Consider the following 72089-nt stretch of genomic DNA (forward strand, 5'->3'; position numbering starts at 1 on the left):
TCATTAGCAGCGATTTTGCTGTAGGAAACGCCGGCGCATACTGCATGCTTCGTCCCTCCCAAGGTTTCACGTTAGTGGAGATGACCCGCGATTCTTTTGAGAAATAGCCCTTCCCGGAATTACAGCAACGAACACTTCATTCGGCAGAATAACTAGCGTATGCAACTCCCCTGAGCATTACAGGTAGCGACCGGCTCCTCAATTGTTTTGAATTAAAATAACTAACATATCGGCAGCCGTCATGCGTAAATATACACTGTTTTATCTATACATATATTCTTGATTAGGCTCCAGAATACACGCAGATCAGCCTTGTATGAAAGCGGTAGAGCGAGATAAAAGCGATAGGGACGGAAAATACATGTGGAAGATGGCGAAACATAGTGCCACATAACGCAAACTATAGAAAAGAATAAATGGTTATGAAAGCCAGGTGAGCAGCAAAATAGTGACAAAATGGTAAAATAATGCCAGCTGGTGAAAACAATAGATGTTAGAAAAGTGAGAGCGTTCATTCAAGAAAAAACGCCGGGCGATATCAGTTGTTAAAGGCAGGATGGAGACAAGCTCGTCTGGTAGATTGTATGTGCCTCCACGGACAAGCTAATGAAGCTAGGCGTCTCTAACACCATGGACGAGCTGATCGAGGCAGCAAGAATTACACAGCACCAAAGACTGTTGTCAACCAAGGCAGGCAGGCATACCTTGAGCAGACTCGGTGTGCCTCATGAAACCACTGCCGACCCGCAAGAGGATATTCCCTCGGACATCAGAAGCAATATACGAATCGCTACCCTTCCAAAGAACATGAACCCAGAGTTCCAGGAGGATAGGAGACAGAGCAGGGCTGAAGCACTACAGAGGAAGTATGGAGGACGGTGCGGTGTATTATACACTGATGCTGCGGAATACCATCGCAGAAAAGACAAGATTGCTGTTGCATCCGATAAGAGCATGGTCATACGCGCATGCTGCACGATCAGAAATAGACCTTTCACAACGGCAGAAGAAGTGGCGATAGCGCTGGCAGCTACGTTCAAAATTACCAAAGTAATTATCTGCGACTCCAAAAACGCCATGAACAATTATAACAGAGGACGAATATCACCTGAGGCGGTCCGAATCCTTGCAAAAAACCCAATGGACCATCAGGTTTTACTAATCTGGACCCCGGCCCATCAGGCTCTCAGAGGCAATGAAGGAGCAAACGAGCTCGCCTGAGGACTCACTTCCCAGGCAGCCTCAGGGGCCCCTTCCACAGGACACATATTGTCTGAAAAAGACAGGATGTTCGCCAGCCCAGAAATAACTCCATGCTACAGGTTATCATGAAAAGAATACCCGGACGCAGACCGCACACTCTGCAAGAAGGAAGAGGCAATCAGGCGAAAGTTACAGGTTGGAACCTACCCAAATCCGCTACTGCTTAGTAAACTCTACCCAGGTCAATTTGAACCCAATTGCAAACATTGCGAAAGCCTGGCAAGCATGGTCCACATGATATGGACGTGCCCACAGATATCTGACGGCACACACACACTATAGACACATGGGAGGCTCTGATGCTCAGCTCAGACCTAGAAGCCCCACGGAAAATCATCAAACAAGCTCAGGCAGCCGCCAGGTCTCAAGGGATACTAACCGACTCCTAGCAAGGGTTTTAAAAAACCCATTGATTATACTAAATAAAAGTTTTTAATCATCATCATCTACTCACCCACAGTTTAAGAGGAAGCTACATTTAGGAAGGTTCCGTGCCTTTGTCCCTGAATTTTATATAATCGAAACTTGTGGTGCTTCATTGCACGAGGTGTAGGTAAACTAACGTCCTGCGGTGTGCATTACCAAGCGATAATCGCCAAAGTCGCACGCCGTTCGAAACATTATTTTAAAATTCAACCTTAAACATCTAATCAGTGCTTGCACTTGGTTTGGTTTCCTCCATGTGTTTTTCCTCCGGCTCCTCAGGGTGGCAGTCGTAAGGTCCCTAAAATTAGTAAGGTAGCGCCATCTTTAGATCTCGCCACCTTTCGCCCTCGCCCGCGCTCCTTTCCTACTTTGTTTTTTGCCATTTTCTTTTTCGCCGGCGAACGCCGCGCGCCATTGGCCAAGGGAAAAGTCACGTGGTTTTTTTATTTTTTGCTCCGCAGCCGGGTCGCCTCGCCGATGCCTCGCCGGCTGGGACATTGCGCAACGCCGCCGCTGCGACGCCATTGCTGGCTTCCGAGCCACCGAGCTTCAGTACCGGCTTTATCGTAGGCGCCAGCTAATAGCAAAGTAAGAATTAGCTGCTCGTTTCGAAAAAAATTCCCCCGCATTTCCCCGAAGGAGAGTATGAGGAAGCGCGAAGCACGGGGTGATGCTATGAGGGGGAGTTTGTTGAAGTTTGGTGGCATTTTGCCCGTTAGTTACATTAACACCCCCTCGTGATCACGTTCGGCTTAACACGCCTCGTTTGTCCCTCTGCGGAAATCTTGGTGAATTAACGTGTATGTTCGAGAGGAGGAGCGCACCGCACCGCAGCGCACCGCAGCTGCGAAGCGCCGACCGGAGTGAAGGGAGAGGAGGCGCAGTCACGTGAGAGAATGCAGAACTAGCGGGTTTGTAGTATCACGTGTACACCACGCAGTTATCAAGCCGCTATAACGCCGCTGAGTCGCCAACGCACGCCGCTGACGACGTAGTTTGAATGCGTTAAAGATATAAGGCGCGTTACTAACACTGATATCAACGTCGCGTCCGTGGCTTAGTCGGTTCAGCGTCGCGCTGCGGCCGCAAAGTCCGCAGATCGAAACCTGGCGCCGGATGCTGTTTTTTTTATATATATAGTGTAGTGGCCTGGCTGGCGCGCCGAGAGAGGGTGTTGCGAGCTGGAGAGTAGTAAAGGGGCTTTAGGAGAGTAGGCGAGGGGGGAGAGCAGGCGCTATGCGAGCGCCCTCACGCGTCGGAAATCTCCCCCCGTTGCTAAGGAAGACGAGGAGCGCGCGCACCCGCAGCTGTTGCTATGCGGACTACGGCGGCGGACGATTCAGGCTCGCTTAAGAAGTGCATTCGCACTTATTCCTGGCCAATCTCCCACGTGGGTATGTGCCATGTCAGCGGCCAGGCAGCGCGCGCCCATCTCCCCCCGTTGCTAAGGAAGACGAAGAGCGCGCGCACCCTCAGCTGTTGCTATGCGGACGGCGGAAGGTTCGGGGTCGCTTATAAAGTGCATTCGCACTTAAAATGTCGTACCGGTGTCGTTTTATGTTGCTTCTCGGTGCCGATGTGTTGTGCCTTAGGCAGCGCGAATATCGTCAGGCAGGGCACAAGAATTCGTTATTCCGTCCGGAAAACGCGACGCAGAAAGGAGAAAAGTTTGGTTGCATAGATTTGAACAGGCATACTTCAGGCCGACGCTACCATCACTCTTTAGCGAGGTAAGTTTCTGAATGTTTGTTCTTGCATGCTCTGTTAAATTCTGCGCGAGCTTGAGCGGTCACTTACGAAGAAATGCATATTCCCTTCGCGACCGTCGTCCACGCTTTGTTCTGAATAGGCATTGCGCGCAGCGCCGAGTTCGTCCCGTCGTAAGCTTTGCTTTGGATAAGAGGCCGTGTATTTGTCATGTGCGCGCTTAACTTCCAGCATCAATATCAGCGGCGTAGCATGTTCAGTCAGTTGTCGTAAGGTTTTCGTGACGCGAGAATTGTTCACCTGAATTCATGCTTGTTTTGGCCGACGGCAGCTTGCGTCTGACCATGTATCGTGTGCGTTCTTAGTGCGTGTACGCTCTTTTTGGCGTGAAGTCATGTTTTGTGTGTTAGCGACCCGGGTGGTATTATAATCCCGTTGTTATGACATTGGAGTGATTTGCTGCGTAATATGGGTTTGGTCGGTGCGCCGCAAATTGAGGCTGTTGCGAGAAAAAAAAAATTGCGCCTAGGTAAAACAATTTAAGGCTAGCTAATATAGTGACCGCGCCGTTGACGTACGTTTGATTCGCAATTTCTCTTATCGCTTTATTAAATTCGTGCACGTTTGAATGAGCACTTCAAATGCATATTCGCACCGTAACGGCTCTACGCCCTTTCTTCCGTGTATGCACAGAGGAACGTTAATTACAACTTACGTTTGCATTACACGTGATGCCGTACATTTGGAGTGTGCGCGCTTACTTCATCTTAGTAGTCAATGGCGCAGCGTATCCAGTCATTGCGATTTGAACCAAAACACACTGGGCGACTATATTATTTTCAGCAGACGTATTTTTGTCCAGCAAAGCGCTTGCTAAACGGGTTTAGTGTAGCGAGTTGAGCGGACGCGGCACTGAGCAGATGCGCGAACACGAATTTGACCATGCTACGGTAGAACGGTCACTAACTCCCTTCTGCAATGAAATATTGCCTATATTTGCGGAGTGTTTGTGGCGCATCTCAAACTCGGTGGCGACATTTTTTTCCCTTCTCAATAGGATTATTTCACGGATCAATTTGAGCAACGGATATTGGAGAAGCTTGGCGTTAAAAAAACTAAACCCAAATGCCACTCCCAACATTTTTTCTCACGGGAAGCCACGTCAGCAGCATAAGCCACCTGACCACGTCATCACGGACGTTTGTCCAAATAAAATATCTATTTGGGGGCACCAATTCATTTTTGTGATTTATTGTTTTCTCTTGATAATCATCTTGACATTGGTCCTCTTTCAAATTTCTTTCGGGTGTATCCCTGTGTTAGTGCAATGTACAAATATGCCAGAATATATCCCAGCACAAAACAATTCTGTCCAGGCGCCTCCATTAATAACGGCTGTAAACGACCGCGCCCGGTGAAAAAAACGTATTGCATGATTAATTAACTGCAGTAACTAGTTACATAATTTGTACCTAGAGGGACTCGATCTCTGGTTCGTATGAAAAATAAGAGGCCACAAATCTGTAATTTCAGTTTACCCGATCGATTTATCGCAGTCTTCTCTGGCGCGTATTCCCAGAATTACAAGTCTGCGTTTTTCACTCGGTTCGCACATGAACGTACGGCCGCGAGTGCAGTTTAGTGTATCCGGCTGCGAAGTCGGGGAAGCAGGGGCTTTTCACGTCGCTGTACGTGCACACACGCACAACAGCATGTGTATGTTTTTAATCTACTAACAGCAGCCTATAACGACATGAAGGTGAAGGAAACATTTCTACAAAAAAGGCAAAGCACTCTACACTGCGCGGAATTAAGGTGGATGTAGGTCGTTAGTAAAAGCGGGCGCAGAGTGAACGCCGCTGAGGATTCACAATTATCGCAAGAAAGGCGAGTGCAAGGACGCCAGCGCAGCACTCGAACTACGGCATTTGCGAATGAAGCGCTCTGTATACTGCCGCGAACCGTGCGCAAGACCTCTGTGCAGTGATTGCGCGACCACAGTCACGCGAATGCAAGAACGGAACTACCGTAACAGAGCAGTTTGAAATGTCCACGCTCGATCCTTTCGCATTCACGAGCTATCCTGAGGTGTTACAGAATGCCGCACACGTAAACAAAAACCGCGCTGTGCGTATGCGCCAGCGGCATCCGCCCCGCAAATATCCCCTTGTAGATAAAAATATAAAACAAAACCCTATCACTCAGTGCGTGTTGGTAAAACGGGGCTCTAGAAATCCTATAAATGCTACCAAAGAGCGATTTCGGCGCGAAAACAAGAGCAAACTGCAGCGAGCGCCCTGAAGCGTAGCGAGGGCATCTGCTCTCAAGTGGCCAACAAATATGGCGGCACCGGCACGGAGTTAGAGGGACCGCGGCGCCGCGGGTGAGGGGAAAGAATAAAGAGGAGGGCAGCGGAGAAGGAGGGAGCAGTTGGCGCTACCTTAGTAATTGTAGGGACGTTAGGCAGTCGACGTTCGCAGCGCCCTCGCTTTCTCGGCGTTCTAAGTACTTGTGTGTCTGGTTTCCTACCTCTCCACGAGGCAGCTTTTGCCTCCTTTAGACCATTAGACAAGTTGTGGCTCCCCATTTTTTAGGTCACTTCTATTCTGTCGTCGTCATTGGCAAGCCACGCGTAATCCCGAATCCAGCTTCACTTGTCCCCTCGAATAGTTACGGAAAGTCAAATCGTAGCTGGTTTTCCTTCAAAACAGAGAAATGGGGAACCCTACTTATTGAGGCGCTGCGCACTCGAGCCAAGCGCAATTCTTCTGCGAATTTTCGACACAAATGTATTTTCCCAGCAGCGCTTTAATGTGGCCTACACGGGACATTACCTGTACAAAATCCAGCAGGCATCCTCACCTCTTTGCTCCAAATGTGACTCACGAGAAGACATCCATCATGTTATATGCGTGTGTCCAAAGTACACCGTGCACAGACAGAAACTCATATTATCTTTGTGCAGGCAGCTTGGAGCGGGACTTGAGCTGAGGGCTGTTTTGGGTCCATGGTCGGGTCCCAGTCAGGCTGCGCGTGCAACCAAAGCTCTTTTGGAGTTTCTTCGGAGCACAGAACTGGACAGAGTTTTGTGATTGAAAATTTTGGCCGCATCAAATGACATCATTTTGTTTTCACATTTTTTTTCTCTCTTTTTTTTTCGTTTTGTTTTTCTTCTCTCATCTAGCGTAGCAAGCCAGCCCGACGGCTCGGCTAAGATCGCTGGTTTTCATTAAAGCTATTCTCTCTCTCTCTGACGGAAATCTCTATGTACGCTGATGATATCTGTATCTGGTGCTCGGGCCGCAACAGGCGTGTGCTCCAATCGAGACTTCAGCGTGCAGTAAGTTCAATTGAGAACTTTCTCGCGAACGTGGCCTCGCGATATCACCGGTAAAGTGGGCTGCCATGGCCTTTACAATGCGGGACGTCTCAAACTACCAGTTAACGACCGCAGGCGTACCGATACCGTAGTCACCCATCACAGGTTTTTGGGTGTTACCTTCGACCGCCATCTGACATGGACGTCTCACATCCCAAGCCTAAAAGAGAAGTTAACGTCATTCGCGCACATCTTCGGCATGCTTTCCAACAGCACTGATAGATGTAGCGTCAGCTCTCTTTTACGGCTATACGACGCCCTCTGCGAAGGATTACTTCGTTATAGCCTCCCAGCTCTGACTTCTCTTTCCAAAGGGAATTATAAAATACTAGAGGGGTTGCAGGCTCGAATACTGAGGATATGTCTTGGTGTCCCGAAGACCACCTCCACAATGGGAACCATGACAGAGAGCAGACGGCTTCCGCCCACTAATCGACAACGATGTGCCGATTAGGCGTTTCTGTTCGCTCCGTGACTACCATAATTGCGGTGGTCTTCGGAAATTTGAACTTACCTATGACCTGCTGATAGCGAAGTTGATAATCAATCAGACGAAAGAGATACCGCTACATTTTCTGTAATTACATGACGTATACTTCTAATAACTCCAGTATAATTTACCCGCGCTGAGCCAGTAGGTGCTGCGCAACATTCATATCGGTTATGGGCTTTTTGTGCAGCATTACGGTACTGCGAAGCGTACCTCCCACCCCCCCGCACCACCACTACCCCCGCACCACCACTACCACCCTCTCGCGAAAAAAAAAATTCGCGACGTGCAAGGTGTCGACGCTTATTGGCGACAAGTAGCCCAATTCAGCACGCGCTGAATTGGGCTCACGCCATATAGCGCAACACGAGCTCCCCGATAGCGCACTAAAAGTCCTCCCCTTGAAAGATTCCTGTAAGAGATTCATACAAAAATGTTGGTGAAAGTGATACGATGTTAAATCGTTGCTTGGAAGATAGACAACGCATGGTATCAAGTAAATAATAACAGTTGCTGTTTATTAGCAGGTACACCAGACCACACATTTTGAGTTTCCAGTGCAGACCAGGGGAGAAGGTTACAGGGGCCCCTTGGAGGCTGACGTGTTCTCCAGGAGCCAGGGCACGTAGCGGGACACCTCAGTGTACACGCCGGGGTAGCGCGAATGGCCGCACCCGACGCCCCAAGAAACCACGCCCACCAGGCGAGCACGACCGCCGCTCTGCTGAACAGCCGGACCCCCGGAGTCACCCTAATGCGCAAAGAGGGAAAAAACACAGAGTATTCAAAGGCTAAAATCCCGACTAAAGCATGCTGAGAGGAGACTTCATTTCCTTACAGTACTGAGCGTACAAGCGAGGTAATTAGAAAAACGAACAAGTCTCACTGGTGAAACGTTTCAAAATGCATTTTCCGAGAGGGAAAAAGGACGCCCGTCAATTCTTTATTTGTAAGATCGACAGAAAAAAAATTCCCTCGCACTTCCCCGAGGGGGAGAGAGTGTAAGTGCGAATGCACGGTTGTTGATTGCGCGATTACGGTGGATATCGTGATCTTGGAAGCGCCCGCCGTTACGGCGAGGGCTACACGAGCGCCCTCACGCGTCGGAATGCGGAGCGCCCGCTACGCGAGCGAGAGCTCTCCCGCCCGGAGTGGAGAGGAGGCGCCCAACACCCGCAGTCACTGAGCGGAGAGAGGAGGAGGAGAGTAGCGCGCGCCCATCTCCCCCCGTTGCTAGGGAAGACGAGGAGGAAGACGAGGAGCGCGCGCACCCGCAGCTGTTGCTATGCGGACGACAGCGGCGGACGATTCAGGCTCGCTTAAGAAGTGCATTCGCACTTAATATTTTGATTGAAGTCGTCGACATTAAGGGCATGAAATTTGTACTGGAACACGCAACTACTGCCCCTGAAGTGCAAATAGCTCTTAGTGCTGCTGGCAAGGCCGTTTAAGCCCTACCTTAAGGACGTTTCTGGGACATATTAGGGACGCTACACTCACTGGCTTAGCTGCTCAATAACGCTGACAACAGCACACGAGCGTTGTTGCCATGACATCGGTGGCTATTACGATTAGCGACTATAATTTTCTGAATCGCATATCCCACACTGGTAGTGTGGCTGCAGCTCTCAGATCTACCGTGGTACCCGCCTGAAATACTGTAAATATAGCATCACTTTTTCTATATTTCCGTATGTCAACGTATGCACGACGGAAGGTGAGACTTACTCTCTACGGCTGACGAACTGTACCATACGGCTTTCGTCCAGTGCCGGTTGTGTACGGCGCGTGCACCCGCCTCCGTTTTTTATTTCCCCTTATACCAGGCTATTTCAAATTGGGAAATAAACTTTAGTATTTTTATACATTTGTACCTAAATGACACAAATGGCGAAAATGGTTAAAATACCCGAATTAATGTATCAGCAAACTAGCTGGGTCGTGCGGTTTTGGCAGACCATAGTCTCTTCAGTCTAAATAAACGCTGAGATTTTAGTCTGTCTGTCTGTCTGTCTGTCTGTCTGTCTGTCTGTCTGTCTGTCTGTCTGTCTGTCTGTCTGTCTGTCTGTCTGTCTGTCTGTCTGTCTGTCTGTCTGTCTGTCTGTCTGTCTGTCTGTCAAACAAATAGGAACTGAAATTTCAACATTTACGGAACCTTATGGCTAAGGTGGCTTAGTGACTAGTGACCCGGCCATGGGTTACCATGATTCACATGTGGGGGTCCCACGGGTGCGTCAATGTGCAACCTACCAATGGATCTCGCTTGACCCGTCAAAGACTAGTAAACAGCCGCTCGTCCATACTGGCGGAGATCCCACTTGCACGCCGGTGACTCGGGAGTGCGACACTTACTAGTGGTACGATACGGAAACCTCACATGGGGATCGAACTGTTATGCTTGTGATTCACCCGTGACCCTCCAATGGTGACTCACATGTCACCCGCGAATGAACCGCATGCTACAAATTTGTTACGAGGGTTCCTTACGCGTAGTGATGACCCACCCGCAACCCCTGAGTTAGTCACTGGTGAGTGATCAGCAGAGCCACTCGTGAACATCGTGCAGCAGTACAACCCCATGATGCTGCTACACGTACACCTTGTTTCGTTCACTGAAGAAGTTGCAGTGCTGTCGGATGGTTTTCTATTAGAGAAAGACAGCAAATATTAATCTGAAACAACAAGCATTCCACAGTATTTGAAATCAGGGATTTCTGCTCTTTACATTTCTGCTCTTGGCAGCCGCCGCTTGCAAGAGCAGAAAACGTGCTCCAGCCCTGGGCATCTTTTGCTGAAAAAGAAACATATATGTGGCTAATTTTTTGAAGAAGCCTGTCTTCATCTCTGAGCCTTACGGTGTGAAAACAGCGGAAAAGAAATCTTTGGACCCTGTGTGGTACAAACACACAGATGGGCATCATATTCCCGTCGCTGTTCACGTTGTAAAAGCCCCTTTGCCACGACCACTGGCGCGGTATTTTGAACAGGCCTGTAAAAGGAAGTACCCACCTGACAAGAGTCCTTTCCTCCGCCCTCCTCCATGGCACAAAGCATGGCGTCTGCGTCAAAGGGACTCTCTTCGCCAAAGCTGCTGAAGGCATCCTTGTATGTGCGGCCGCATTTCTCGTCCGTGACTACGGGCACAATTACTGCTCTCAGTTCTCGGGGCACGGGTCCTCCTGTGCGGTGGGAATGTGTTCAGGAAGAGGACATATCACGGTCTTAGAAGCACTAACATGTTTTTGAAACGGTGTTTTGCAGTTTAAACACGTAATGCATATCAGTTTCAAGTGTATTGTTTTTATTGCGTTCGTTTCAGGCTACACAATTGCAGCCGGCTTCCTAGACCCGTCACCAGGCCCATCACGTCCGCTGTTGGCACAATCAATTCTGGTGCAAGACTATCTGTATCACAGGATGAAACGGCTGCCCGGGTATAGCGAAAATACTTCAGCACCTATGAGAAGAGGTATGTCCACCTTAACCTTATCCGTATCAGTATTCTTTGCGGCTAACGAGTAGTGGCACAAGACGAGAAGCAGCACAGGCGCAGTTTCGACCTCACTTAATCCCGATCACTTGTGTTCGTTTTGAGAAAATTGAATTTTAAGTACGATGCTCCCTGCTTCAAATAAAAAAAATTTTACAAACTTCCGTGAGTAAACTGCTGGTGTCGAAACTCGAGGATATCCTGGTACAACTAGAACACCACATACTAGATGCTGATTAGTTACAGAAATAGCACCAAGGTGATCTTTGGCCTCTGTGACGCGAGCGTTCGATTCCGTCAGCCACTCGGCAATCCTGGAAGTAATCACGCCTAGAGTGGATGCGGGAGCGTACAACTACATTTCTAACTTCCTCACCGATCGAGAAGCCACATTCACCCTTTGACAATTGACGGCACCCTCAAGTACGGCTCGGCAGCAAAGGTACTTCCCAGGGTTCGGTTCTTTCGCCCTTTATTTTACCTTGGCCCTACGAGGCCTACCAGCGCTCCTCGACGCCGTCCCCAACCTACATCACAGCATCTATGCCGATAACCTCACGTTGTGGGTTACTTGAGGGTCCGAATGTCATATTCAAGATACCCTTCAAACAGTAACTCAAGTCGTTGAGACGTATGCTGCCTCTCGGGGCCTGTCGTGCTCTTCAACAAAAACAGAGGTTTTCCTATACACAACGAAAAGACCAGGCAAACAACCGCCTTCTACACTCCCCTTCATTCAAATCACTAACCCCGACGGCCAACCCATCCCTATAGTTCTGTTAATCCCCACCCCCTCCTTAAACACATGCACCCGATTCATAACGTAGAAAGGGGCCGAGCGAGAGCACAGGCTTTGTACAAACAACATTCATCCAACCCACAATGACGTTGCAGAAAATCCAGGACGCGAAGCCATTGCGGCGGTCGTAGTTGATTCATCCCACCGTACACTAGCCGCCCTCTCTTCCAATACTCAGTTTCCAAACGTAGCCGAAGAAACGGCTATCGCTCTTGCCATTATTTCCAACCCTAAGACTACTACTATGATAATCGACTCTTAATCGTCCATTACCATTTACTCCAACGGGTGAGTGGTCCCCTGAACATTATGTCTGCTGCAGGCACGCCAATTCTCGAAACGAAAAATATACATCGTTTTGGCAGTGGGCCACTCCAAACATCCAGAAAATAAATCGGCACGCGTGGTTGCTGAAGATGTGGTCATCCGAGAGCCCATTGACGCTGCAGAATCTCGCGAATGGTTCCCCCATAGGGACCGTCTTTCGACCTACCGATCGGTATTTAATGACCACCGACTGTCCATAGCTCGCTTCCCACCACCTGACCCCTCCCTCTTTTGCCGATAGGCTGTAGTATGGCTCCCACTTCAAACATCCACCTTTCGCACCCCTGCCCTCCTATCACGCTACAAGCCCGTGCTGCACTCTAACCAATGTGCTCTTTGTTATTATACGCAGGCCTACCACGGGTGAATTGGTCCTGCGAAGAAACGTCCTACAAACTCTTAAAAGGAGCAGGAGGAGCAGTGGGAAAGCTGCTCTACTCAGCTCACACCTTCTGACACAGTCCTCACTAGCCGAGGTGGGCGAACACGCCGCAGAGATTTATATGAATTCTACCGTCACCGGAAGGGCATTGAAGCCAACCTGGAAACTGCTCCACCCGTAAGAACAATAGTTTTTTTTCGTCTAATCTGATCCAAACGTCCGTGCATCTCGACATCTGACCAAGGCCGTCATGACAACCGCGTCACTAAAAATGATGATGGGGAATGATAAGTGGTGTGATATTAACGCTAGAAGAGTGCACGGCGCTCATCCCTCTCTGTACTTACTCGATGAAGAAAAGAAGGGTGGAAGCAGTATCTCGCTAGAGCATATCTAGCTCATACCAATGGAGAATGGCGCACTCGTCCAGGAACAACTTTTCGCAAGTACCACAAATCATTCTGCTTAAAAATGCTCCATGTTCATGTTCTGTGACCCCCACCCCACTTCACACAAAATGTAGACATGAACGGTTTACAGCCAAGCTACTGGACCTCTTTGAACGGGGTTTGTTGTTCTTGCCGTGTGCATAAAAGAGGTAGCAGCGAAGAAAATGAGCGCTACGCAGTCGCTCACGTACAGAAGTACGAAAAAAGAATGAAACGAAGAAATGCGCCTTGAAGAGAGTGAACGCGACACAGCCGCTCGCGTTCCGCTCAAGGTCAAAGAGTGCGCCCTCCTGTTGGTTTCACAAGAGAGAAGCACCTGAACATCTGAATCACGAAATCGTGAAGGCCACGCCACAAACACGGGCACAGCCAGCCGCCGAATGCTCTATTCTACAACTTACAGTCCGGCCAAAAACTGGCCGCTTCTCTTTTTGCTGCAAATGGACTGCTGTCACGGCTCATACATGCACACTCTATAGGTGCTATACGTTGAATAGTTTAGCGGTCAACTTCTTCGCCTGGCAACACTGGAAACGGCCACAGACATGGCCGATGCGCCAAGAACACGCCGCGGTTTGGGCAATTGCGCCCGCACGCCGAAGAAAAAAAAAACACCGCGGTGGGCCATCTGTTCCGTTCCAATCCGATTCTAAACGGTGGCGTCAACAGAGATGTTATTAATCGCACTCACATTGAACTCGAGGGAATACTGTGCCTTCGGTGAGCTAGAGTTTGTAACTTGAAACAGTCATGCGTTTCACAGTCGTGCTTAGCATGGACAAGTACTGCCATTCCGGGGAGCGCGACGTAACGAGTGACGGCGCACCACGTCCGGGCTATAGCGGCGGCGCACGCTGTGATGATACGACCATACGGCCTTCGCAGCGGTGGCGGCGGCGCCGAGAACAATTCAGCCCCGTCTCGACGTAAAGTTCCTCCACCAACGCGCCCACGCCGCTGCTCTAGCCCGGCAGTGGGCGCACTCACACGGTTACATAGAGAAGAGGGGTGCCTGATCTGCGGGCCGTGCGCACAACATCGCCTAGCAACAGACGCTTAGCCACAGATATGGCGGCGCACAGTTGGTTGCCTGCATGCATTCCGCGCCATTGAATACCGGCTATTGAGCGCAGAGAAAATTCTCGAATATTTGAGGTTAAATGAAAGTGCATAATCGAGAGCGCCAGTGCTCCTTAACTAGGGATTAGGCTTTATTTGGTTTTTACGATATCAACTAAAAAAAGAGGCGAAATAGAAGCAAACACAGTACAAAAAGTCGCCACTCGAGCTGTTGCAAACCAAAGAGAACGAATAGCTAAAGAAAAAGGCTCCTGCTGGCCCAACAGACCGCGCGTGGGCGGTGCCAACACCAAAAGAAAATTGAATTGGACAAACCCCCTCTGCAATCGTCATGGGAGGAACGAGAGGGAGGGGGAAAAGAGCGCGAGGGGTGGGGAATGGGAGAGTGAGTTTCCTTGTTGTGACGAAAAGTAACTGTCAACGACATTCGCAACGAACTAAATAAACACGCTGGTAATTTTTCTTTTCCTGCCCTCTTTCTGCCTTGTGTATATCCGCATAGGCAAGATTGTATGCACACTTTAAGACTAGTGTAGTAAGAGCACCAGTGAAGTTTTTTTCAACGGCCGGCCACCTTCTACGTTCAGCTTTGTCCAAACACGAGCCCATCTCTGCGGAACTTACCGGCGTACAACGTGCCGTAGCCGGACACGGTGAGCAGGGCTCCTGCCCTGTAGTGCTCCTGGGGCAGACACACGGGTCCCACGAAGCCATCGGAGCCTTCGAAGTCGAACGGCTCGCTCAGTTTCAGCACAGCGATGTCGTGGCTCATTTTGCCGTTGCCTCCGTAGCCCTCGTGCACAATTACCTCCTTCACCTGCGCTCGCACGCGTTCAGGGGATCGCAGTTCAGTTGCACAGTCATAGAGGAGTAAGAACACAATGCTATGAAACAGAAGGGGCAAAATCTGAGAGTGTAGTTTGCGGTTCGCGTGTTGATGGCAAGTGCTATAATGCACTTCATTGCTCAAACTGCGCTGCGCTGGGCCTAATTATGAAGAAATTGTGGAAGTTGTGTGTCTTGACTCGTATCAATGTCGTGTTGTTTATATAAGTGTAAATTTCACAATAAGCAGCGCCAGAATCACAAAGTCACGGGCACGTAAGATATCGCAGGAGCAGCTTCTCATTTGCAGGTTCGGGAGTAGGGCCCATTCCGTGCGAGAAGGGAGATAGTAGCCAAGGCGCTGAAAAATCCCAAACTGTCCACGATAGCTTACGTGCGAAAATACCGTACATCACAAGAGTTATTTATCTCGGTCAGGATTGCTCCTTTCTGTGCGGACACATGATAACTTTCTATACCTGACAGATGAAGGCAATGTGGTGTCACTGTACGTCGTTATTTGAGTTTTCCTCACCACTGCACGCTAGCGTTGATCGACAAGGCCTACCGCTGCCGTTAAAACCTTTCTCAGATTTAGCTCATACTTTATTCTTAAGGGAACAGGAAGCACGAAAAAATCGCGACGTGTTCATATATCCCGCTTCCCTCCGCAAGTGAAAATGAAGCTCAGAGATGTAATGCTGGGTAGGTTTCGCAGTGCAAAGAACAACTAGATAAGGTCGCACTCTTTCGCACCCGCCGTAGTGGCTGACAGCCTAAGCCATTGGCCCGCTGTTTCTTATTATGGCCGCGGTGGTAGCTCTTCTGGTAGAACCGAGAAGCGAAAAAGCAAAGCGTCTGTGCGCCGTGACTTGGGCGCGTGCTAAAGATACCGAGGTGGAGTAAATAATGGCTCGTTATATCCTATTACACGCCTTAAAGCACGATCGTACAAAATTCTGAAGCACTTATAGTGAAGCCCGTAGTGCCCCGGTATCGACATTACCCTGCAAGTTAGTAAAATCGGTGTAGAAGAAAAAATGTTCGCCCTCAAGAGCTAGTGTTAGATATTTCGTTCGTGGAGGACCATGGAGTGACGTTCTGGCCGCTGGTTTCCACGTGCACATTGAAGGCCGGGGCGACGTTTTGGCCGTTATCATTCCCGTCTGAGCACCCGTACATCACGGGTCAACCCCGTTTTCACGCACGTGCGGGGGGGGGCACGGGCAACCAGGCTTTAAGCGCTGACTGGTGACCGGTGCGCGTTGTGCTGATGCGAGCTTTACACGATGATGTCTCACGGCACAATCGAGTGGTTGGGGTGGTCGTGTTACACAGACCGTACGATGCCTACAACGAGGGAGTGAAATCAAGAGCCCCACGCGCCTGTCCGCCAGAGTAGAACTGTAGTCCGTCCGACAACCTTTCATATAATGAATACAAATTACGCTCAATCGCACATTACAAAAAAACCTGTTTTGTTTCGGGCCCACCTTGGACGGCGCCAAGCATTGAAGGTCATCCTTCTTCACAGAGTGGAAGGGCAATAACTTTTTTCAAACCGAATCTACCTCCTGCAGCACCACGTCCTCCTGGAAGATTCACTGGGCACCCCAGATATTGTCCTCGCGGTTGACCATCACTGCACATGTATATATTTTCAAAATGGGCTAGAATCAATAACGTTTTCATGGTGCTGAGCATGCGGTCAGAGATATCTCTTCCCAGCCGCGAAGCCATCTTCCTTGCCCGTGACAGCTTTGACAGCAAAAGTCTTTCCACTCTAGGAGTATTTTATTTATGATCAATCTGTACAGTATCGAACTTAACTTCAACAGTGGCGTCTGTAAGGCCGTAATCGCCTAAACAACGCGTAAGTTCATTGGGCGGTTACTGTTTGGGCTGCGGGCGACTGGACAACTGCCAAAATACGTGAAAAAATCTGCGCTAACCTTAGTCACCGTCAGCGTTTGCCGATCGAATAAAAATGAGCTAAAAGTCAACTTAAGAAATACAGCTGCACGTGTGAAAGAAAAGAAAAGAAATCTCCTGACAAACTTTGTTATTCCGAAACATTCCGCATTGGCAGTTTATTATTATGGGGTGTTGATGACTGTAATATTTACTTTGAGGACACCACAGTCCCCGTTTCGTTTCAAGGCCTTCGGAATTAATCACGCTCGAGAGCTAGGAAAAGCTTTCGTTTATGGCCTCTTCATTGTGTCTACCCTTTGCTGGTGAAATTGTTATAGGCCTCTTAAAAATGTCTATTCTAATTCACCGCCTGGCATTACAAAACTATGCGTTCAACTGGTCGGTAGAATTTAAATAAAATTAGGTCAGCGTACGGCCATAGAGGCATATACACAACATAACAATGAAGGCAACTAGTTGTACTAGTTGTACATCATATATCTGCGAAGAAGCGCTAAGTATCTGTCATTTTAGAACAAAACGGGGTTAACCTCAAGGAGCTTTACCGGCGCTATACAGAGCAGACCTCTCTTTCTGTCCTCTGTTAAGCGCTTGTCTTTCTGGCCTGGCGGGAGCTTGCCACTTGTTCTTTAAAAATGCAAATGCAATAAAGACGCAGTCTGCTTTGAATGTTTCCAACCGCATTGTCAAGGATCGCATTTTGAAACTTTTTATTGCAGGAAAAGAGAGTGTGGGCACTGAATGTTTTGAAACTATAGAGAACATTCACCTCATATTCAGACGTATTCTGTTGTCCTATAGGACAGTGTTTCTCAACAATGAGCGTGACTAGGACTCCATGGGACTTTGAAAGTGATATGGCGGACAACCACGGTGAAGTATGTTGACACGCGTCACAATGTCGAACAATGCCCTCTCGAAGCAGAAGTAGGTCACAGACCTGTAGGTCTGGCTTTGTCACATGATTGCAGTGTCCCACAGAAAGCTGTGTTTAAGCATGTGCTAGGCGTCGAAGTCAAACGTAAATATCATGCGGCAAAGTCAACTATGTTACGTGTTGGCGGCAAGGTCTGCATCAAGGAAGAAAAGGGGGACTGTCGCGGAGAGACTCGTTAAATCCCCGACGTGCCCTCACAGATGGCATGAGGTCCGCGAGCCCCATTTCAGAACTACCAGTGTAGACATTCATAGGAAATAGTTATGTTAGCATGTTCTTTGACTGAACGTATATTCTAATGAGTTCCGCACATTTGGAGAACAATCAAAACTACAATAAACAAACATCCCAATGTGTTTACAGCTTAATTGCGTATTGGGGTATCTTTTATGTCCCCTCCTGTCCTTGCGAGACGTTGTGTGTCACTCTAGGAAATGCCTAAAAAGAAGATTTTGGAAGAGGCGACTGACATCCGCCGTTGCCTATTTGCATCATACCGAGGCTACTTATGACGTACTTTTATAGACAAACATCGTGCCTTGATATCGGCAATGATTTATTATATACACCGCGCACGCTCTGAAAATAAATGCAGTTGGCTTTTCTTTAATTGTAGAATTCTAGCTGCACAGTGCTGAATTTAGTGCATTTGAACTGGAAAGAAGTGGCGCTGCGAGGGATATGAAATATAAATGTGTCAGAGTAAGCGGTATCATGCCTGACGTATTGCGAAAAGCGTATTGTGCAGCTGTAATGGGGTCACAATTCTGTTCGGCATTATGTCGCCCCCCTGCTCTTGATAATTATCTAGGAGCTCTGAACGTACCGTTCGCATTTGTTGCATAACTTTCTTTAGGTGTTGGCTCAGTTTGTGTAGCCCGATTAGCGTGAGAACCTACAGGTGCATTCAACACTGCACTATAAAACAAAAATGTTTGTTCTGTTCTCCTACAATGATTTCGTAAAAACAGAGAAGGTAGATTGCGCTTACTGCAACTCGATTTACCATCATAAGCACATGAGGCATAATATTTGCTGATTGGCAGCCTAATAGTCCTTCTAGAAAAAAAAGGCCGAAAGTGGGTCAACGTAACACCACGCATGCCGCCGAATGAAAATTCATCGTCGCCCTTTACCGTTCTTTGCTGAGCGGTGTGATCCAGGGGTTCAGCTCTCTTGAGTGTCCCAGCTATGACATTCACCCTCTTGAAGTTCATTCTGCAAGTGTTGCAAGTTGTCGAATTGTAATGCGATCAAACACAACGTAAAAAAATTGGCCGCGTATCTGCCCCTTTCGTTGCAAATGTCGTCAAAAGACGATAGTCTTTATCGACTTTTGCCAAGTAAATGCCTCCCTTCGCTTTACCGCTCACCTCTCATGTTGTTCCTCTTGCGTCGCGCTCCTCCCAAGGTAAAGACACCAAAGGTTTGCTTAAATCATTTTAAATTTCCCGCGTTCCACTGCTCCAAACCGGGTGTCTCGATGCGAACGCTGCCGTACGGCGAAGACGCGCGTTAATCGAGGCACCCTACTTCAACGTTTATAGAACCGCGTTTCCCTACTCCACGTGCGTTGCAAGCAGAACGTGGAAACTATCTAGTGGAACCTTGCGTAACTGTTGCCGGTTGATTTCTTAAAATGGCGCCAGAAGCTATAGTGGCGCTGGCGACGGCAGGCAATTCTTTTTCTGCAGTTGATGAAGTATTTAATTTCGCAAAAGTCAAGCATGTTTGAATTTTTAAAGGAACACTGCAAATATCACTTCTGTATTGATTTGTTGTCTCATATTTACGTAATGTCTTGTTCTTCTTCAACAATGTTGACAAGTATGAACATTACACCGGACCAAGACGGGTAGATTTAGCTGTCACTATATAAGACTATTGCGCAGGCATTGTTTTGCTTTGGCCGGGTGGCTGAATCGTGTCACAGACAGAAAGACGGACAGACATACAGACAGACCAAAATTTCTGGGTTTAAGTAGCCCAAGAAAGACTATCGTCTTTAATAATGTGCAACAGTGAAGCTGGTAGGTCCGAAAAAAACCCTAGGATTAAAATGCGCCAGAAGACTCAGACAACGCTCTATAAAAGAGCACAAGAACAAGACAAGTAAAGGGAAGTGGAAATGTATTGGCTTCTATGGTGTTCTTGCACTGATTTTTAGGTATGTGACACGATTGGTTGATTGATTGATTGATTGATTGATTGATTGATTGATTTATTTATTGATTGATTGATTGATTGATTGATTTAAGCCATTGATTTAAGCCATTAAATCAAGCCATTCAATTTCAGCCATCAATCAATGGATTGATTTAAGCCATTGATTGATTGATTGATTGATTGATTGATTGATTGATTGATTGATTGATTGATTGATTGATTGATTGATTGATTGATTGATTGATTGATTGATTGATTGATTGATTGATTGATTGATTGATTGATTGATTGATTGATTGATTGATTGATTGATTGATTGATTGTAGGTTTGAATAATTGTAGGGTTTAACGCGCCGACGCAACGCAGGCGATGAATCCGGAGCCCTGCGATGAACGCAGGGCTCCGGAATAATTTTGGCAACCCAGGGATCTTTAGCGCGCTCCGAAATCTTGCGCACTAGGGTCTTTTTGCTTTTCGCCTCCATCAGGTATGTCGCACGAGCTCGGCCACATGTAGCTCCTGCTACTTCAGGAAACACTACCGTTTATTGGGTAAAAAGGAGCGATACACTTCCGTGAGAGTTCACGACAAGAAATCGTCAAAGGCTGGGCGCTTATATATTGCCATATTAGCGATAAGTGAACCATAAATACGTTAACCACCTTGCGCAGAAAGCGAACGCATATGAAGTGAGAATGCCGAAACCTTGACATATCGGTACCACGCTTACCTCATATCGTAGATGGTGCGTATACCACCGTGTATGCAAAATTATCATCTCAACACGAACGCGGCACAGAAAGCACATTGAAACGCAATGGAAAAGTTTCTGGTGGCTACTTTGAACGATAATTGCTAGTTTTGAAGAAGCTTAACCGTACCGATCCACAGGTGAACAAGTTGATCAGTGTATTTGAAACTCACAATCAGCACTTCGCTAAACAAGGTTGACAGTTGGGAAGCGCATATTTTCTTCGGTTTTAAAAATCACCGCAAGAAACACAAGCTAACTGTAAATATGTACAGACAGCAGTGAACCTTCTATTGAGGGGCAGAGACTATTCACACTTGTAGCATGTGCCATGCTTCGATGACGTACCAAACCAGTCGCACCTGGTTTGGTACGTCATCGAAGCATGGAAATAAGAAAATAAGAAATAAGAAAAACAAACATGTTTAGTCGTGACGATCTCTGGTATGCGCTGAAAGGTCACGGTACCTGGATAATGATATAGACTGATACAGATTATAGTATGATATAGAATGATAGATAACATATAATGATATAGACTAAGAATGGGGTGGAGTGCATTCGGCAGGCATTCACAGATAAGGAATGGCAGCCTATCATTGTCCCTGAAGAAGAAAGTATATGACAGCTGCATGTTACCGGTACTCACCTGCGGGGCAGAAACTTGGAGGCTCACTAAGAGGGTTCAGCTTCAATTGAGGACGGCTGACAGAGCAATGGAACGAAAGATGATAGGTGTAACATTAGGGACAAGAAGAGGGCGTAGTGGGTCAGGGAACAAACACGTGTTAAGGACTGTAAGGGTTCCAGGCGCCAGCCACGCGGGATGTGTCGAACGCAGAGGGAGCGGCGGTTCCGGGAATTGGGAATGAATGACTTCATGACAGCCAGCTTGTTAAGAGTGAACGGCCTCTGGGTCACGGCGATCGCGTGAGGACACATTGTCTCGGGCCGCAGCCGCGTCGTCGCGCTGTTTTGGTCGGCGCGCATGCTGCAGCTGTGCGAAAACGTTGGTAGTTCGGCGGCTTGAAGGGCATTCCGGGAGCTTGGCGGCAGCTGGTTCTGTGGCCAACAGCGGAATGGCCGGTTGTAAAACCATTCGGTCCGTCAAGCCGCCCGAGACGGAGAAGCTTGGCGCTGTCAACTGGGGTTGTACAGCGGTCGATTTATGGGGATAGTGCTCCCTTTTGTTGGCCCGTCAACGCGCGAAGTGAGGGCGTGCGACGGTGTTCGTGTGGGGGCCCTGGATGGATGCGGAAGATGCGACGCTTGCGGCGGCCCCCGCGTCCTGTTTTCCTTACGCGTTGATTCTGGCGCATGGTCCAATTGACCAGGCAGCGCCTGTCAACGGCGGACACTCTCGGAGGCGCGGTGTTTTTCCTTAAAATGGGCGGTTATGGGTCACACCTGGCGTGGAGTGGCTGTCCGGTCCGGGACTAGAAGCGTTGGAGCAGTAGGCGACGCAGGCCGCGTTCGTGGATGCTTGTCCCTGGCACTTGCACGCGTTTCCGCGGGTTTCGGAATGTTTGTTGTAGTCGTTTCGTTTGCTTTTGATAGTTTCCTTTTTTTGGCGAGAGAGGGGGACCAATGTTTCAGGGTTACGGGGGGGGGGGGGGGGGTTTGCCTCCATTTCTCTAATATACATATAATGGGCACAGGATTTTTGTCACGCCCAGTGTAATGACATCGGCCAAACGTTTTCAAAATATTCTAAGCATCAAAATTATTTTAAAGTGAAGTTTTATAGTTCTCACTCATGTCGTCATAACGCGAAAACGCCCTGCAGGAAGGCCAACTTTCTCTGACGGTGGTGATGAATGATCGTGGGTGAAGTGAAAGAATAAAATACTTCAGTGGTGGGAATCGAACCTGGGTACTCGCCGCATGAAGCCGGCGTTTACCCGATCGCTCCATTTCCACACGGTCGAAACTCAATCCAAACTTAGACGACTACCAAAAAATCTGTCACGAGAAAACTTCGAGTTCAATCATCGTCGTCCTTAGACGGAGGGGTGCATGATTTTTTTTATTACGCTTTCATCAATTAAACGATGTGCAATGGTGTCATTCTACTTCAAGGAAAAGAGAGCTACAAAACACGACAAAAAAAAATACGAACAACGACGCAACAGAAGCGCTACTAACCACTGATTTGTTCTCTCTCGTCGTTCTTCGCTTTCTCTTTCGTGGTTTGTAACGCTCTTTTTCCTGAGGCGATATCCAACAACTAGCCCAACAGCATATTTTACCAAATTGAGATTGTACGCTCCCTTGCAAGATTTTTCTGACAGTGTATGTCATTTGACATTTTTTATTAATCGCTAAAAAACCGCGTAAGAATAGATTATTATATATACGAAATGTGTATCCTTTAAATATGAACGCGGCCACTAAGAATGAAGATAGTTTTTAGGTCCTTTTAAAAGGAAACCAAGCAAACAAACTGCTGGCTTGTGTCGCCTCTGGAACGGGCATGCTGCAGTCGGAATAAAAAATGGGCGAATGATAATATCATCTACAATAAGGTGGTGCATGAAAAGTTGCACTGGGAGAGCTAGTTTTTGAAGTAGAAGTATAAACTCTTTAATCTGCGGTTGAGATTTGAATTTTTTTCTACATCGCAGTATGTCTTCAAGCTCTTTGGTGATGATTCCAATTTGGCCGAGGCTCGCTACGGACGATTTGTCCCAATGCTGAATTGTATAGTAACACTATCATGGGAACATGTTCCAAATGAGTGGATACGGTGAATTATCCAGTACTTGGATGCATTTGATAAAACGTGGCCTTGATTTTTTTTAGCCTTAGTATCTGCATTAGCTCTGATAATATTTATTTTTCTAAGAGCTAGTTCGGCTAACATCAACCGCTGTAAAGGTAACTTATTGTATTTGAGGTCAAATTGCGTAATATCAAGCACATTAAACAGCGGGGCCGTAAATTTTTTTTCGCGTTTAGGCATGCCCAGATTCATGTACGGAGGCTTAAAAGTTTTTATATCATTTATACGTTAAGTGTAAGTACAAAAAATGCAATTGGTTTTGTGTGCACTCACCCCTGAACGCAGTGAGCGGCAGTGACTACCTCAGTCGGAGAAACGATGGCTCCTCCGCAAAACACATGTCCCCTCATTCGTAGCGCCACCTTTTTGAAAGAAATAAGCATATTCACGCGCGAGAATTGGCAACTTGTTGCTAGAGGCTTTCTACTTTTGTTCGCAGAGCAATAGTAACTGTCAGTGTATCCATGAACTTCAAAAGCTTATTAAAATGGTGTTTCCGGATAGCAACCTTATGGTAGCACAACTTCCCACTAAAGATGTTTCTCTCTATCTCTCTCTTTGACTTGTAGCAAATTTTCAACAGTGGTGATGTTTCTGTTTGACTTCTATCCGTGCCTCACGTCGCTCAACACTGAGCACAGCAAATGAATAGGAGAAAAAGTTTTATGCCAAGATGTGTGAGGGATAGTGGCGAGGAGGCAACGAGCAGGGCAGATGTTCACGTGGGCAAGCGCGCGTCGCGGATCGGTTGATCCTAGTGATGACGTAAGCTCTGATGTGCAGGTGTTCTCCTTGTCAACAGAGACGGCGTTCGCTCGGCGGAATCAGTGCACGATCTTCCGATAAGATGGACACACCTACGAAAAGCCCAGTTACAGCTAGTGAGGACCCTCAGGGGCGATATTCTCGTAAATGTCCGTTCTGAAAACGTCCATTTTGCGTCCCTTTCATACTGACGAACTTCCGGTTAAGCAGAGGGGCATTTGTAATACCGTAACTGTTTTTGCAAGCGCCTTTTAATGAACTTAAACCATGTAAAACTATCTTTTATGTGTTCATTTGAACGTGTTTTGAAAATACAAACATGATGAGATTTGTTTTTGTGACAACGTTGAAAGTTTTCACCGCAAGGCGATGAACGTCCAAAGATGGCAGCTGCAGTCAGCTGTTTCCTGTGACACCATGTTATGACTACTCAGATTTTTTTTTTGCGCTTTGTCCCTATCTTGGGGTCGGTGACAATGACCGTGCATCAAGGTAACTCTCCCGTTAAGTATTTTGGCATCCACGCACTTTTCCAAGAACCTCCAATGGTGCGTTACGCCCTTGACATTGTCGTTGTGCTCTGTAGGTGAAAAAATGCGTGGGGGGTGAGGATTTTCGTTTTTTGACAACGTACCTGTTGCGCGTGAAGCCTACGAACGTTAAGCGTACCAGCTTACCAATAAACGTACCAATAAACGGCTATACATTTCATGTCGAGTGGTTGTGTAATTGTAGTCGTCTGCTCGGCAGCTATTGACCTCGCAGACGATCGTTTATTTCACTGCGTGATGGCAACGGCGTGAATACACTGGCTCACTGAGGGAGCTGCGACAGCCATATCGTTTCTGCACTAGCGACCGCAGGATTACAGGGCGCATATCAGAACCCGCGCTGCAGCCGGCCGAGATCGTCGCAGAGCTCGAACCACAGACACCGCACATACCTCTTAGAGAGGCGGAAATGCTTCTATAGGCATTTCGAATGCGTCTACATTACTTCTAGACTGCCTGTTCCGCCGGCGAGCAAACAACAAGGTGATAACCCGAAAATATTTGATTTACCTTCGTCTTTTTAATATTAAAATCGTTTGCTCCGAGAAGCCGCGAACTACCTACGCCGCGCTTGCGTTACGTCACATCCGATTGTTCACTTTTAACCAGTCAGTACTAGCCCAAAACGGACACCTTTTAAACCGAGAGAAAAGAGAGAAAACACCAGAATACCGCCGGAGGTCCGCTGTTTCCTCAGCCTTCACATCACAACTGCGAAGGTGGCCGAATTTTTTTCGACCCTTTCATTAGTTCCAGCTGCCAGAGTTATATACCATCAGACAACAGACCAGCATTTTACATGAAACATCAATTACGGTGAGAATAAATGTGGGCATCAATCTCGATGTCGGACCTCTAAAGCATATTGTCTCCCCTCTATGTCTGAAAATGAACAACAAACTTATACTCGTTGCGCCCAAATCTTGCTAATTATGCAAATGACTACTGCTGCACACACAGTTTCATACGTCATAATTCGATGTGCATGGAACGGAGCCGATGTCATTGCTGGGTTCACAGTTGCGACTTAATGCTGCTACAATCGCAACGGTTTTTTATTGAGTGGCTCTTTCTGTAATTTCTTGCACGCCATACACCTTCAAGCTTGCGTGTGAACTTTCGAGCCTCTAGTGTCATGCTTAAATTTACGAATCCCATGCCACTTTACAACCTCTAAATAGGGCCCGCATTGCTGCTTATAATGCGCTAACTATAATCCTTCGTGTCTCGTGACATGGAAGTCACGTAAGAGCAAAAGAACGCCTGCAGTTTAAAAGACATCGGGCAAGAGAGAAGACTGGTTTGGTCGACGCTGTAATTCGTCTCTTGTACGTAAGGCAGTGGTATTTTGCCCAAGTATTTTGTGGCCACCTAATATTACGAGCAAACAGGCTTACGCTTGATACTCTTACAACTACTAGTGCCATCAATAACTTGTTCTGAGTCCGATTTTCTCACGATGCACTTCAGTATGTAGAACATCAAGCATTTGAATATAGATGTTTTCCATCAAAGTGACTAAACCTCACAGATGTGTTCTCGCGTTTTCAGAGTGAGAGTGGTAGGTGCCAGACCTAAAAAACTGCGTATTGTTCAAGCAAAGCTGGAAGGTTCACAATAAAGGTCACACAGCGAAACCTCACCGCGCGAACAACCAAGAGCATTGCTAAGATGCGCCCAAAGGTGTGAAGCCTGCTAAGCACAGTGGCAGCCGACTCTGAAGAGCTCTGAAGCTGCATTTGATGCAAAAATGACTCTAGTATTGAAACGAGGTAACGCATATATACCCGGTTTGCTCCTCACATGGCCTTATCTCTCGGTGTTTGTGCTTCGTGACACCTCATTCATCCAACCATAGCTTTACATAAGGTGCGGTCCCAGTAGAAAGACCGATATCGCGCTCAGCGTAAATAACAGACAGCTAAACCTTAGTCCTTGTACACTGAAGTGTTGCACAAACAAATAAAAACCAGCATGACCTAAAATTCAAGCTGCGTTACAACCCGTTAGAGGGCTGTCACTCGTATTTAACTTCGTGGAAAGTCTTTCGATATGTTTTCATCGCCCCTGATATACACTTGCGAATCGTATTATCTTTATAAAAACTGTATATCGCCACATTAGTTCATTTGACGGCCTGTAAACCCCCTGCTGTGTGTTTTTTTACTCTATGTCATTTTTGCTGCATCTTTTGAAGTGATGACATGTCAACGTGCTCTTTAATCCTGCTTTAATCCTAAAGTTCTTACTCTTTTTATTTTTAGTTGCACGATAATTCGTTTAAAAATACTATATCCGTAATATTTTTACATACCCTTTCAGAACAGCTACTAAAATGTTGAAAAAGTATTGGAGGGGCACTTTAAAGATTAGTAATTGTGCATAGGCTACGTTGCCTAGGGGTTTTCGTTATCATTTCGAAGCTCATGCACGGGTCAACAGGAGAGCAGGGTGGTGTGCAGACAGCTTGAGGTCTCTGGCTTGAAAATACCTGATCCCGCACACCAGCGGCGCTTCCCTAAGGCTGTGAAGTCATCAGCCGCAATCGCGAACCACGCGCACGAATTAACCGCGAGTTAATCCACAAGTTAACCGGTTCATCAGTGAGCCTCCACTGCCGTTACTCGACATCTATGTTATCAACTGATCTAGTTCGCTTCGCATTTTTCCGTTTATGGCGAAGCGTTCTCGCTACAGCCTGCTAATTCGATGTTACTGCGTAGAAGTTAAGGCAAAAATTGTTACGTCCCAGACAATTAGAAACGCATTCCTAATTGTCAGCGGCGTCGCGGTTTTGTGCTCGAAGCGGCAAATTTTCGTTTGCCTACACACCTGCCACGGAAACTCCCCAGGCAGTGCTTCCCGACCGCCGACGATGCGTCTTCCAGGGGTGCGGCTCAGTCCGCATTGAACATCGCCTGCAAACCAACGAATTATTTCTCACTACAAGCTAGCACATCGTTAAAATAGAGCCAGGTTTGCAATCCTTCCCTGCGACAATTCTTGTGACATGTTGGTGTTAGTAACGCCAAAATAAGGAAGTCATGGCAAAAATAAAGGTCTTCCACGCAAATAAAGAAAATTTTCGGCGACACCATGTATCTTGCGTTTGATGGTAAACGAAGCTATCCATAGTAGCTGCAATAATGTAATAACCTAAGAAGGCAACTTTTACGAGCAACAAGAATACCGCTACTTCCTCGTTGAGGCCGAGTCAGTATTAAATATTTGATTTTTTATCGCCAATGGTGCTCGTCCGAACATATCAATACGTACAATTTGATACTAACAGAACCCAAAGAATGAAAATGGTCACCGCTGCACCAACGAGCGACCAGCATGAAGAATGTTTTCACTTCACTGCGATGAACAACGTTATAATGATTTAAAACGACAGTAAAGTCGCAAATAAAACCTCCTTGATTAGCTCTAGAAGACCTATGTCCTTCAGAACTTCTGCGGGGAGTTCTTCACGTTTAGATTTCTTACTTCGCATTTGTTCCTCTTTTAAATGTAACCGAATAAGAAGAATTTATGTCGATGTCTCACCTTGTGCACACGTAAGAAGTACGCTCAACTTGAGAATTAATAGAAGCGATGCAGCGCGCATGTTTTCAAATGTCGGCCTGAGTGTTTTCCTTTGTAATCGTGGGCGATGAAAGCAGCAACCAGAAGATGGGACTGCCTGCGGATGCCAAACTTGGAAGAATGCACGCGTCGTCATATAAAAGGGGTTGGGACGGGAATCCTGGGATGCCTTTCCATTGGACCATAGGGGTGCATAAAGAAGATAATACCATGCACGAAACATCCAATGGGGGGTCAGTGCCCTTACTGTTGTGACAAAGACAGGTTACCATTGTTTTCTTTTCGTGAGAACGCCGCTTATACCTTATGCGTTCAAAGCTGTCAACAAAACGAAGCATGAGTCTGCGGGTGAAGTAAATCATGGGCATTCAAACTGACAAGCTACTTCCTGGAATGTACGAAAGTTTGTAAGTTGAAAAAAAGGGCACAAAATTTTGAACGGGACACGCAACACGGAGGGCACATATGTTTTTCGCTTAATTGTGAAGGGGAAAGACGTTTTGTGTTTTTTTTTGGTACTCGCCTGTCTGTTTCTCAATGAACCCTCCATGTTAAACGCATGTGACGTTCTAAATGTGCTGTAGCTTCCGTGTAGCCGAAGATTTAAGCGAACACCGCCTGGCCAAGTAGAATGACGAGAATATATTGTGTGGATCACTGACAACGTTAGAAATACAAAGCGACGTTACGGCACCGCTGCAGTTCACTTGTTCACAATGTTCCGGGCATACATGAGCCGGTTTATTGCGAACAAGCAAGCCATAGCACTTTAGAAAGGCCGTTTTGTTTCAGGTGCAAAGTTCGCATAGCTCATGATTAAAAAACTTCGTCGTTTTAGACCGTCAACAGTGGACGTTACCCTGAAAACCTTGCGAAGCGGAGCGCGGGGAAAGAACACTTGACGGCACGCAAACAGAGCAGGTGCACGTGGCGAGAATAGGTTTACCGCAGCCACAAACAACTCTATTACAAAATAAACTCTCAGGTAACCTACCAAATAAAGTCATTTCTAGGAGCACTTGAGTTTGCTTACCAGATTTAACGCGAAAGCATGAAGGCTTCCCGAAGCAGTACATGTAAAAACAGTCTTACTGCTAACTCCCGCTTTCGGATCTTCATTCGCCTTCCTCTCGTCGCCTTCTATGGGTATGAAATCGCTGACCACTCAGATCTCCGTACTGATAAGTCACGAATCTCTATTTTGGCGCTTTCATGAAACCAGCATAAAGCACGCGCCCCTTCTTGTTACCGCTACACTACGTCCAATGTGGAACGAGAGCCATGAGGCTGCTGAAGGTATGCTTTGCCGAGAGCCCCTTAGGACACACAAAAAAAAAGACGCAAAGATTGCCTCCATACCTTATGCGATATCCTTGAACATTTCCGCAATGATAATGTCTGCACTGCGCAGCCTCACCCGTCGTTCAGTCGCTGGCATGCAGCCCTTACGCACCTTTACATACCATTTCGCACGCACTCGGCCAAGCGCTTACCCCAGCGTCGTTTCGCCACGTCATTTGGTCAAGCCCAGACATGCCGTCGTCACGTAGAACTCATCCTATCCTTCATAACTTACAAAGAGTGTCAGGTTGCTATTTCTAGCCCTGCTGCCCTCGTGCAAAACGCCCTCGGCCAGTTGACTAAGACACCGAGCTTCCAAAACATCGGTAGCCCCGCTGTCTGGACGACGCAGTGAGTAACTCTGTCGTGCTATCAGCACAACTCTTGGGCAACAGAATGTTAAACTACTAATCCAACACGCTTTGTACACTGTAAAAAAGTTATTCAAATTGAGAATAAAAACTCAAACAGCCCCATTTCCAAGGATTTGACCGTCAGAGTGACAGGTGGTCTTCAGCATCAAAGAACGCTACTAGTGCGGCAAACTGGGCCCAAGGACGTGGGTTGGATACGCGGCTGCGGCGGCCGCTTTTCTGATGGCGGCGAAAGCGAAAACGCGCGCGTGTTCAAGACTTCGGAACACGTTAAAGATCCCAAGGTGGTCAAAATTAATCTGGAGCCCTCCACATCGGCGTGCCCCATCACCTGAGTAAACGCTGGTTCGTCGGTGAGGTTGGGTGAGGTTGGGTGAGGTGGCCGTGGAAGGGATGAAATCCCGGCGAGTTCGTCCGAGTTCTCTCTTGCCAAAGAGCAGAACTCGTGTTCGTTCGATCGTCGTTCGCGGATAGATGCTCCAAAGGTGTAGAAAGCAGAAATGGTCTGCTTGTGCCTCGCGTTTGGCTGCGCCAATCACGCGACAAAGGCGTCGTGGATCACCTTTCATCTGTAAGTACTGAGGGTCTCTGTTTGTTTTGGGTCTCGAGGGCATTACTAGTATTATAACGTTATAAGTGCCCACTTGCCCGCCGTTTGTGCGTGATGTAAAGGGAAAATTCGCCGTAGCACCTGCCGTCCGCTTACTGCTCATACCATACGCGCTTGTTTACGCAGATGTGCGAATGTTTTCGCTCGTAGTTGTGGTGGTCCTGTTGTTGCTTGACTGCGCGAATTCACATGTTTGTAAATATTTGGGCCGCAAATTGTTTATCCGCACTAATTTAAATGCAGAGTATTGCTCCAACAGTTACCGTAAAAAAATCAAGACACTCTTGTTTAATATATTTCATTTGCATCCGGCCCTACGTGAATACTCTGACGTTTCTCGTTAGCGCAGTTTCGCTGAAGTCTCTGATGCACCGCAATGCTCTCCCGCGTTCTTCGTCCGCGTGATTTTCTTATCAATAGCACGCTGCTCACGTACGAACGTGCGCGGTCAAACAGGTTGTGAATGTGATTGAGTAACCTCCTGCGCGTAGTTTTCCTAATTACCAATAGCACTCCACAATCGTGCGAACGTGCGCGGTTAATCTACTCGTGCATTCAATTAAGTAACCTTCTGGGTTTGAAAAATAAAGTCAATGCGAGTGAGACATACGTGCCATGATCATGCTTTCTGTAAAGTGCACACGAAATAAAAAAAAACCCTGCATTAGTTAGCTTCAGTGTGTGCCTAACCCATTTTGCAAAATACGATTGCAAAGCTGGAAATCAACCCGACGCGGTGGCTCAGTGGCTAAGGCGTTGTGCTGCTGAGCACGAGGTCACGGGTTCGATTCCCGGCCCCGGCGGCCGCTTCACTGATGGAGGCGAAAAGCAAAAACGCCTGTGTGTACGACATTTCGGCGCACGTTATAGATCCCCAGGTGGTCAAAATTAATCCGGAGCCCTCCCCTACGCGCTCCTCGGCGCCTGCGTTGCGTCGGCGCGTTAAACCCCACAATCAATGAATCGATGAATCAATCAATGAATCAATCAATCAATGAATCAATCAATCAATCAATCAATCAATCAATCAATCAATCAATCAATCAATCAATCAATCAATCAAAAGCTCGTGATTAATTTGGTCTTCTTCGGCAAGGGCAAAACTGGGCATGTAGTTTAAACCAGAAAACGTGCATGTGCAGTACATATAAAGATTGCAATATCGTGATGCATATGATTCCTTGCAGTACTGCCTAAAAACCAATCGAACCGCTAAACTATGCCTACAGAGCTTGCTTGGGTGTGAGAGCTGCGTTATTATTCATTAATCATTAATCAATAAGCATCCAATATTCCCAGCAATGCCGCTAAAAGGAACAAGCGTCAAATAATGGCACCGTCACGTGTCCTGCACTTTCAGCGTGAAATCACGGGAAATAGTAACCTTATAACGCGGCATCTCTTGCCATGGCGTGCAACATGAGGCAATTTCAATGTGAAGGGGGGCGGCCTATAGCCTTAGATATACCGAATAAAAAATAAAAACAGGGCTGGTGTCTTTAGCCAAGTGCTACGCGTTTTCCCGCGGCGACAGCTCTGTTCACCACCGTAAGATATACACACGCGAACTCGCTGCTTCAACCATATCTTACGTCAATACCTTCCGCGTAAGGCAAACTTCAGGCTGCCCTCATATATCGTAATCGATAAACCAGCTTCCCCGTCGTTTTCTCCCTTGTAAAGCCACAAAAATACTTGGCCGGATCAGCGCCTTTTCTGTCCATGGCAATATGACCGCCGACCGGTTCGCCCGGCTTCACCTCCCCGCTTTGCCCGCTATGGGCAGCCTCCACTCCAAAAGTTTTATACAACCTCCTTGGACAAATCACGTAGGACAAACAAAAGTGCTTCGTGGTCATAATCATGACTTAGTTATCGTGAGTCATAATAAAGTTTGGACTTCATAATGATGACCCGTAGGCGTGTGGGGTCTCAAATTAAATGTTTCGGTTAGGGAAATAACGTCGGACAAATAAGAAATACATCCTGGTCGTAATCATGACATAGTCATGGTAAGTAATACAATGGTTTAAAATTCATTGGGATGCCGCTAGTGTGCGTGGAGTATCGAATTAGAGAACTCGGTGAGGGGATTCGCATGGGACAAAGAAAATGCTTCCTGGTTATAATCGTGACACAGTCATGGTGAGTCCTAGATATGGTAATATTGAAAGTGATGTTCTCTAGGGCATGTGGAGTGTCAAATTAATTGCCTCAATGACGAAAATCACGTGAGACATAAAAATTCCTCCCGGTAATAATCATGACAGGACTCATGGTGAGTCATCGATTGGGTTAGAAATCAAAGTGATGCCGCCGCGCGGTATAGGGTATCAGATCGAAAGTCTTGATGAGGGGAATCACTTGGGACAAATAAAAGATGCTTCCTCGTTGACCTCATGGGATAGTCATGGTAAGTTATAAATTAGGTTAAAATTCAAATAAATGCCGGCAGGCGTGTGGGGTATCAAATTAAAGGTTTCGGTGAATAAAATTATGTGGGGCATATAAAAAGGGCATCCCGCTGATCAGTAATAGTTAGGAGTAACCTGTGCAAATTAATCGCAGATGCTAGACCGGTAGCACAAAAGGAATAAACCTTATGCAAAATTGCTTGGTGATCTAGCAACACTGATGCACACAAGACCGTCCGCCATATTGGTACGGGCGACGATCAGAAGTCTCGTATTGTTTACTGTGGAAAACTAGGTGACGGTGTTTTCCGGGTCCCGACCACGGATTGTGGATGAAGGACTTGTCTGCGCTGCCGACTGTGTGTGAGGACTCATACCACTCGTGGTGCCGCGCCAAACGCCCATCCGAGCGGAAGCGGAGCAGGGCATGCCGCCTAGCCACCGAGGCGTATTGCTCGCCTTCATCGGTGCGGACAAACACGTGCGACTCGCAGTAAGTAAATGCTTGTTTGTTTTTTCTTTGACGCGAATTAACCGGTATGAGCACTTGTAAAGCACTCTGTTCACCGTTGTTTACCATGCAAATGCGTAGCGGGGACCCTGTTGCAGTAGCCCTGAAAGAGGAAAGCAACAATCGCCAGGCCCTGCCACTAGTGGGTGAATTAGTTAATTTCAAATGATGTACACCGAATTTACTGGATGATTTTCGGTGAAGATATTTACGGAAAGGTTGCAGCCATTTTCCGTGACGGTCGCCCGCCCGCGCGTTTGCCGCAAAGCAATCGCGCTTTGCGGCGAAGTCGACTACAAAAGTGCACATACCCCTTGAATTTTTGTGTGTCTGTTTTCATTATTTGTTGGGCATGTTCTGCCGCAAAAATCTGTGTTTCAGGCTTCTCCTTTTTGGCAGTGGGGTGATTGTGTTTGTTTCTAAAGCGCATGTTTTCAGTGTGCCCGAACAGATAATACAGTAAAACCTCGTTAGCTCGAACTCACTGAACTAAAAGATTTTTTTTTTAAATTCGATGGGTCATCGGTATATCCCGAATGTTTACCTGTTTATCTTGAGAAGTTTTGGAAGTGAGTTCCAGGCAATCATAATATTGCTTGTTTAAGTTATGACGAACACGATTATGCGGGTACTGGTATCATTACCCGCGGTGAGGCTTATAAATGTTAAACTTCCTTCTCTTGAAAATACATTACAAAGCATGGAGCGATACTTGCACGCTCGAACTTGAAAGAAAATTTTGACATCATTGCTGTTTGAGGTGTAGATAATTGCCCTTGCAACAATGTTAAGCAAGACACAAAATTTGGTTCTTAGATTATTGCCCTTGCAACAGTGTTAAGCAAGACACAAAATCTGGTCATTTTGAGTCTGTTCCTTGCGGCCACTGCTTTCAGCTCTGTCCCTTGACCATAAACTGTAGCGGACTAGTCCTGTTCTTCCCTGAGTGCTATGTACTGTCCCTCTCTGCTCGTGCAGGTTGGGCCTCGTCCATGTGCTCAGCAGCTGCTTTCACTCCCAGACGAAAAGGGGCCGGCCCTATGTTGTGCGGCTCACGTTTGAGACGTACAGTGGTGCGATTTCGAGGCAGTGTGCGATTGCCCGGCGGGTTGCAGTGAAGCATGTAGTCACATCCTGGTGGCTGTGCACCTACTCATCCTCTGGCAAGTCCAAGGTTTTAGAGAGGCTCCACCGGAGCTTACGTGCACTGAGCTGCCACAACAGTGGGGACATCCGAGACAGCAGGGCATCAAGCCAGCGATTGTCCAAGAGATTCACTGGAGAAGCCCGCGAGAAAATGGCCCCTGCCTTCCCTTGCCAATGCGTCTGTTCGACGCACGCCCAGTGCAGGAGCAATGCGAGCAGCAACAAAGTGCCGTGGAGGCGCTTGGGAGAAACCTTGGTAGCATTGGGAATGGGTTTGTTGCCCCAGTTGTGCTGGCCTCATCCCCAACAGTGACAGAAACAAGGACCTGCATGGCACCTGAAGGGTCACCTATGAGCTACCAGCAAGCATTCAAGCCACATTACGCCGTGGTCATTTCGCGAGCACGCAGAGGCTGGGCAACGTTGTGTTTACTACACCGCGGCATGCAGGGTGCGCGAAGGTTTCCGTTGTTCCATTTATATCCACAGTTTGCTATACTGCACGCGCTATAAATCAGCGAAGTAGGTTAATTTACTGGGCTTTTCACTGTGGATACAAAAACGCAAAAGAACTCAAGCTGATCCGTGGCGGACGGATGGAACTCTGGCCATTTATTTAAAGAAAACTTGAAAATTACCTCAGCTACCTACAGCAATGGACACTATCATTACGTCGGAGGCATGCATGCAGCATTTGACAAACCAGAGGAGTGAGTGTGTATTGTAGTCGCAAAATATTCAACAGTAAATACATCGTGGCAGAAATGACAATGGGCAACAAGTTACTTGACGTAACAACAAACCTGCCATCCCGGCAAATCGGACGTAAGAAAAACCAACAACATACTCCCATACCGTGCGCGCCCGCCCCAGAGGAAATTTTCAACCGCGCCGTAACGGCGTAGTGCGGCAAGAAAAGTTTTTTTACGTCCCTACGTAAAATAAAAACTCGTGTAGGGGCTAAGCCGTACCATTTATCAATTAAATGAAGCGGGCGCAGAGCCACAGAGAAGAGAGAAGAAACAAAACGCAATTTTGAGAACGTGGGGTGCTGTTTCCCCTCTCGATCGTCGCTGCCAGTCACATAAATAGGTGGCGCACGCTCAGGCTTCTTTTAGAATACAAAGGCTGGACCACGGAACTCCAACGCAGGTGTATTTGTCATCCGGACAGTGACTACGAAATCCCGCGCTTAGCGAACCAACGACAAATATTCGCTCCCGGGTCACCGCGCCCAGCGTGTCACAAAGGTTGCTCGCGTCGGCATAGTCCGCTTCAGAAAGCTCGTTCTAGAGCGTTGAACTTCACGTACCTTTTCTCCATTTGGTCCGGCATGTCCGCGTTGCGTGCTCTGCGGCACGCAGCAATGCTCCGGCATTGTAGTCCACCACCAAGAGCGGTCCATGACCTCCTTCTATGTTTGACGCCGCTATGCTACTTGGTTTCAGTTTCAAACGACCGTTCCAAAATGGCGGACGTAGTTACCGGAGTCGACATGAGATGGCGCGGCGCATATTTCATAGGGTCTATTGTGTTGTCAAACGGAAGAGTTTGAGAGAGAAAATTTAAAGCAGGCAATGACCGCATCGTAAGATCATTATGTGGATTCACTTCATAAGTAAAAATTCGGAACTGTGTTGTAAGCTCATCGGGGCTGTACAATTATGGGTTTCTGTGTCGGGATTCGCGTATAGCTAAAGCAAACATGTAGTGGTGGTGGTGGTTCTTGTGTGGGATCAGGCGGAGTTAGCCTGGCTGGATATGCCGGCACTTGCTCCGCCCAAGCTCCTCCTAATTAGCCAATGATAGTGTCGTTCCACCACGAGTTCGCCAGTTCCGTCTCCTGAAGGAAGCTTAGGAGAAGGTGCGACACGTCTCTGCGTAGCATCCAATGTCCCCTTTGAAAGACGATTTGGTCCAGAGTGCTGTGTGGAGCTGCCAGCTTCCGAATTGCTGAGAGCACTGCAGTCCGCTCGGCATCATGCTCTGGGCAACACATTACGTAGTGGTTTACATCCCCTGCCACTGCACATGACGAACTCTGAGGCGATCGCACGAGGCCCACCTTGAATAGCCATGCTGTGGTCTTCGCTGAGCCCGTTCGGATGCGGTACAGCAATGTTGCCTCCGATCTTGTAAGTCCCTTTGTGACGCAAGGTTGGTAATAGGGATTTCCCAAGGACTTGAAATGTTCAGCCACTATTCGCCTTAAATGGTTCCAGTGATTGGGGGAAACTTTAACAGTCGGAGCAGATTGCAGCGCACTCCGTGCCATCTGATCGGCGGTATCATTGCCCTTGACGCCAACATGGGATGGGATACATTGAAACCGCACATTAAAACCCTTGCTGCTGAGTTCTCGCACAAGCCGTAAGGAACGCTGACAGTCGTTTTTTGTGGGGATCCCACGCTGCAAAAGTTGTAGTGCTGCTCTTGAGTCAGTCAGAATTACAACTTCCTGCGGCTTATCTGACTTAAGTTTTCTCAAAGCAGCCGTGATGGCAATGCACTCGGATTCGGTGAAGGACGCCAGATGACCCAGGCGTGCTGCCCAGGAAGCCTGGGCATCAGGAATGACATACGCCGCTACACTAACCCATCTGTGTGTATCGACTGAGCCATCCGTAAAAATATGAAGGTGATTGGGATAAGAGTTCTCCAAATTTTCAAGAACCAAAAATCTGGCTGCTTCCACTGGCGTGTTTCGCTTGACTCACATGTGAGGAACATGTAGCTTACACTGAAGGCTCTCGTAAGACAATGGCAGCATTGATGTGGGAAGTTTCCCCGGCCACTGATGGCACAATATTCTCAGAGTGTTAAGAGCAGTGTGCGCATGAGAGGCCGTCCTTCTTGGAAGCCGCCTTATTATTGCTTTTCCAGCACTGGCTTCCCCTAGACGCAAGCCTCTATGACGGCATCAAACACATGCTACTTTATAATGACGAGTTTCATTTTGAGGTACGGCAAATATTGTAAGCGCGAAGGAGACGACGACTAAGATCATGTCGTTCGGTCTGCCTGAACGGGCTGTGTGTAATGTTGTGCAGTTTCTGGCAAATTCAGAGCTATATTCTGATTATTCTGCTTCATTTAGCACCAGAAATGGACATTGCGGCGGGCGCAGCACTTAGAGTGGTGCCGCCTGGGTCGCTTCCCTGCCCCCTGCCTGATATCTCACCCAGCGTGGTCATTCAGCCGGCTGCGCCTGCTTCCTTGCTTCTGGAGGATTCTTCTGGATCATCGGCTTCTCCTAGCGCTCCCTCAGGATCCATGATCACTCCGAGACAAGTAATCCACGATCTCTCTCCATTGGTACAACCGTTAACAGACAACGAAAACGATATTTCCGAAATGACGGACGTCTCCCCTTCTGGCACAGCAATACACGCGGAGGAGGCCAACACCATCGCAGGCGATTCAGAACCATCTCAGTAAGTGCAAGCTCTTAAGCGCCGTCGAAGGTCTAAGAGCTTATTCAAGGCCCTGGATGTACATGCTGCCCCGAAGAACCCTTTGAGACACGGGATTGTGGTGATTGTAAAGCCAACGAATCGTTCGAAAAGTATAACTAGGTTCAACCCACTAGCCGTTAAGGATGGGTTAGAAACGATAGCTCCCGATGGAGTGCTTGAAGTGGGACCGAACCATCGGTTCAATCTCTTGGCCATCGACACACGCAATGCTGATGCTACCGAGCGTTTGTTGACAATAGCAAGCATTGCGGAAATCCCAGTGAAAGCCCATGAACCACGACCAAGTAAATGTGGTGTCGGCGTAGTTCGAGGTATAGCTAAAGACATCACACCACCTGAGATTCTTCAGGCACTACGTTAGAGGATCCCAGTGAAATCAGTTCGCAGATTGGGCTGAAAATCTGAAAGTGGGAAAGTAGTATTTGCCACAGAGTCAACCCAAGAGCACGTCATCATAGGCTACACGCGCTACCGCGTCTACGGATATGTTGAAACTCCCAGGAAGTGTAATAAATGTCTACTGTTCGGGCATGTGTCCGAAGTATGCCGGCTTCCTATGCGATGCACTCGGTGTGGTGGCAACCACGGTCGTACCACGTGCAACGCCGAGATTATCCGCTGTGCAAACTGCGGGAAGAAAAATGAAGCGACTTCTGGAAGCTGCTCGGCTCGCCACGACGAGCAGGTGATCTACAAATATAAGATGGTCCATAAGACTGACTATAAGTCTGCGAAAGCAGCTGTACAAGAGCAGCGTGCCACTGGACCCAAGAAATATTCAAGAAGGCAAGCACGAAAGGAGACAAGAACATCTCTATGGACTGGGATAAAGAATTTCCTGCCCTACCATCCGTACAACGTTAAGCATCGCCAAAAGCTGAAACTGCAGCTACCACGGCGGCACGTGCTTCTGCGGCTACACCCCCTCTCGCTTCAGTAGAGGCCCTTTCACCAGCTCCGAGAGTAGCACCAATGTCCACGACTACGAGGGCGCCGGCGTCAACACCAGTTGTAGCTCCAACCCCTGCTGCTCGGTCTTCTAGAGCTCCTTCCCATGCTTCCCTGGAAAGACAACGTGAGTCGCAAGCCGAACGTAACTCGACAGGCCTCCGTTCTGCAATCTACTCCATCGTGGAAGCTGTGCGCCTCTTTCTCGGCTCTCTTGCATCCCCAGTGGCCAAAGCTGTCGTGACGCTCCTCGGCTTCGTTTCGCCTCTACTACTACAATGGCGGTAGCGGCACCCATCACTACGTACACGTTCCCCCACTGGGCAGCAAATTCGGCAAAAGAAAAAACTTTCCAATGGAACGCGACTTGGTCAGCGGTTTGCAGACTTCCCCAGATTTGTGCAAAAACACCAGTTTCCCTTTGTTGCCATTTCGGAGTCCCGCCTTTCCACAGATATACGACTATCCGGGTACGCAGTCCTGTGTTCATAAACTGGTGTGACAAAGACGAGAGTCCTGTTATGCGGGAGAAACGACCTCACATTCATGCAACAGAACGTGCCGCCTAACGCGTTGAACGAATCCGCAGCTATTACTGTGTGACACGCAGCCGTTTCCTTTACTGTCATCGCTGCGTATATTCCGCCCCACGCATCGCTGAACACTCAGCGCCTGGAGGGCATAATTCGTCGTACACCATTTCCACACATCCTCACGGGGGACTTCAATACTCATCATCGGTCATGGGGAAGCAGGAAAACGACGGCCAAAGGGCGTTGTCTGTTGGACATTGCAGACCGCTTCAGTTTGTGTGTTATTAACACTGGGCAACCAACGTTATATCGTGGACGGATGTCAAGTGCCATCGACGTCACCATGGTTTCCTCAGCATTATCAACAACCACAAGCAGGTATTCAGACACTGAGTCTCATGGAAGTGACCATGTACAAGCTTACATTATTGCTGACGGTTTGCCTGCTGGTCGCCACAAATCTGCCGTTCAATTTGTCAACTGGGGTAACTTCACCACAGCAGTCGACACAAGCGCTGGTGATTTATCGTCATACGATGACGCTATTACCAGCATCGCAAATACCCGGAGGTTCTGCAGCAAAATCGCGAGCCTGCCAAATGAGTATACAGTGGCTGACGTCGAATATCAAAATCTCAGGGCGATTCGCAGAAGGGCAGAAAGGAGTGCGCGGAAGACTTACACAGTAGAAGATATACGAGCAGCCAGACGCGCGCAAGAGCTCATTCAGAGACGTCTGAAAAAGCTTGCCAAACGTGAATGGGCATCCTTTTGTTCGAAACTAGACCCTCGGAAGCCGCTCACAAGGATATTCGGTCCCCGTGCACCATGAATTCAGTTGTACCCCTTTCACTCCATTTCTCTGAGAACGAAGGTTAGCGTCTTCGATGTCGCTGAAGCCTTCTGTGCCAAAATTCCTGCCGCACCGGGGTCTTCACCAACGACCATTTCCAGGGCTGCGAACCCATCACCGAACACACCTTACATGGACGAACCATTCTCTAAGACGGAACTTGAGGATTTTCTGTGCTCAGTTAACAAAGCCTCTTCTCCGGGCCCAGACGGGATAAGTTATGTGCTCTTATGTCATCTAGGCGGCAATGCGAAGCGGTGGCTCTTGTCAATATTCAACCGCTTCTGCAGACCGGCCGTCTTGAGCCTGGTTGCAAGCGAGCTCGTATTGTGGCACTTCTGAAACCTGTGAAAGACCCCACAGATATTGATTCGTATCGCCCTATTGCGCTTCTAAGCTGCATTGGGAAGCTCATGAAGAAGATGGTACTGCTTCGCCTAGACTGGGATCTGAATGACAGAAGCGTTTATCCGTCGCAGATTTCAGGCTTCCGCAAAGGACGGAGCAGCAATGACAACGTCATTGCCCTTGCAACACATGTGAAGCACGCAAAGATCGGACGGCAAATTACCATGGCAGTCTTCATTCACATCAAATCGGCATACGACTGTGTTCTCTATGAAGCTTTCCGGACAGCAATGAGGTCTGTAGGAATCGCGGGACGAATGTACGACTGGATGTCTGACTACCTCTCTGATAGGACCATCTACATGTCTGTAGCGGATGGTGAGACATTCCGTCATAACGTGACCCGTGGTGTACCTCAGGGTGGGGTATTGTACAGCTTGTACAGTTAAAGGAGTATTTCAGGGTCTTGCTTGACAACCAACTCACTAGGAGGTATGGCATCGCGTATTAATGGTCAGCACGTCCATGCACCGACAGCAGCAGGCCATGCTTGGAAATTTGCACTGTTCGCTGATTGTGCCAAACCACATACTTCTGAAAGTAATTGATTGATTGTGGGGTTTAACGCGCCGACGCAACGCAGGCGATGAGGCGCGCCGTAGTGGAGGGCTCCGGATTAATTTTGACCACCTGGGGATCTTTATCGTGCGCCGAAATCTCGTACACACGGGCGTTTTTGCTTTTCGCCTCCATCAGAAAAGCTACTTCTGAAAGTATACGTAGGAGGTATATCAGCCCAATAGTACCTAGGCTGTTTTATGAGAACGCAGGCTTGTTGACGGATGTTGAGTGCTACGATGTGTCGAACCAACCACGCTTTCATGATGGCGTGCCAGCAATTAACGAGCCCAATTATATCTATGCGGCACTGAATAAGACTTTTCTACTTAACTGGTCATTATTCAGTGCCATGATTTCCGATGGGTGCATCCGATCCACCTTCCTTCACCTAGAGAAATATTTTGATACCCTACACATCATATCGGCATCACTTTGAATTTTAACCGAATCTGACTAGCCATGACATCATGAGGATAAGGAGGACGCGTTTATTTATTCCACGCGGTTTCCCTCATCCAGACCTTTAACTTGATACCCAACAAGCCATATTGGCGTCACTTTAAATTTTCACTCAATCTGACTCACCACGACTATCTCATAACCATAACCAGTACGCATTTTTATATTTGTCCCATGTCACTCCCCGGAACGAGACATTTTGGTTGATACCCCGCCAACCCTAGCGGGATCATTTGGCATTTTAATCAAATGTTACAAATCATGACTCTCAGTACTGTAAGCAGGATCCGTTATTTGTTTGCCCCACGTTATTCCCCTCATTGAAACCTTGAATTTGATACCCCACATGCTTTATCGGCTTCACCTTGTATTTTAACCCAATCTATGACTCACCATGACTATCTTATGATTATAACCACGAAGTCTTTTTTTATTTGTCCCACGTGATTCCCCTCAAGATGTAAAATTGATACCCTACACACCAGAACGGGGTCACTTACACTTTCAACCCAAGATAAGACTCGCCATGGCTGTCTCATGACTATAACCAGGATGCATTTTTGTATTTGTCCTACGTGATTTCCTCATCCAGACCATTAATTTGATACCCAACGTATCCTAGTGGCATCAATTTGAATGTTAACCTAAACAATGTCTAAACATGACTATCACATGTTATAGCCATACCGCATTTTTGTCTCATGTGATTTCCGTCATCGCAACCTTCAACTTGATGCCCCGCACACCCTAGTGGCATCACCTTCGAATTTTAACCCAATTTATGACCCATTATGACTATGTCATGTGATAATAATCAAGAAGCATATCTGCATTTGTCCCACGTGATTGCCCTCATCGAGACCTTGAATTTCATACGCCACACGCCCTACCCCTTTGAATCTGAATTTTAACCCAATTTATGACTAGCCATGACTAGGCCATGATATAACGATAACGCATTTTTGTCCCACGTAATTCCCCTCATCTATACCTTGAATATGATTACACACACGCCCTCGCCGCATCATTTTGAATTTTAACCCAATCTATGACTTATCATGACTGCCTGATGACTATACACAGGAAGAATTTTTTCATTTATCTTGTGTGATTCCGGTAATTGGGACCTGTAACTTGATACCATACATGCCTTAGTGATGTCAGTTTGAATTTTTACACAATCTAACTTCTAATGCGGTCATTACGCTGTCTAAACGGGCGTCGCCTAGTCAATTAAGTTGACAACTCATTTTAAACAGCGGAGGGGACAGCCACCGCCGCTTCTCCCCGGCGTTCACCGCTTCCTTTTTGAACCTAGCCAATCAAACCGTTAACAGTAGCAGGCGAACAGGCAAGGCAAGCAAGCAGGCAAGCAAGACCCTCTCCCACCTTCTTAGAGGATCCATCAAGAGGAAAAGGTGCGATAACCCCTTTTTATCCCCTCACCAGTCTATTATCATTCAGACGCCCAGCCGCTAAATCAGCCACCCCCCCCCACCACTTCCCCATCAACCGTTCATGGGCATTGCGAATACTGCCATACCCGCACGTAACCTGAATTGCCAGCTCAAAGCGAAACATGCAACTTCGAAGCCAACCATAGCTGCCTACTAGGAGGCAGCTAGGTTTATTTTTTCGGACTATTCCTATCACACGGGCGTCACTGATATAAAAAGCCAAGCTAATCTTCCTCCACTAGAAACAAGGTGCAAAGTTAGGCGGCTCTGCTTGTTTTACAAGTTCTATCATTTTGGAACAGCTCCCAACGTCATTAAAGAAGTACGTCGTCACTCTGTCCGCGTCCACCACTCATTGACTGTCTACTCAGGAAAGACACTCACCTTTGGCTATTTAAAATTTTTTTTTTTCAAAACAGCGCAAGACTGGAATGTTCTTCCCGTCGATGCCGTGGTCCACTCCAGTCCCACCTGTTTTCGCGAAGCCATCACAGAAATTCTCTACTGCCTTTCAACCACTATATTATTAGTCTATGCCCACCCTCATGTAAGACCTCTGTTTAGGGGCCTTTGAGTTATACTAAATAAATAAATAGATATATATATATATATATATATATATATATATATATATATATATATTTATATATATATATATATATATATATATATATATATATATATATATATATATATATATATATATATATATAGAACAGTGCAGGGCTTGGCAGCTGAATAGTATATTAAATTAGAGTCACCACGAAAAACATAACAATATTTAATACGACGTTTCGGCTGGAAACCAGCCTTTTTCAAGTGAAGAACATAGGTCGAATACAGGGTATATATAGGCTCGCAAGGAGCGCTGTGAGCACGTGGGCACATTATTTCAAAAGTGTACACGAAGGAAATACAGCAAGAAACAAGTGGGGAAAAAAAAAACGTACTGCACGACTGGGCGCGCAGGTAGTACATCTCAATATACAACGCGGCGAAAAGCAAAAGCGAGGCACTTAGGAAGCGTGTTTCCGTCAGCCGCCGCTTTGGGAGGAGACCAGATAATAGCCACAAATGGCTTATCCGCGGCCCGCGTCCGGGGCACAAGGCGGACAATGACGACTCCTCGAAGGGCGCCGACGCGGACAGAGCTGTGCGTGAGCCACCCAAGAAGAGCGCAGGCTGTGCGAGGATTTTGAGAAATGACACACAAGGCAGGAAATAAACAAAGAAAACAGCACACAGAAAAAAGCAGTTGAACGAGCCCCCGGCTCATGACATGAAGTGGATAGATACAACAAATTGTCAGCTTACATTTGATATTTTTGCAAGTAACATGGGTTTGCACATTATGAAAAAAGTAAAAGAAAGATGTGGCGCACGTACGAGAACAAATCTCCAATGATCTAAGAAAAAAAAAGAGACACTTTGTAGGTAGTCATCAATGGCAGTATAAATTCGCACACAGCATTCTTTAAACAAACTGACAAACGAAAGAATACAAAGAATACACGTGTACAAATCGTAGAACATGGGGAACCATAGCAGTGAAAAAAAATAGCTTACAAAGTGACATTTCGGGCAAAAGAACAATGAAGCATACGGAGAAAATAAGTTATTTACAACACTAGACCGAATAGTGCTTGGAAAGTGTAATGATGGGATACAGCAAGATTTCGTGCAGGAGAAGCATTAAAGCATACGGAAAAGTGACCTGCTGACAACGATGAGTCATCCAACGGTTGAGAAGTGGTAACGTGCGATACGTGCCGCTACAAGGCCTAGGTTTGAAGGCACGACAGCCTTCCCTGAGACTCATTGATACCTTTTGTGAGAGTGTTATATTTGTGGATCAGATAAGATTCGCAGGCTTCCCTGTCGAAATGGGTTTTAAATCCTGATTGGAGCACTGTGGCCTTAAATTGATCGAACGGGTGTTCCAAAGAGTTGATATGTTTTGAAAGGGGGAGATAAGGTTTTGTTTTTGCATCGGATCTGTGATTATTGATGCGAGTTCTAAAAGAATTTTCAGTCTGTCCGATATATTGCGCACCACAATCACCACATTCTAGGAGGTAAACTAAATTTGCAGTGTCACAATTAAAATTGCCCCTGATACGCATGGAAAAGTCACATTCCCTGCTCTGAGCGCTTGTTGTTGGTGTCATCATTAGACACAATTTGCACCGGGGTTTTCCACATGGTGTGGAACCTGTGAAATTGGTTTCTCTTGATCGAGATGATGTCACAATGTCTCTGATGTTTCTTGCCCGGCGATACACCACGCGTGCTGGGTCTGGAATGACGTGCTTCATTTTTTCACTCTGGAGCAAGATGTTGTGGTGTCTTCTTAAAATTTCATTGACGTTTGGGCCAGATGCCGAATATGTCAGAATCAGATTGGTTTGTGACCTCGAAGCGGAGGTTTTATTGCCACTAATAAGGCTAGAACGCTCCTGTTCTGATGCCTTCCTGATTGAATCGTCAATGAGTGGTAGTGGGTATTTTTGTCGTGCGAGGTCAATGCGGAGCTGATCACAATTAGAAGCGAAGTCATTTTGGTTAGAGCAAATTCTGCGGAAGCGTACGGCTTGGCTGTATGGAATGGCCGTTTTGCAGTGTCTCACATGGCTGCTATGAAAGTTCAAATATTGGTGTCGGTCGGTGGGTTTTCTGTACACAGAAGTATCCAGTCTGTGTCCGTTAGTTGTTATCTGCACGTCAAGGAAATTTATTGTAGAGGTGGAATACTCATGTTAGAATGAGATATCACTGTGAGCACTGTTGAAATCGGATATGAATTGTTTCAGGGCTTCCTCACCATGAGACCAAACCAAGAAAATGTCGTCGATGTACCGCTTGTAAAACAGTGGTTTTAAAGGGAAGTTCTCCAAGAACTGTGTCTCAAGGGTTCCCATGAATATGTTTGCATAATTTGGGCCTATTTTTGTCCCCATAGATGTGCCACTTATTTGGACGTAGTGCTGGTTATTGAATTCAAAATTGTTTAATTCAAGTATTAAAGTTAACAGTTGGGCCAAAGTGTTGCTGTCAATAGGTTTGTCCTCTTGTGAAGTTTCGTAGGCTCTTATGACGGATTCTATTCCACCGGCGTGAGGTATGTTTGTATACAAAGAGGCTACATCTAATGTTACAAGGAAGGAGCCATCCGGTATCGTGAGGTCTTTTATTTCACTTAGAAAATGAGTAGTACCCATTATGTACGAATTGAATGTGGGCGGAATTTCCCTTATAATGTTGTCGACATAGCTAGAAATGTTCTCGGTCACGGTTCCTATGCCAGAGACTATGGGCCTGCCCGGATTGTTGAATTTGTGAATTTTGGGAAGGTAAAAACGTCCTGGCGTGCAGTGCAATAAAATAAGAGCTCGCGCAGTTTTTTTTGTTTATCAGTTTTTCATCCCTAAGTTCAATTATGGTACTGCGGACTCGTTCTTTGTATTCTAATGTCGGATCGGCCGCAAGGGGCTGGTAGAAAGACGTGTCACCTAATTGCCTGTGCGCTTCAGTGTTATAATCCGTTTGGTTCATGACAACAATGGCTCCTCCCTTGTCCGCGGGCTTTATAATGATGTCAGAGCGGGTGCTAAGGATTTCTAGTGCCCTCTGTTCCTTTCCTGTGAGATTCGGTCTGTAGGAGGTGCGCTTTCTATATTCCGCTATGACATCTTTTTGAACCGCCTTGATGTACGTATCCATATACTTGTCGCGTTGTGGTGGTGGCGTCCAATGGCTAACTGATGGAAGGCTCGGTCCTGTGTTATCATCTCTGGGGACATCATGATAGTACTCTTTTAACCGGAGTGAGCGTGAGAAATTTTCTAGATCCTTGTACAGTTGCAGCTCATTTAATTTTCCAGTGGAGGGACAAAAGGATAGCCCTTAGACAATGCGCTCAATTCATCCTTTGAAAGAGTAACGGTGGAAAGGTTGACTACATTATCAGGAGTGTCGGGCTCGGGTACATCATTATGGGAAGATGATGTGCTAGGTTCGGATAGGGATAAATCAACACCGTCGCGGAGCATTTTTTTTGCCTTGAGAGCGGAAAAATGGCTTGTTTTGTTCAGTTTAAACATTTCTAGTTCGGTCTTTTCTTGCGTAGTCAAATGAATTTTTTAAGCAGAGAGATTTCTTCCTTTTTTAAAGCATCGAGGCAACACTGGTCATGTTCGATTACAATGCTCAAAAGATCCATCGATGCCTTATGTAGTATGCTCCGCCAGTTTGCCTCGTGAGTAGGCGAGAGGTCAGAGGTAGCTGATTTGAGGTTAATTATTAAACCTTTTGGGGCAATGCCTGATTTCCTGTATACAATTAAGCTGCTAACGTGATGTTCATATCGAATTCTTTTTTCCACAACTTTCCTTAGTTTTAAAAATTCTCTAGAAAATGGATGGGCACCGTGTTCACCTGGGGGCTCTTCAGGAAGTCAATCTCGGCGTGTTCCCCGGACGACATCGGAATATCGAGGCCTGGTTGAGGGGGCCTCGGAGGATAGAGCAGCGGCTGTTGGTGGAGGCGGAGGTGGAGGTGGGGCCTGTCCTTGCTCTTGTTGGGATGGGGCACTGGCAGCGTGTTGTAGCCATGTCGACGGACTGCGTGCAAAGTTTCTCAACAAGGCCCGGTGCAGGTGGCTGGCCATGATGGCGACGCCGCCAAAGTTGGGGTGGATCCCATCTGCGGCAAACACCCGGGCCGAGGGCAGCCACTCAAGGCCGTGGTCAAGGTAGAAGAGGCCCCTGGTGCGGAGACAATGCCGGCGAAGAAGGTCATTAAACCGGCAGGCTTCTGAGTTGAAGCGGTGCACGGCACGCCAGTTGCTCCGTTGTCGGCGCCGATCAGGGTAGCGAGGGAGGATGAGAGTCGCATAGACGGTACGGATTTGAGGATGGTCATGCCTGATGGAAGCGAGAAGCTTCTCGTACCGTTGAAAGGTGATTCCAGCCGAAACGTCGTATTAAATATTGTTATGTTTTTCCTGGTGACTCTAATTTAATATATATATATATATATATATATATATATATATATATATATATATATATATATATATATATATATATATATATATATATATATACAATAAATAAAATCTACTTAGAATTAGAAATGTACTGAAACTCGAAATGTACTCAGTACTCAAAATGTACTCGAACTCTAAATGTACTCAAACTCAAAATGTACTCAGTACTCAAAATATACTCGAACTAAAATGTACTCAAACTCAAAATGTACTCAGTACTCAAAATGTACTCAGAACTCAAAATGTACTCATAATCAAAATGAACTCAGAACTCACTCGGTCTCAGGCGTATTCAAACTCAGTCGTGCTAAAACTCACTCAAGCTCAAAGTCACCCGGCCACACTAGCCTCGCGCTCATTCAAACTCAAACTAACGTGTGAGTTGGAGTCCAAATGAGTCTGAGTGAGTGGACTCATGAGTGAGGACGCCGACGTCTGATTGGGAGGGAAATTGAGCGGGAAACATGGGGTGTAAACTAATTGGATGGACAAAGGTATTCGTTTGGATGCGACGCATAGTCGCTTCTTCTAATTTGGACAGCTTGGAGTGAGGTTGAGGGAATTGTTGTCTGTCGAGTCGATAGTACTGTGTTATGTCCTGAAATGTAACCAATGGTGTGGACTCCACTTGTTCTTCTGGGGCCTCGGAGGAAAGTGCGCAGGCTTGGTGGTGGGCAAAATTATTGCTCGTCAATGTACAGTGGGCGGGTGTTCATACGAGGGCGACATTTCTTATTTTGCGAGAGGAGACGGAACGTAGGTGGGCCCGTCCTCCCAACCAAAAAGCTACGACAGGCAGCTTGAGAGTCGGTTAAGGCAGCGCTCTTGGTGTGAATAAGTGCGAGTGTGATGGGAAGTTCTTCAGCAGTCTGCGTGGATGTCGTATTAATTGAAGCACAGGTTATTAGGGCCGATTTGGTAGTGACGGTTGCAACCTTGTGCTGCCCGCCTGGATATGAGCTAGCGTCTGTATACTCGACGTCCATACGGAACCCATAGATGTTCTCATGGGCTTGACTCCGTGCTTGTCTTCGGCCCGTGTGGAGATCAGGGTACATGTTCTTTGGTATTGGTCGAACCCGTACAGCAGATCTCGTACCCTGGGGGAAGACAAGAAGAGCAGGATGACATGCTGGGTACGCAAGTCGTAGGTGTTTGAGCAAACCGAGGCCCGCAAGTGTTTGAGTGAGCGAGAGACGTTGGCTGGCAATGTGGCCTTCAATTAATTCTGAAACTGTATTATGAAGCCATAGTTGAAGAAGCCGCTGAGCAGAGGTGTTCATAGGCAGGCCCAATGCTTGTTTGAATGCCTTGCGTACGAGCTTGTCAAGGTAGTCCAAGTCTCCTTTGGGGAGGCAGAGGTTTGGAGCAAGGTAGGTAACTCTAGAGATTAAAGTGATCGAACCAGTCTAATCATATCTTATTCTTTCAGGCACCGATGGTGGTTAGAGATGCGTCGGAGCATGTCCGTAACTTCAATGAATGTCTTAGATAATTTGGATATGGTCAGATCATTCCGCGTATTTGCCGCTATGGTGAGACTGGGAATTTTGATTGAAGAGCTGGGCTTGATGTCCTTGCTGTCTAGATGTCAGGAGATGGGCGCAATATTCCGAGCTGGTGGGTGCTTGAGCAGAACTATTAATTCTGGCTTATGAGATATGCGTTGAAGACCCACTGAAAATACGTAAGAATGTAGAATGTCCGTGGCTTCTTGGAGAGCATCTTGTATGTTTCCTATATATCTTTCCGTATAGTGATATCATCTGCATATAGAGCATCATGTATCTCGGGCGTGGCATCCAGTTTTTTGGGCAAGTCAAGTAAGGAGAGACCTGAAGGTGGGGATTACACGGGTTGCTTTAACTCCACGCACTACTTACCCTATTCAGTGGCTGTTCGGAGTCTTCGCCGACGTCGTCCTTTGTCACACTACTCGGGACTACAGACTAGTTTTGCCTGCGAATTTGCCTATTTCATTACATCGAAGTATAATTTGGAACGACTATATATAATCCAGAAAAGAGGTATATGATTCAATCAAAATATATCCAGCAGTGATCATACATTCCCGTAGTTTGCCCAGAACCGGATATTTATACAGAAATATTGTATAAACAGCGTTTGTTGGAAATAATTTTTCGTGAATTAAAAGCAATTCCTGAGCTGTCCTTTAATACACATACAAATAGCGCGAAACCATGTCATTTAAAAAAAAAAGCTTTGTAGAAATTAAAAGTAGAACAAAATATGGTATGCAATTATTAAAATGGCAAATTACGCACCTTCTGAATTGCTATCCAGCCATTCTCGATACAGTAGAGATTCCTACCTCTTTGTTTGCCTTCAGAAAAATAAGTGAAATGTATTTCCTCCAACAATCGTAATTTTTATGTAAATTGTGTTTTTGGTGTCTTCATTCCTAAAGAACATGTACTTCCTTAGGTCTTAATGGATATGTGTCATGTTGGTGATGTATGTGTTGACAACAAATTCTGTCGTTTTCCCTTATATCGCCGTATCGCGTCTGATACTCTGTATTTTATTTTATTGTATGCGCTTAATATTTTGCAATGTGTTTGAATATTTGATATATGTTTTTATATAATGTTTGATACGATGCGCTTTGAGCGGTTGACAATTTGAAATGTGTTTTGAAGTATCTTGAGCTCATGTAGTCTGCTGCGTGTACTGCCTAGTGTCAGAACCCAGGTGCGTGCTTTCAGTGCCGAGCACGACAGACCGCTATTGAACGTTGTTTTGTCAATGAACAATAAACGAACAAACAACCAATGATCGATGCCAGCACATTTCACAAACTCCAGCGGTTATGGGTCATCTTCATCTGGCATTCAACATATAAATCCAAGCGTCCGTCCAACCTGTTTTGGAGTGTGGAGAAAGCAGGTGTGGGCCTTGTGAACGTAGTGCTTAAGGTGATCGTACAGTGCTTTTTGTACTTCCCTGACAATCCGGACTCTTTCCTCTGCGCGGCACTACAGCGCCTTGGCTCCGCACACCTCGCCAGTTGGATCGCCACGTCACAGGGCCTAAACCAAGGATTAAGTCACACCGATTACTACAGAGAGGTAGCCATTGCAGTCGTTACCTTGGAGGAGCAGTATTCCTGGGAATACCTCCTCGCCGCTAAACCACGCAGGCTTTACCGGAACCTCTCCTGGAGAAGGTCCTCCCGCCTCCACTTAATCGGAAACCTTCCGAGAGCGCGCCAGGCACAAACGTATTGAGGCGTGTGCGAGCTCTTGCCGTGCCCACCGAGTCAAAAGATTTTGGCTTTTGTATTCATGTCGAAGTGTTGCCCGTAATGGCGCGAGAGGAGTTTCGGGCTCATTTATGCCTCACGGCGCAGGATGCATACTGTGCGGGCAAACGGCTATCCCTGAGCACGTCTTCCTTGCATGCAACACTGCTTACTACTGTTGGGACGAAATGAATGAATGAATAAATAAATTTATTATAGAAAGGATGGCACTCTGGCCTGTTGGGGGAAATAGGAGAAGAAAGACCTTCTTTGGCATACGATGTCAGGATAACATGGTCGAGCTTAAGGTACCTCAGTGCTGAACCGAAATCTCCGGTCCTCCGCGATTGTGCTCTCGTCCTGGGTCTCCGCTCTCTCTGGAGGGCACATGTGGACGCGGTAGAGTGCGCGGTGAGTGGACAATCCGCCTGGCGCCACTTCGTTCAAAAAGTTTACTGGACAACGAGTGCGTTAGAGGGACCCGAGTCGTTTGAGACACTGCGAGAGACCCTGGAGAAAGGTGGTCAGCCGTCGAGTTCTTTTAAACAAAGAAAGCCATCCGCTGAGACAAACCCGTGTTTGTCTGGCCTACTTATATAAGTAGCACATACGTCGCACTGGGCGAGGGGCGTTGAACGCATTTACGCTAAATACTGCCGGTGGCAGTACTTACCTAAAAGTAAAAAATAAAGCAGTCAAAGTAAAATAAAGATGTGACGCACGTACAAGAACAAGTCTCCAGTGATCTGTATATTTTTTTAGATCACTGGAGACTTGTTCTCGTACGTGCGTCACATCTTTATTTTACTTTTTCATAATGTGCAAACCCTTGTTACTTGCAAAAATATCAAATGTAAGCTAACAATTTTTTGTATCTATCCATTTCATGTCATGAGCCGGGGGCTCGTTAAAATGCTTTTTTTTCTGTGTGCTGTTTCTTTGTTTATTTCCTGCCTTGTGTGTCATTTCTCAAAATCCGCGCACAACCTGCGCTCTTCTTGGGTGGCTCACGCACACCTCTGTCGGCGTCGGCGCCCTTCGAGGGGTCGTCATTGTCCGCATTGTGCCCGGGACGCGGGCCGCGGATAAGCCATTTGTGGCTATTATCTGGTCTCCTCCCAAAGCGGCGGCATTTTCCTTTGAGCACGCGGCCCCCTCGCTAATCCTCCCGCCTGCATTCTTGAACTTCAACGTCGCCTTCTGCCATTTTGTGTTCCCCAGTGTCTGGATGACTAATTGTCGATTCTACGCTTCCGCCTTATGCGGCAGGTTGTTTCCGCTCCTATTGAGTGAGATGCCCAGTACCCCTTCCTTATTAGTTCACTTTTCTTAATATTGCTGTGCGTGGGTGGGCGGTGGCTGAAGGAAACACGCTTCCTAAGTGCCTCCCTTTTGCTTTTCGCCTCGTTGTATATTGAGATGGATTGCCTGCGCGCCCAGTCGTGCAGTACGTTTCTTTCCACTTGTTTCTGGCTGTACTTCCTTCTTGTACACTTTGGAAATAATGTGCCCACGTGCTCACAGCGCTCCCTGCGAGCCTACATATACCCTGTATTCGACCTTTGTACTTCACTTGAAAAAGGGTTCCCTACCGAAACGTCGTATTAAATATTGTTATGTTTTTCGTGGTGACTGTAATTTAATATATATATATATATATATATATATATATATATATATATATATATACATACAGAAAGAAAATGCGGGCAGTCTACAACGCCAAAGAAGGCATAGGGGAATGGTTGGACTATATTTTTTTTTACCGTTAGTGAAATTATATTTTTTTATCATATTAATTGAAGCGAGAAAGAAAGAAAGAAAGAAAAACACGCGCCCAGAGTGGGGACCGAACGGCGTGGGTTCGGTCCCCACTCTGGGCGCGTGTTTTTCTTTCTTTCTTTCTTTCTCGCTTCAATTAATATGATAAAAAAATATAATTTCACTAACGGTAAAAAAAAATATAGTCCAACCATTCCTCTATGCCTTCTTTGGCGTTGTAGACTGCCCGCATTTTCTTTCTGTATTTCCTAACGAGCCCCTCATTTCCTAACCATATATATATATATATATATATATATATATATATATATATATATATATATATATATATATATATATATATATACATACATATCATACAAAGAGCAATAAAACTTGGAAGATGGTGCAGAACACACGAAAAGAAAACTTCGAACAATGAGTAGAAACCACGTTTGTCGCCAACGTTTCAGCAAAGAGACTTGTTTTCGTCAGGGAAACCCTCGCGTGGCGGGCACGCTTTATACAGGTGTACGTCCCCAGGTGAGAGGAGAGAAGTAACTGGAATGCAGGAACCGGATTGGTTTGAGAGTATACAAGGGGTGAGAGCGAGGGGGAAGGAAGGTTGTATAGTTTGAGGCGCGACTTCGCGGCTCAAACTATACAACATTTTTCCCCCTCTAGTTCGGAACCAGGGTTGGTCTCCATATCCCCTTCTAGCAAGAGTATCTTCGGGCACAACGACGCAACGCCATATAGCAAGCAACAAATCTCTGAACAGAAAAGCCGTGGGCACGGCGTTTTTGTTGGGTCGCTAGAGCAAATGGGTCGCTAGAACAAAAGCACTTTCCATGATGCTGTCTTACCAGTATAATAAGCAGGAACGGGTTAGGAGCGTTCCGCAAGTTAGTGGCGCCACCGTGCCTAGTGCAACGCCTCGTGCTATAGAATACCTCGCTCTTTAAATACAGATGTACTATACACGGACAATTAAACCCGAGCACAAAAATATGAATCAAAACATCCAAAATTTAAAGATACTTTTCGTTGAGGTATAATAAGGGCACGCTATTGGTATAGTCGGAAAGCCACATTTCCGGACTTTTTTTTTCACCAAGCCACACGTCATTTTGACTTGTATGGAAAGAAATCGCGTGTTACGAATCAGCCCGCCGCAGTGCTTTGTGCCGCACTCCTCGGCTATGTGGCGAAGCCTCCACTCTGGGCGCCTGTCGAGCAGGCCTCCGGTCGATGACTCACACTTGCAGCCGACGGATCCAAACATGACGCTACACGCCTAAATCGTGACGGTAGCGAAAGGAAGCAACAGGAGTCGTTTGAAACGAAAGGTGTTTCTCCGGACGTGAGTTCAGAACCGAGTGACGCTGGTGCAGAGCCGGCAGTCGAGAAACTGAACGGTTCTCACCGTGGAGCTAAGCGTAGCGACGGCACCGCAACTGAGCGGGCCGTTAGCGTTCCACGTCCAACTCAGATACTCGATGTCGAGCAACGGCCAGCCGAGCACGCAGCGATTCCGGTGTCGCGTGGGATTGAGCCGTCTTCAGAGACTGGGCAGTTCGTACCTAGGGTAGCCTTGACCGCCGGCAAAGAGAATAAAAACACGATTCCGTGTTCACTTACTTCTGGCGCCACAAAAATGTGCCGCAAGATTTCCAGTGCAAGCCTGCCGTGTGGCAGCGCCGTACGCACACTTTGCGCCGGGTCTCACCGCACCTCGGAGCAGCCGAGAACGAAAGCGCACTCCTTGCTTGAGCGGTGGAAATTACAGCAGTTTCTCAGCGCGCTCGATATATGTCTCGGAAGAAGGCCGATGTCCTCTAGAGTAATCGCAGCAGCTTTCAGAGAACGGGCGCAGCTGAGGTGCGTTTCAAAAAGGGGAAAGCTCAGGCCAATGACGAGAGCTCAAATCGCAGCACTTAGAGTGAGAAGTGGCTTATAGACGCCTGACTTTCTCAGTGTCACTGTTTTTCCTGGAGTACGTTTCGCCCTTTACAATTACATTTTTTTGTGTGGGACATTCCCAATCACGCGAAGTGTAACCTTTCAAGTTCGTGAGCTTGGATAAAGTACTGGTGGGCTAAAATATACCTAGTGTAGCTATTAGCTAGTCGCGTATTTTATCGCAACTAAAAGCCTGGTAGAGCTAAAGTGTGGGTTTGTCTCCGCACTTGTGGGCGATGCGGTTGTGTCTTCCTGTGTTGTGTTGCTTGCCTGACCAAGGAGAGACGTTCTTGGTGGGCTACTATTCGTCCAGTGATCGGCCCGGTGATGCTCCAGCACGGTGTCGTACAGACTAGGCCTGGCGTCGAGCATCTGGGGAGCACTTGTCTCCGAAAGCGTCCCTCCGGACAATGGTTGAAGACCCTTATTCATCGGGATCTCGGAACCCCGGCGGAGAAGCTGTTACGAATCAGCCCGCTGCAGTGCTTTGTGCCGCACTTATCGGCTGTGTGGCGAAGCCTCCACTACGTGCGCCTTTCGAGAAAAAGTGAGAGAGAGAGAGAGACAGCGAGAGAGAGAGAAACTTTATTGTACAAGGCAGTTAAGAGGGCGCGGTAGCCGGTGGCATGAGCCTGACGGCGACAGCGGTGGATCGGTTCACCAGGAAGATTCGGATGCCCGGATCTGAGCTACCCAGCGCCCCCTCCCACTGCTCGTCGCATGCTATGGGGGGGGGAAGAGATCATTAGGACATGCCCACATGGAGTGCAACACGGTGGCTAGAGCACCACACGAAGGACAGTTGGGGGAGGGAAATAGTGAGGGGTGAATATGGTGCAGCATAGCACGACATGGAAGAGTGTCGGTCTGCAAGAGACGCCACGTGCGTTCCTGGGAGTTATTCAGGCTAACATGAGCGGCGGGAAAAGCGCGGCGGGAGAGTCGGTAGTGTAGGACCAAGTCGTGATAGCAAAGGAGGCTATCTCGAGCCGCTCTGGCACCGTGTGAGAGTACAAGGCTAGGGGCCGCTCGGATAGTGAGTTCTCGAGCAGTAGCGTGGGCCACCTCGTTACCCCCCACACCGGTGTGGGCTAGGGTCCAGATCAGTTCTATCGGGGTGGTGGAGGAATGTTTAGAGATTATTTGAGATCCTGCGGTGTTATTAGACCCCGGGCAAAATTTTGAACAACCGTCTTCGAATCAGAGATTACGATTGCGGGGGCTCGCCGTTGAGTTAAGGCTAGTGCAATTGAGCCAGGCCTCCCGGTCAATGACTCACGCTTTTAGCCGACGGATCCAAACACGACGCTACATGTCTGGGAAAGTCCGGATCGCTGTCGCCTCTCTCTCTGCGTGATGCAAACTTCGGCGTTGCCAGACGAGGCGTGCTTCAAATTGTCCGAATTACACGGAAGCCGTTGCGGAGACCTCTCTCCCCTCTCCCGGACTTAGAATGCGCCGCTGCAACCGACCGCTGACGAACTGTGGAAAGAGCGTTGCGTGTGTCTGTACCGTTCGTGTAGTGTGCACAATCTGGAGGGAACGCTTGTTAAACCATTAGCGCTTTGGGTATAAATAAGACTCCCCCCGCCCCCCAAACCCTGTAGTTCATTCCTGTTGGAGCAGTGAATCAATGCTGTCACTCTGCTCGAGTCCTGTACTGTAACCTCGCCCGTCGGGGCATTCTCGTCTGGCTTTGGCACATCTCTAGCAATTCACTTAAGTTTCCCTTCGGCTCCTGGTCTTCTTCAAGGCAGCAATATTGGGTGGCCGTTCGCTTCACCACGCTACCACAGGCATGTCGAAGGCGACGGAGCTCGGCTCGGGTACGCCCTCCCGTACACAACACGCGCTATTCGCGCGTTCTGATTCATGTTCGCGATTCATTTGCCATGTATTATACACTCCGGAGTTTTATTACGTACAAGAAAAGAAACTTCGGTAGCTTCAACTAAGATGCGAATACTGAGTAATAACCGGAGCTCGTGGTCTTCACAAACTTTGAATTGGCTCTTAGGGATTCCCATCTTATCGGTAAACTAAGCAGCGATGCCGCCCAGCGCACACCGTCTCTCTCAACTAGGAGGACATCTGCAATTCAGAGCTTACGTCATCACTAGCGCAGCAAATTCCTTACGCACCCCTACCCACCCGAACATCTGCACCACTACGCGCATTCTAACACCAGCTCATCGGCTCCCTTCTGCCGCGCCACTTTCCCTGACTGGCACATTATTAGAGCGAGGCACCTTAGGACCTCGCTTTGTCCGTGGCATGTCCCTTGGCGTCCGAGTACACAATGTTGCGCATGCGCGAGGAGCATTTAATTCGATTGTATATAATTGAATTAGAGTTAGATTGTATTGGATTAAATTGAATTGTATCGAATTTGATTGCATTGGAATTGTATACACTGCACACACGTTGTCACTCATTTACATGCGCAAGTGGGCATTGCCACGGGGGATTTACGGTAAGAACGATCCCCGGTGCTTCGCCCATTCATCATGATTCACTTCGTGGAGATTCATAAAGTTTTTGGTGTCCACTTTGCTGCGCTGAATTTTCGGGGACTCCAGGTACAGATAGAATTCAAGCTTAGACAGCTCCGATGAAACTTCGTTTTAAAAGACGACGTCGTTGTGGGCGCGACATTGGAAGCCAAAAAATTGCGTACACCTAATTGCGGAGAATTTTATAGCACATACTTTGCTCGAAGTGGTAGAAACACCTGTAGGGCACCGCAGTGCAAAGCGACTACTCGCACACTCAGTGAGATGTAAGGTAAAGTTGCACAGGTTTCTGTTAGTGTCGTGTTCACCGGCACTGAAACGCGTGCTTTGGTGACCGCGCGCAGAAGAACCATAACTAATAGAACCGCATAACTGCAACAAGCACTCGCTGCGTTCAATTGGCCAGAAACGCTTTCACATTCAAAGCCATTTAGATGCGGTGAACGTATCACGGACTTTCCCGAGCTTGCATATTTGGAGTCCACGCTTTCAACCTTGACACATAGGCCACCAGCCGTGCTCACAAAAATCTTGAGTTCGAGTCATAGGTCATCTAGCTCGGACATGTTTCATCGTTAGAAAACAAAAACGAATCATTCTCAAGGCTTATCGTGCCAATGAGGTTTATTTCTCCGCACTAGCAGCGGCTTTGCCTGCAGATTGAACGGTATTGAAACTACACTATATGGCGGCATAGCAGAAAGTAACGCTAAGCATGTGTTTCCTTTCACTTTGATATGCATGATGAGTCGGGGAGCTACCCTTCAAGTATGTTGTTCTGTTTGAATGACGCCTATGTTGTCGGCTGCCCTGTCATCTCCACTGTATGCGTGCAGTCTTTTGCAAGAACAATAGCTTGATAAGCTGGCATCTATATCAGATTCATGCCAGAAATAACGCAACTGATGAGCTTGGTTAACAGGTACAATATTTCTTGGAAAATAAAGTATTATGCCCACACATTGACCACGCAACAAAGATTGTTACAAACTGTAAGCTGCAGAATTACCCTGTTTGCTTATTCTCATTTTGATTGTTTTTTACCTTGCTGTAATTTGTTATTTTCATTTTTACCAACTTTTTCCGCTAGCGCGTATCTGAAAAGGCATTTTATTTTTGTAAATGCTCTCTCGGTGGTGCCTTTTTTGGTGGTTTTCACACCTTGCTATCCCCTAGCCCTTATAAATTGTGTTTCCTGGAGTGAACCCCCTGTCCAATTATCAATTTCTAGTGTACGTAACACATCGATACAGACTGCTCTAGACGAGTATTACACACTCGGATGAATTTGCGACATACACAAAAAGTGCGCTTCCAGACAGAAAATTTATTCGCTAGGACTGGGTCCTGCCAAGTCTTTTCATAAAATAAAGTGTTTATTTCTCTATCTCTTTCTGAAGCACGTGAGATTGCGCACCCGGTTTAGTCGAGCTATTAGAACGCAGCTCAGCAATATTCTTGGCAATCCATGGCATGTACGCTGATACCTTCGGGTAGAAACCAGGAAGGCAGCCATATCCCCAGCCGAATGACAAGACGCTGACCAGAGTGGACAAGCCGTTTTTGCGCTGGAAAGCGGGGCCTCCCGAATCTCCCTGAGCGGAATGAAAGGAAAATGTTTCAAATTTCACCTAGAACCATAAGATGACAACACATATCTGTAGCTCGTTTAAATATACTCAATACATTACCGCTAGCTTGATAACTCCCCGGCGACAATTCTACATTCACCCTCAGCTTGGATGGCTCGCTAGTACATCTGTTCAGACCGCATGAGTTTATCACTCGGTTGAACGCGCACCCAAAATGTGAAAAACTTGTGTTTAGCAGTCACTCATACGTGTATGCATGGGTGTACTTTGCGTGAACTGTTATTCAAGTGATACTATCTTGAGACCTCATCTTAAGCCGATTGGGATCACGTTCTCAGAAGTTTTTTTCGCGAAATAGATGCTTCCAGAGAGCAATCATGCCCGAAAGATATGATTTTCTACAATGACTTCTGTATCGGGTTTCAGATCCTACTAGTTGTGCCCCTAAATTGTCAACTAGATACCAAGACTCCAAGTTTTCATTTGAATCCTAATTTATACCTTCTGATCGCTTTCAAAGCGGGACGGGTCTCTGGCATAAAGGCAATCCTCTTGGCTCGGGTAAGCGCACAGCAGTCAACATATACAAACGACCTTTTGTAAGCGTACTACAATCCGGCTTCTGTTAGCAGGCATAATTAGTGTACGCCGATATCTATGTTGCGCAAATCACCACCACAAAGCATGGCGGCATAGTCTAGGCTTTCCGGGTGTAGCTAGACGGATTCGGCCTCGCAAGCATGCTCACAATTGTTACCGCTTGCGTGCTTAAAGACAAGGCGAAAGCTTGCAGCCGTTCTCCAGGATTGGCGATGCTACACCTGGGCTATAGATTTGATTTGGTGCACAGAGGCAGACCATGACAATAAAAACTGGCACCGACCAAGAATGTTTAAAATCCAAAAAAGACGTTTCGGCTCCCGTACGGGCGCCTTGTTCACAATGAAAAGTGGGGGCGAAAGTGACCCGATTATGTTTGCTTCAAGATGTGATGTATGCAACGTGCGTACACGTGTGGGAAGTTGCTGTCATTGCGTATAAGTGTGTCCTCCGTGGTCTTGATTGTCAGGGATTCAAGATAAATGCCGTGGGGTGCAATTCTTCTCTTTTCTGATTATTTTTGCATTGGCCCAATCTATTTCCCGGTGAGTTGCTTCTGCGTGCTCAGCGAGACCGTTAGAAGACACGTTCTTCTTTCTTACGTCGTACATGTGCTGCTTGAGCCTTTGCTGAAAATTTCCTGCCTCGCCGACATAGCGTCGGTCGCTATCTGCGCAGGGAATGCTGTAGGCAACGCCTGGGACCTTCTCCTCTTTAAGCTTGTCCTTCAGGTTCACCAGGGAGTGCCGTAACTTTTGAGTTGGCACGTGCGCTACCTGTACACTGTAGGAGCGCAGAACCACGACAAGTGCTCGTTAATTTCAGGAACACACGGTATCGGAGCACGACGATTGGGACGCATGTTGCCGGACAGCGCAGGACGTTCTAGCTGACGTTCCATGGAGCGCACAAATGACTCAAGGTAGCCACTTGCAGAGAGGTCCCGATGCACGTGCTGTGTGTCGGCGGCGACATCTTCCGGTTTCTTGCAAACCCTTTTCGCACGGCTTACAAGCGAGGTGATTACAGACCGTTTGTGGGAGCCAGGGTTCACAGACTTAAAATGCAGGTAGCGATCCGTATGGGTGCTCTTTCTCTACACGCTGAACGTCAAGGATTTTTGTACACTCTGAACGTCAAGCAGCGGCTTACCAAGAAATGCGTAACGGAAATTGGGACCTTTCACGGCATTTCACTCTTCCGGAGTGCGCGTACCAGACAAGCTACTGATAGCAGAAAAATGTACAACAGAATGAGCTTCTTCAAAGTAATCAGGGCGCTATATTACATTGCCAGCGCATTCCTTATACCTGCATTAAACGGGGTCCCTGACTATGCCCCACAAACGACCAAACCATTAGGTGCAATTGTGCTCATCGCATCGACAGCATCTGCATTTCGGTGATGCTGATTGGGAGGATAGGCTACAATAAAACTCTGCTTAATGCAGCGGGGTCCCTGACTATCTGAATGTTTAAATCGCACAGCCAGAATCAAACATGAACTAACCCTCTGTCGAATGGACCACGATAGATAGATGAACACAACGCTTGCTAAAACTAAGTCCGACATCAAATGAACCATTGCAGAAGCCATCGTAGCGTTCACTGCACTTCGATTGTTCTCTGGAGTGCTTTCCTAATACGGGCATTCCATGGCTTTACGTAGCATTGGAGTGCAGCCGGTCAGTTCTCACCAGCTCTGCAATCAAACTTGAATATTCGGAGAAATGTCACTCAGCATCCCTTAAAAGTATTATCATCGTGCTCCATAAGTCACCCGGATCACGCCAATATCCCACGTTTGGCCGTAAGTTCAATTTTGACCAGTTTACGGCCTTTTCAACCTTTGAGGCGGTGGACACCGCCTGGGCTGAGCCTCGCCTATGGATGCTACGTCGACGCACGTCGTGGGAGCCCCTGAGGCTTCGTCGTCTGTCGTCCCTGGCCAAACACCCTTGCCTGACGGCGCAGACGACGACATGGACGAGCAACCTTCGCACGCATTTTCCTGCTCCGCAGAAGACGACGAAGACGCCACTGCACCATGGATAGAAGTCACCAGGCGAGCTCAACGCAAGAATAAGCACCCGACCACGACTGCGGCAGGCCGAAGCCCACTCAAACCAGCAGCCACGGCAACCAGCAACTCGAAGCTGCCTTCAAACAGGCATAAACCCTGACTTCCGGAGAATGATTACAAGATGGCTATTCGCCCACGCAACGGCCTGGCACTGCGAAAAATCAGCCCGTACACGCTTGCCAGCTGCATTTTGCATGAAGCAAATCTAACGTGGAGAGAAGCGGACCTAAAGATCAGAATTAATGAAGCTCAAAACATGCTCGTCGTGAGCACTCCGTTTCTAGCGGCGGCGAAAGCACTTAGTAAACTTCATCAACTGAAGATAGAAGGCAGCATTTTCCCGGTCAACGCCTACGGAATATCACCCGACAACTCCTGCAAAGGGGTTATTCACAACATCTCCATCGGCGTCACAACGGAGCAAATAATGGCGGTCCTTTCTGCTCCCGGCTATGAGCCTCTCACGTGCAGAAGACTGGGCGAGTCAGGAACCGTGGTAATAACATTCGCCGGAAAGAAAGTCCCGTTCTTCGTGTACATCGGAGGAGTTGAAACAAGGTGCTACCTCTACAAGCGGACCCACGCCTTTTGCCACTTGTGCCATGCTACAGGTCACAGAGCCGACGTCTGCCCTCAGCCTACCACGCTTACAGACGCCCACTGCAAGCGTTGCGGCCAGCAGACAAAACAGGGCGCTGAACACGACTGCAAGCCTAAGTGTGCACTCTGCAGCGGGGACCACGTCACGGCTAGCAAGGAATGCCCGCAACGGTTTCTTCCACCAGTGAACCGGAGGAAAAAGCAGCGCGGATCCAGCCAGGGTCGCCGGGAGTCAAGCTCCCGCTCCAGATCCAGGGGGCCCTTCAGAGACGGGAGCAAGGCACGATCAACTTCCAGGTCCCGCAGAAGGACACCCAGCGCCAAGCGAAGAACATCCGAAGATGCGACGGGAGTTGAGGTGAGCTGGGCTCAGATGCTCTCTCCACGTGCTCAAACCCCTCCTCCTCCTACCCCCAATCCCCCTAAGCGTGACGAGCTGGCGGAACTCAAACGACTAAACGCGCAGCTTCTTGCCGAGATTAAACAACAACGCCAAGAAAACAGACAACTCCATAGTGAGCTTCTCGCCCTCAAGGCAGAAATTAGGCAAGGGGCAAACACTACGCCAGAGAAACGCAAAAAACCCGAACGCCCCGAACCAACTGCATCGCAAACACCCAATTCAGAACCAACTTACCAACCTGCCACCACGATAGAAGTCCCGCTGGCTCAAGAGAATACCGAAATTGCCGAAACCGTAAAGCAAATGATGGTCATGCTAACACAAATCACGCAACGATTAGATAAATTAGAAGTACAGGGAGAGACGACTGTTGCTCGTCACTCTCGCCGAGACCTCAAACCCTACAGCAGGCCATCACACCTGGCAGAAGATACCACTTCTCAAGATGGCAACTCCCAAGAATAGGCGGATTCTTACGCAAGCGTCAAAACTCACCATATGGCAATGGAACTGTAGGAGCTACAAGAACAAGGCCAGCTCATTGGCCCAGTACATTGCCACGGCTCAAGAGTCACCAGATGTTATTACCCTTCAGGAAACAAACTCCCCGGTAAAACTCCCCGGCTTTATCTCATATGAATACGGACCCTCAAGTTCTCTCGCCACGCTAATAAGCAAACGAATCACAGCTATACAGCATCCGCTCCAGCAGTCGGAAAAAATTGGAATACTGATGGAAATTGTCCCGAGGAAAGTTAAAGTGGCGCAGAGCCTTTACTTACTAAACATATATTGCCGTCCAAGGGGCCGAGATGCAAACCTCTCTTTCGTCATCAAGCAAGCAAAACGCATTGCATTATCTAATCCCCTCATCATCGTGGGAGATTTTAACGCCGCACATCCTTTATGGGGATACAGCTACACCAACAAGAGAGGAACCGCGTTGCATTCCATCCTTGAGGAGGAAAACTTCATACTACTGTCAGACCCGCATACTCCCACGCGCATGGGTAACAGCGTCTCCAAAGACACGTCCCCTGATCTCTCCATCACTACAGGGAACGTCACGGCTATGTGGTCTCACACCGGGGAAAACCTGGGAAGTGACCATTCGATCCTAGCCACGACAGTACTTGGAGAAGAATACGTTATCCCCCTGGGAAGGGCGAGCCTCACGGACTGGCCTAAATTTCGTGAGCGAAGGGAACAAGCCCGACTTGACAGTGCAACCACCCCATTGCTGACTCTAGAGGAATGGACCATCCAACTCCGCAAGGATATGAATTGTTTCACAAGAAAAATTCGGACAACCACTACAACCCCCTGTATAGACCCTCACCTCCTCCATTTATGGGAAGCGAGAAGAAGCCTCATCAAACGCTGGAAACGACAGCGCCTAAACCGTCGTTTGAAAAGGAGGATAGCCCTCCTAACAGAAGAAGCAGCCCGCTATGCGGCTCACCTGTGCAAAGAAAGCTGGCTCTCCCTTTGCGACAGTCTCCGAGGCCAACTCAGTACATCAAAGACATGGAGACTGCTCAGATATCTTATGGACCCTTCAAAAAGCAAGACCGAGTCAAATCAAACCATGAAAAAAATCATTCACTCTTACCCAGGAGATTCCGCTGCCCTCATGAAGTCCCTCCTGGACAAGTACCTCCCCGTCCATCCGAAAACGACACTACCACCATACTCTGGACAACCAAATATCAAACTGGATGAAGACATCTACAACCATGAAGTAAAAGCGGCACTGCAAACCATCAGACGCAACACAGCCCCAGGGGTGGACGGCATAACCAATAAGCTTCTAGCGAACTTGGATGATGATTCCATCATTGAACTCACCGCCCACCTGAACACAGTATGGAGGTCGGGTCAACTTCCGGAAGGATGGAAGACGGCAGAGGTGCACCTTATTCCGAAGCCTGGAAGACCCCAGAGCACCGAGAACCTGCGCCCTATATCACTAACCTCGTGTTTGGGAAAGCTTCTGGAGCATATCATCCACAGAAGGCTACAGCAGTACCTCGAACAAAATAACATGTTCCCACATACCATGTGTGGATTTCGTAATCACCTCTCCACGCAGGACATCCTTCTCCAACTGAAGGAAGAAGTTATGCTGAAATGCTCGAAGGACAACCCCAAAGCCATCTTGGCCTTGGATTTAAAAGGTGCGTTTGACAGTGTCAGTCATACGGCCATACTTAAACAACTGAATGGCCTTAACTGCGGAGAACGCACCTACAAATACATTCGGGACTTCCTCGACGACCGAAAAGCCATTCTGAAGGTGGGAGATTTAAACTCCAATACAGTTTCTCTCGGCAACAAGGGCACGCCCCAAGGTGCGGTCCTTTCCCCCTTGCTGTTTAATATAGCTCTCATAGGCCTCCCTCCGCTCCTGGATGCCATACCAGGCATACACCATGGATTATATGCGGATGACATCACCATATGGGCCACTCATGGGTCAATGGGGGAAATGGAGACCAACCTACAACAGGCGGCCGACATTGTCAGTGAATATGCACGACAATGTGGTCTAGCGTGTGCGCCGCAAAAATCTGAGCTGCTTATCGTCTCACCACGTAAAAAACTCCCTCCCGGGTCGCCAACCATCCCCCTAGAAGTGGATGGCCACCCTATTGTTCCAACTCAGCAGGTGAGAATCTTAGGCATGCTTCTACAAGCGGATCGCTCCAACACCAAGCTGCTAGACCGACTTAAGCACACCACGGAGCAAGTCTCCCACATGATCCGCAGGGTCAGCACAAAAACGAGAGGTATGAGAGAGGCGGATGTGCTAAGACTTGTCGAAGCCTTTGTAATCTCTAGGGTTACTTATGCCCTCCCCTACGCTGTGCTGTCGAAGGCTGAAAAAGACAGGGTAGAAACTATCATACGCAAGGCGTACAAACTGGCGTTGGGACTACCTGTCAGCACCTCAACACAGAAACTCCTACACTTGGGAGTTTATAATACCTTGGATGAACTCCTCGAAGCTCACCATATGAATCAATTATTACGTCTGAGCTCCACCTCCACCGGCAGGACAATTCTGAACCAGCTGTGCCTGCGCTCACCGCTTCAACATCCCCAGGCCGATTCGACTAACCTTCCGCATGAGATCCGCCAATTCATTGATGTGGCCCCACTACCCCGGAACATGCATCCAACGCACCATCAGGATCGCAGAGACGCCAGAGCTAAAGCTATCTTCAAACGGTACGGCCAAAACGCCACCACAGTATACACAGACGCAGCCTCCTATCCCGGGAGGAGAGCTATGACTGCTGTTGTGACTACAGCTCAAGCCCTCCTCACAAGTGTATCAATTCTTACCACCCATGCACAACAGGCAGAAGAAGCGGCCATAGCCCTAGCAATTGCTCAAACCCCTGCAGAGATCATTATTACGGACTGCCAACAAGCATGCAGAACTTTCTCCAGCGGCTTCGTCTCACCCCCCGCCACACAAATTCTGCTGCAGAATCCTCCACAACACCGCGTAAGGATTATTTGGGCTCCCGCCCATGCCGACGTGCCTGGCAACGAAGCTGCCCATCAGCATGCCCGCGATCTGACACACCGGGCTAGTCAGGAGTTCGGCGAGCAGCGGCGTGACTGTCCCCTTTTGTCCTACAAGGAAATCACGCAGCACTACCGCCTGCAGCGAACCATGTACCCTGCTCCACACAAAAATCTAACCAAAGAACAAGAACACCACCTTCGAGGTATCCAAACCAATACCTTTCCCCACCCAACTAGAGCCCACATTCTGGCTCCCACCCTCTACTCCTCGCAATGCCGCTTCTGTGAGGCTCCGGGCACGCTTTACCACATTGTGTGGGGCTGTGATAAAAACCCTGACCTACCCCCTCTGCCCTTCCCCTCCCCTGAGCACTGGGAGAGAGCACTGTCCAGCTCGGACCCTGATGACCAGCTTTGGCTGGTGAAGAGAGCCCAAGAAGCCGGACGGTCTCAAGGGGTCCTGGAATAAGGACTCTTCCCCAAGGCGAACTTCTTCATAGGGACGTTTATTCCTCCTCCTCCTCCGTTTTACGTAGCATTCAACCGCCGTCGTGATTGGAAGGAGATGTGCATTTTCTGCGTTATTTTGCAAGTCCAAACCCCTATCGAAATCCAAACTACTTCGTCTACGCAAGAATGGCGCATTCGGAAAGACGTTGGCTTCTTATCAGAGGGGACCTAGGTTCGATTCCGACCTCAGGAACAGGTTTAATTTTTATTCCCTTACTCCACGTTCATCGTCCTCGTCAGAGAAAGTTCGCTTTCCTGCAGTGCGTTTCGGGTGGACTGAAAACGGCACGAGTTGGAGGCTGAAAGCTTCGCAATAATAAGTGAAAATGTTTTCAACAGTGTAACCACCTAACAACTGCCTGCAAAGACGTATGCCTGAGTGCCAGCATGCCACCGTATAGTGAACCTCAAAGTCCAACGCCATGTTGTGAACCGGGCCCGCTTATGCAACTGTCGGCGACCATAACGCTCTTCTGCATTCAGCGCTCCTCATTGATAAGATAAAAAATAAATGAGTTCACCGAAAAACCAAGTAATAGATGCAAAATGAGATCGAATGTGCCCGTGACCCCTGTGGTTCACATTTAACTCATTGCACTTCGATGACCATCCCATGACACTCACGATTCGGCGAAGGACAGCAATGTGCGTACCGCTTGCCTCAGAATTCTCTGCTGTTGTAATTCGCAATGTAGAATGCCAAAATTCCTTTGCCTATGCCCCACAAACGACCGCACCATTAGGTGCAATTGTGCTCGTCGCATCGACAGCATCTGCATTTCGGTGATGCTGATTCGGAGGATAGGCTAGAATAAAGCTCTGCTCAAGCGACCCCTACTATCACCATTATCATTATCAGTCTGCTCAGGTCCACTGCAGGGCGAAGGCCTCTACCGTTTACCTCCAACCGCTCCTCTCCCGCGGTGCTCGAGTGTGCAGTTTACCCCCGAATTTCTTTACTTCATCCCTGAACGAATTACTGGGCTTCCCCCTTTTCTAGACCGTCTATTCGTATCCAGTCTGTTACCCTAATTACTCACCAGTTGTCGATACCCCTCACTACATGGCCCGCCCAAGTCCATTCCTTTTTCTTTCTTTGAACAATTCTATATTCTACTCTAGTTTGCTCTCTGATCCAGGTATCTTGTTTTCTGTTCCTGAGTGTTACCCCAAACATTATTCGTTCCATGGCCCGCTAAACCGACCTAAGATTCCTTCCTAGTTGTTTCGTTAGGTCCCACGTTTCAGCTGCGTATGCATAACCTTCTAGCTTCTAGCATGCAACTAACCAAGTGCTTCTAGATTGTTGTAGGTTTTCGTTTTGAGTGCCAGAGGTAGCTTACTTTTCATTATTTGGGAGTGCTTGCCGAGCGCTCTCCAACCTTTACCTTTTCGCGCCAGATTTCACTCTCGTGGTTGGGGTCAGCACTAAACATCTGTCTGAGGGGATTGTTTTTATTTACTTCTTCTAGCTTTTCATTTCCCAATCTGTAAAGGACGTTCTTGACCTGCTTACTCATTACTTTAGATATATTCATGTATATTTTCAGCACCACGGCCGTGCTTTGTGATTGTAGTTCTTCAAGCAGTGTTTCCAGGTGTTCCGCAATCTCACTCAGCAAGACTATGTCGTCCAGCAGCCTCAAATTGCTCAAATTGCTTCAGCCTTAAACTATTTTTAAAGATGATAGTCTTTCTTGGGCTACTTAAACGCAGAAAGTTTAGGCTGTCTCTATGTCTGTCTGTGTGTCTGTCTATCTGTCTGTCTGTCTGTGGCTTGATTCAGCCATCCGGCCAAAGTGAAACAGAAGCTACGCAGTAGTCTTTAATACCCACAGCCAAATCTGAACGTCTACGTCCGGTGCCAATATTCATCCTTGTCAACATTGTTGAACAATAGTAAGACATTAAGCAAATATAAGGCAGAAAATCAATGCAGAAGTGATATTTACAGTGTCCCTTTGATAAAAATTAATGAAGGCTTGGTTTTTGCGAGAGCAAATGAAATACTACATCAACTGCAGAAAGCCGTCGCCTGCTGTCGCTCGCGCTACTATAGCTGGTGGTGGCATTTGAGATATTAAACGGCAACATAAACGAAAGGTTCCACTAGATTGGTTCCACATTCCTGTTAGAACGCTCGTGGAGTCGGGCGACGTGGTTCTATAAACGTTGTATTCAGGTGCCTGAATTCGCGCTCATCTCCGCCGTACGGCAGCGCTTGCATCGGGGCACCATACTTGGAGCAGTGGACCGCGGTAAATTTAAATTAACCTCAGCAAACCTCTGGTGTGTTATTTTGGGAGGAACAAGACGGGAGAGGAACAGCATGATAGGTGAGCGGGAAAGAGACGGGAAGCATTTACTTGGCAGGGCGCCAGTCAACTATAGTCTTTCGTCATACTTTGCAGCAAGAGCAGCAGGTACGCGGCCATTTTTCCCAGTCAAGCTTTCTAAAAAATGGCTTCAGACATACTGTGAATTGATTTGGCGAGATGGTGTCTCGCTGCCTTACTGCCTTTCGGATCAGAAATTTATCACTTTGCTGGTGAACGGTTATCTTTCCCGTGCATTCAATTCAATTATGTTATTTGTCACAAAATAAATACAGAAACTCTGCCGGGATTCCCAGGCCAAAAGCTGTATGAACACAGCTTGAAGAGGCCTGTGCCCCGTAACAACGCAGTGACCATGTGAGAAAATGTTCGCAGTTTCCTTATGACACCACACAAGTAACGAGGAAGCTGAAAAGGTTTAATTACACCGCTAGCAACAAACTACACTCGAACACAAAGTTCTAAGTATAGATGGTACCAGGAAATACGAGTTCAAGAGCAATTTAACAACCAATTCAGCAAACACAATTACACAAATTCGAACGATTGGCAGCAAGCTATATTAAAGATCATTTAAAACGGAACGTTCATTAGATGAGAAGATTGTTACCCAAATACTGCGGAAAGAATGTTATGACTTTAGGGTTGTAATTTGTTACTTATTTATATTTATCAAGAATGTATGGCAAGTAGTCCTGCAGTCACTGTAGTTTATAATTATTATTAAATTTGGGTATAAACCACATATCAATATTTCTCATACCCGAAATTCCGGGCTTAAGGGAGGCCGTGGCCTTTAAAAAGATGTGTAGACAATGCTTAAAATGCATAAAAATTTGTTCAGTGTTTTCTAGAAGTCTTTGCGAAGTGTTTTTCTATTCTCTGGTCTTTTAGTTCTTCTAGCACTCCTGCGGTCAGTACGTGTTCAAACGCTTTTACATAGTCTATAAATTCCGTGTAAAGGGGGTTTAGTATATTGGGCGGATTTTCTATCACTTCATTGACAACTTGGATGGGATCGATGATTGCGTACGCTGTCCTAAATTGGGTTGGAAATCCAGGCTGCCACCTCTGAGGCTAACTATAACTTTAGTAAACAGCTTGTAAGCAGCTGAGAGTAAGATGGTGGGTTTGTAATTCTTGAGGTCCTTGGGATCGCCCTTGTTGGGAATCAGAATATTGTTGGCGTTTCCAGACTATCGACAATTTATGAGTCTTAAAGCATTCCGAAAATAGTACAGCAAGCTTTTCCAGTACAATATCTTCTTCTTAGTTCAGAAGATCCATGGTTATGCCATCGTCACCTGCTGCGTTTCCTGTTTTCATGCTTTTGAGCGCCTTTCTTGCCTCTGCTTTAGTTACTAGTAGGACATCCTTAAGTAAGCTTGTAATTTCAGTAGTTTCCCTTGGTCCAACGTCGCTGCCACGCTGCCTGGTGGGTGTACAATCGTTCTCCTACCTTCATTAGCACGTCCAAGTTGTGCGTAATGTTACCCTGCTCCTTTCTGAGTGCGTACATCCTGTCTTTGTGATAGCTAGATTTCTCTTTGTTGCTTTCAGGCTCCCCCCCTATTTACAGCGTTCCTCGATCACTACCATGTAATATGCACGAATTTTGTTCCTTTTACTTCTATAATTCAGCTTCGACAGCTCGGCTAATTCAATCTGATCTGCCGTGCTTGAATTTAAATTAAATTACTTCAATCTGATCTGCCCTACTTGACATTTTCATGTTCTTACGTTTGACAATTAGCTCTTTAGTTGCACAGTCATATTTTCAGTTTATTCCATACAGGCTGTTTCTCCCGCAGCTGCCGCTGATTCACTGTTTCCCGATGTTATGTTGCTTGTTTGTCTTTATCTGCATTTCGCACAAACTACATGACTCTAGGGGAGAGCAGTAAAAGCTCTCAGAAATCGACAGCTTGACAGAGCCGAAGGCCTGAAATACTAGACCGCATTACAGCCGCTCTAATTCACCCTATATGTTGAAAAGCAGGGACGCAAAATCAAATTACATGAAATAGCTATTAATACACTAAATATACAGATACTGTATTGAGCACACTGTAACACTGTAACAAGATACTGTAACACTAACCATTTACAGACCATTATATATTATATAATCTATAATACATTCAAAGTAATGTCCATGCAGTGCAAAAAGAGCGAAAAAGTTGCGGCAGGAATGATATATGGGAATCAATACAAGGCAGTCGCTATGGCAAAGACTTGTCCTTTTTGGCAATGTATGTTCCCATGTTGAACCCTATAAATACTGTCGGAGTTTTCGGAAATTCCTTTCCTGGAGTCTTATATTCTGGTGCTTGAGTTCGTTAAAGAGTCTTGGGAGATTGTTTCGTAGGGTTTGCAGTCCGTATGTTGTTTTGTACGTTTGGTCATGAAAGGGTTGAACATGCCTTCTTCTGTATGTTATTGTGATTTCTTGGAGTTTTGCCCATTAGTAAAAATGGAGTTGGTAGGCGTTGCATGTTTAACGGCTTTACACAAAAGGTAATCAAACATTTTTGCAATGGGCATTCAGTTATATTTAAGCGGCGAATGTTGTTTGTGTGAACGTGTAGGACTGTTTTGAAGGACTCTTTATTCTTTTTTTGCAATCTATGCGCACTATGTAGATTCGTTTGTGTAGTTGATGCCCATACTAGGTGGCAATAATTATTTCTGGGTAAAGCG

At 47.3% G+C, this 72089-nt stretch overlaps 1 protein-coding gene across 1 annotated transcript; it reads right to left on the bottom strand.

Annotated features, from left to right (window-relative positions):
- Positions 1–7838: 7838 nt before the first annotated feature.
- LOC144180148 (trypsin-1-like) lies at positions 7839–54539 on the bottom strand. The gene is made up of 8 exons (XM_077708537.1): positions 54448–54539; positions 47805–47947; positions 27338–27423; positions 23463–23551; positions 18626–18707; positions 14417–14609; positions 10275–10444; positions 7839–8016 (listed from the first exon to the last, which is right to left on the bottom strand). The coding sequence occupies exons 1-8, from the start codon at positions 54537–54539 to the stop codon at positions 7843–7845; spliced, it is 1029 nt and encodes a 342-aa protein (XP_077564663.1). The 3' UTR covers positions 7839–7842.
- Between the last annotated feature and the right edge of the window lie 17550 nt (positions 54540–72089).

This window comes from Haemaphysalis longicornis, unplaced genomic scaffold (assembly GCF_048455015.1).
Source record: "Haemaphysalis longicornis isolate Haplotype H1 unplaced genomic scaffold, Haemaphysalis longicornis Haplotype H1 scaffold_4, whole genome shotgun sequence".
NCBI lineage: Eukaryota > Metazoa > Arthropoda > Arachnida > Ixodida > Ixodidae > Haemaphysalis > Haemaphysalis longicornis.

Excerpts from the sequence above, each read along its gene's own strand:
- LOC144180148 (XM_077708537.1), bottom strand. The coding sequence starts at position 54,539 with ATGTTTGGATCCGTCGGCTGCAAGTGTGAGTCATCGACCGGAGGCCTG. Across the intron at positions 14,610-18,625 it reads ACACCGCTCAGCAAAGAACG|GTGAAGGAGGTAATTGTGCA; the intron begins GTAAAGGGCGAC and ends GTGCGAGCGCAG. Across the intron at positions 10,445-14,416 it reads CTACGGCACGTTGTACGCCG|GAGGACCCGTGCCCCGAGAA; the intron begins GTAAGTTCCGCA and ends CCCACCGCACAG.